This window comes from Haemaphysalis longicornis, unplaced genomic scaffold, assembly GCF_048455015.1.
Source record: "Haemaphysalis longicornis isolate Haplotype H1 unplaced genomic scaffold, Haemaphysalis longicornis Haplotype H1 scaffold_8, whole genome shotgun sequence".
NCBI lineage: Eukaryota > Metazoa > Arthropoda > Arachnida > Ixodida > Ixodidae > Haemaphysalis > Haemaphysalis longicornis.
In genome coordinates, this window is record NW_027526445.1 from 70,797,872 (window position 1) to 70,869,960 (window position 72,089).

Consider the following 72,089-nt stretch of genomic DNA (forward strand, 5'->3'; position numbering starts at 1 on the left):
GACAAGCTTGCCTACTCTGTAAAAGAGTACAGGGAGGATTTTTTCTTGACTTGGAGAAAAAGCACCCCTGCCGCAGCTACTCAAGTAGTGCATTCCGAACGCCGCCTGTATAGCGGCGTCGGCCTTTCTTACACGCGAAGGCGTCCAGCGTGCCTGCTGAAAATTTTCTAAAACTGAAGCACTTTTAAACTCAAAGCCAACGCCTGTGTTTTATGGAACATATATTAGCATGCTATTCCAAAATTCCTTCCTTCGCACTACCACCGATAAGATTTCCTCGAAGGGAAACCGAGTCTCACCGCATCTGTATGATTCTCATACTTGACCACGTCAGTGGGATAAAGTTGGTTGTGCACGCGGCCAGCATCGATGGCTTCTTTTATAGTGTGATTCATCCACTGACTGCGTATCAGAATCTGTAAAATAGAAGCGGGCAAAAAATGGGCAGGTTATCGAAGTGTCGTGGGTAGCTCTTGCTAAACTTTTGGCCTACGTCTGCGCGCACGAAAACCCACGCGAATCTCTTCCTTAAAACAAAATCACTTCAAAACTTCACAATGGGTTCAGCGTAATTCTGCCGGCATCTCTACATTTTTGCAACCGCAACGGCGGCGTGAAAAGTTAACAGCAGGTGCACGACGATATTCTGCGACATCGACCTTTTTCTACGTGAGGAAGCATTAAGCGCCCATGCTCCGCTCGTCAGTGCGGGTTCTTTTTCGACCATACTTCAGGCGGCCTTGCTCACCGTTCTCCAACGCAAGCCAGGCGTCTGCCCCTCACCAGTCCTGCGGAGCTCTACCTCCGGGACGGCGCCAGGCATGACATCCTGGAGGGGTATGAAATTTGTGGCCCTACGGAATTGATACATCGTTGCAGCCCCACCGCCTCTACACATTCCTCTACGCAAACCTCTACACATTCCTGCCCCCCGGGTTGTTTACCCCCCAAGTGCTCATTGAGAGAGAGAGGTTTTCCTGGACGAAGCTCTGCCCTCCGCACAACTTTTCTTTTAACGGCGGACATGGGTAAGCTCGAGTTCCATTCGTGCCTGGAGCGCTCAAAACTCGGCGCAGCAAAGTGGAGAGGAGGCAAACGCTAGAATAACACTGAAAGTTGGGCGCTTGGTAAATCACTGCGGGAAACGACACAGCGCGTGAAACGACGTGACGACAGAACACAGCCCTTGCGTTGTGTCCCACTCTGTCTTCCCGTCCTTTTGAGCGCTGTGTTGCTTCCCACGAGGAAAATGCTAGGCCAACAAGCGTGAGGCAAAGTGGCGAGGAGGCAAGAATCCCACGAGCAGATGTGGGGAGTGTGCTCCTAAAAAAGCGCTTCCCGGGATTCGGAATCGTCACTGGATCCTTGGCGATATGAAACCGGCGCCTATCCGGCTGCGCTGTGTCGCATTCGGGGCGCTCATTATTTCGTGTGGGGTTGTACAGCGGGCGTTGGCTTTGGAATTTGGCTGAGTTGAAATAGACTTTGCTTCGGAATTTGGCAGTTTTAATTTCGGACTTTGGGAGGGTGGATTGTGGACTTTGATTTGACTGAGTTCGCATGTCGAAAGCTTCGCATTACACCATCTTCCTCTTAATAAAGCGGCTGTTTATTTTTTATAAAGAAGGCTTTCTTTCTTGGACTGCTGTTTTTGGTCTCCGTGCCCGTCTCTCGATCCAGCCATCCGGCCAAGAATGACAGGAATTCTTCAACGAGAAGTTTAGAGGGCCAACAGCTGAATATGGAAACTCGCTTTGTACTTGTGAAGGAAAGTTTGACATCCAGCTAAATTCAGCCATACGGCTACAAAGGAAAGCTATACAGCTTTCTCGGAAACTTCGCAGTTGAAGAAAAATTCGTCCTGGTCCAGGATTCGAACCCGGGACCACTGCTTAACCGGAGCAGTCGCTCTACCAACTTTGTAGCCGTATGGCTGCATTTAGGTGGATGCCAAACTTTCCTTCACAGAAGCTTACTCCACCTTGGGTATTTACCCTAAATCTGGTCGCTTTGTACTTGTCAACATTGTCAACAAGCAAAAAGAAAACGTCAGGCATATCTGACCAAAACATCCTTGCATTACTGATACTGGCACAATTCTTTTATTTGGAGATGAACGAGTGCTTGATATCTGCAATCGCAACTACAAAATCCGGGTTGAAAGTAATTTATTCACCGAAGAAATAAAAAACAGGTGTCGTATAGTCTGGACCCCTTTTTTTTTTTTGGGGGGGGGGGGGGGGGCCGAGAAGTGGAGCGCGGGAAAATTGAATTGACTGGATCAAACTAGTGGGAGGGCCAAAAGGGAGAAGAGCAAGGGAGGTTGGCGGGGCAGAGAAGAGGGGCATTGACGTGGCCGAAGCAGCAGAAGGCTATTGTCTTTCGACGACATTTGCAGCGAAATGAGAAGACACGCCACCATTATTTTTTCGTATTTGATCCCTACGTATAAATCTGTGCAGTGGCCGACCTCCGTCTCTCAGGCATCCGTTCACTTCATTCGTCGTCTCCACAGTCGCTCGAAAAAAGGCAGTTGGTTTTCAAAAGTTTCTCGCCTAAGTCTCCTCAAGCTGTGATGTGCGTGACCTTTTAAATTAAAATATTTTACGTATCATGCATCTATTAGGTCTTTATTGCACTGCACAACCCATCCTGAAGTTTTGCACGTAACTACCAGCGTCCAGTGACAACTCTGCCATATATCTTAATAATAAGATGCATGATTTGCAAGTTCTGGATTTGAACCTACGCGCCGGTATAGTCCGGAAAGGGAAATTGTAAGCATAACTGTAAGCACGAGGCATCACTGAAAGTTTCAAAATATTTGGTGTCACTTACACGGTTAGAAAATATATTCCTAAACAGCTTGTATACCCCTGCCAGTGGGCCAGTAGGTCGGTAATTATTAAGCTCTTTGTCAGCCCTGCTCCTGCAAAATACAATTAGGGTGGCATTCTTCCACGCCAGTGGTACCATCAGTGTCTGGACACATTCGTAGAATAATTTTGCGACCTTTCGTAGTACACTTTGTGGGGATCGCGGCTTCCACGCGAACCCGTTTTAGGCTAGCTGTCCATCGCGGCCGGTTGCACAGCGCACCAGGCGCGTAGCCAGGATTTTCGTTCGTGGGTGGGGGGGGGGGGAGTTGTTCTCCCCCCCCCCCCCCCCACCACGCCGCGGTAGTTTGCAAGCCCGGTAGTTTTCAAGCGCCCTTAAAGGCTATGAAGATAAAATACATGTTTCGGTGAGTACCCGTCCACTTTCCGGCGGCGATTTAACTATGACAGCACAGGATCTTGTTGGTACGATTGGCGCCCAACGACCTAAGTCACCGCCAAGGAACATGATTGCGCGATTCTAGAAGGGCCTCCATTAATCTTATCATTTGAATTATAACGTGCAGTTAACACACTCAGAACCACATTTTAGTGCTGGCCTAAGCTACATCACTTCTTCCGATATTACTTCACCGCAGCGCTAAATTTGAAAATTTATGACATTTGTTGCATTGCTTCGATTGAAAAAACGTCTGTGATTGGAATGCAGCTGTGTGAGTTACCAAAGGCTAGTGCTATTAAATTGAACAAGGTTGTATTTGTCTGCAAATAGGCCCTTTAAGGTTCTCTCATGATATTGGTGTTGATTATGATTGTATTTGTGACAGGTGAAGTTGTAAACTGGGCGAAAATCGGCAGACAGCGTGGTACAAATCTCTGCCCGTGATACGGGACGTACATTGCACGCACAGCAACGTTGTGCAGGCATTGCATTAAACGGCCATAGTTTCATACAATTATTTGCTTTATTTCAACGTGTGGAGTATAATGAGTGTGACACCAGCCATAAAATGACGTAGGCCGTAAGAATTAGATTTTTTTAGTTTGTTGTTCTTGTCCAAAATTCAAAATCAAATGTTTTGCATTCAACGCCCGAACAGTAGCTGCCAGTGTAAGTCCAATGGAGCTCATTCTGAGCCGTATACACCGAATCTATGCACTTGCGTTATGTGTAGCGCAGGTCTTATTTTTTTAAAAAAACGAGAGGCTGTGAATTATGCATACAAGAAGCGTTTTATCACTAGCAATAATTTAAACAAATATCAACCCTAAACACACAGACATCACGCGCAAGAACAGCGCTGTTAAGGGCGAAAATTACACGAACATGGCAGGATTAGTCCACAAGCAAAGCGGAATAATTCAGCCATCGGTATTTGTTAAGTCATACCAATGTAAATTTGCGCTTCTGTTTTGAGTCTCAATGCAGTCCATTTCTTAGCTTCAATCCGGACTCTAGGCGGACATGAGAAACTTGTGCTTTGTAACATAATGAATCCTGGTTGACATTTCGGCACAGCCCAAATGTAGAGTCTGCTGCAATGAGCTTGGTGTTCTCAAATAGTTGCACATTATCTGTCAAGTTTTCAGTTCTTCGTGCATAAACACCCTATAGTCTGCCTGAAGGCGTGTACTATCCAGTAACTTTTCTGGAGCAACCACCCCCTTTAGTTACCACTCCCAGATGAAGTAGAGCAAGTCACTGCAAAGTTCACCATTCGATGCTGTATCGAACTTTATATTTAGCAAGAAAAAATAATAACGCAAAGACGGCGATGTCTGACCATACTCTTGCGGTTAGGCATGTTCTGTGCAAGCTGAGCAAAATATTGCTGCGTTTTGAATTTTGTCGTGAGATCTGAGTAAAAATTATAATCCGGTCCTACCATTTTGGTTTGAAACTTTTAATGAAAGGACATACTTTTTTAGCTAACGCCTGCGCTGCCATTTTTCAGCTGAGTACACACTGCCGGTTTTAAAGTTAAACGATAAAAAAAGTGCAGTTCATGAGCATGGGCGGCTCGAAAATGTATTGGGCGCACGGAGTTTTGTAGTTTTCGTTAGAGACGCGGGAAATTAAAATTATGTTGATAATCTCCTTGACCCATCAGAAAACGGAGGATTGGGCAGCTGCGCAGAGCCAGCATGACCTTCGGGCATGGTTCGATGCCTGAAACAAATCAACATTCTGTTTCCCGGAGTGCACCAAAAAAACATGCGTATTGGCATGGCCCCGCATACAGAAAGGTCATAGACTACCATGCTTCAGCATGAAGCGGACAGTAATGACACAGTTAAACTATTTCCTTGGTTGACAGCGACCGTGATGTTCAAACTGAAGCATGGTTTCAGGCTACGACAGGATAGATTGGCTGCACCATGCGAGACCGCGCGAGACCATGTGAGACCTCGCAGACGTTTCGGCGAGATGCTCCTGACCTGAAGAATGCGCACAAACGGACGCTTCCAAACGAGCTCGGAGTCTGCAATCACGCCCGCAAGCGCGGCACCCCGCCGCTCTGTTATTCGATCGGTGAGTAGAGCCATCTCAGCCTCTAATGTTGTTTAATGCCCGCTCGAAATGTTACCGTTACGGCCTATGATTAGTCGTTTAGATGCAACGCATCTCTTTAACTCGCCTTGTCCCGCGTCGTTGTCGCGGCGTAGTCCGCATCCCTCCCCCATTCTCCTCGCCGCGGCAGCTGCGCGCTCCGCCGCTCTCACCGCAGCGCCATCTGTGCGTCAGCGCGGTCAGCGCGCAGCTTGCGCTCGGCTGCGCTCGCTCCCGTCGCCGTGCCAGCTGTGCGTTAGCGCGCAGCTTGCGCTCGGTTAAAAATTTACACCATCTTCCCGCGAGGGGAACCATGGGGTAGATGCGACGCATCGGGGGTGAACATGCTGCGTAAATAGGATACACAACAACAGCAATCCACACGCTGACATCACTAACATAAAGGAAACGCAACGGCAACCCCCGATGCGTTGCATCTGCCCCATGGTTCCCCTCGCCGGAAGATGGTGTAAATTTTTGCAATTTATTTGTTTATTATTCATTTACTTTCAACGCTGCAATAAATGCTGTCCGTGATGCTTGCCCTGGTCGCTTCCCGCCTTTGTCACTGCAGCTAGCGCTCACTAGGTATGTTTGCTGAGCGCGGATGGCTCAGGTGTGGGTAATAAGTAGTGGGTAAATATGTTCAACCATACAATTTCGACCATCATTTAGTATACCCGCTCTCATTGCGCCACCAACTGCAGCTTCGCCTCTTTTCATTTCCTTGCTACATTTTTCCACCTCATCTATTCTTACTGCCTAAACCCTGCCCACGCCAACATTTTCCCTAACGTCGGCAGAGTATCGGTGCTCATAGGAAAATTTGTCATCCATGTTGTTCCGTACATTGCCATCTTCGTACCTTAGTGCATACACACTGTGGCGATATCCAGCTTTTTTTTTTCAGTAAATTCCCACCTTTGCTTACTGTTTCTTGAATCTGTCTTAGTGTGGGCTCGAACGTCACAGTTCTTGCTCTTGCTAATACGTTTTGACAATTCCGCCAGTTGTATGTTTTTTTTTGTGTGTTTCCTGACTCTTTTATGTAAATTTGAAACACTTGATCAACATGTGAGTGGTTATTCCGCCATAAAGACTGAGATTTGTCGGCTCATTCTTGCTTTGGTGTTAAATATTGATGATGAAATACGGGACATCGAACGAACCAACTAATCACGAAAAGTCACATTGTAAAACAACGCTAAAAAAACGTTGGAAAGTTAAGGCATGTGTTGTTCTTGTTTTTAAAAAGGTAGGTATGGGGTTTGTATTCTGGTGGCCTTCCCCAAAATCAAATGCAAGGTAGGAGGGAGAGCGGGCTCCTAAATCGTCCATCTTCCCTGTGTCCACGTCTTTTTAGCGCCGTTTTTCAATGCAATCACAGCTACCTCAGCTTTCCCTATGACCGCAGGGGAAGGTTTTACAAGTGGCATGACAACGATCTATGCGAAAACATTCTGTTGGAAAGTTTTCATGCCAAATACGTATAAATACGTCCAAACCAAGGCAGTGTCTGAACTGGAGACCTTGGCGAATACCCGTAATATTCGCACGCACCTCTACATGAGGTATCAACCATTTTTATGAATGGCCACGATGTATTCCAGTATCATTGTTCAAGTGTTCTTTTCCCTTCCCATGACATACATACGCAGGGTATGTTAACTTAAACCACGAGAACAAATCGCTACCCGATCCCTCCGGGGAAATAGTAAAAGTGTTTGCATCATTTCTGAGTAATCGTACTTGCCTGGGCTAGCGCAGAAATTGAAGCAGGTCCACCCGTGGCACTTCCAGCGAACACAACGTCACCAGAAGAGTTAACCAGGATGACAGGGCAGAGCGAGGAGCGTGCCCTGCGACGCGGTCTGATGTAGTTGTTGGCGCTGGGAATCAGATTCCAAATGTCCGAACCGAATGGCGACGAGAAGTCGTTCATTTCATTGTTGAGCCAGATTCCCGTTTTGGCGGACCGGAAAGTGGCCCCGAACCTGCATGAGCGAACTCACGTCACAACAGGCACGGGGTTCCACCGCAATCTTCATGCATTCGTTAAACCAAAATTGCCTGCAGTATAGGCCGGATAACCCACGCAATGAGAATAAGCCAATCCATAGTTTCCAAAACTGGTGGATTTCTCTCCCGCGGACAGGCTCACTTGGATGGCATGCCTCGAGGAACTGCAGCAAATGAGGCAGCAAAGATAGGGGAAATAAGCACGCATGGGCGCAGAAAGGCTAACTACTCACTCCGTAGTGGGCCGGCTTTAAACTATAGCGGAGTCAAATGTTTGGTCCCTTCAATGAAACAGCATCGCCTAGGAAGAGTCGACCCCGTGCTGTTGGATGCACCGATAGCGGCGGCATCCAAGGGGCACCATTACGCTCTAAAAAGCTTCCTTGACTCTCTTTGAGGTGTTTCCGCGCACCACAGAATCAACTTTTCTTGACCCTTCCTTGTAGAGCCACGTGACTCTCATTTAAAGAGAGTCATGAATCCCATCCCAAAGAGTCATGATTGAGTACCGGTGACAACGTTCAAGTTTAGTTGAAAGGACAGTACGAAGGGTGCGCAGCTCGTGGCTAGTGAAAAGCTGCACCTATTGCTGGGCCTCTCGGTCCTCCAGTTGCGGCACAATGATCAGAGAGGATAGCGACCCGTCTTAAGACAGATGAGACTTTAATGGCATGTGCTGCAAAACGGACGCGAGCCGGCGCAGCCACGAGAGCCTGCGACAGAGCATGAAGTGCATAATAAAAGTGATGACAGTCATCCTCATCCTACAGGTGAGGAAAAGGAATTATCAAAGCCCATCACCTGCTCCTTCCTCTCTTTTGTTAGTCCAAGCGTCGAATGAACCGCAATCGGGGCTTGAAGCCCTGTCTATGTTAGGAACAGCTTCGCCTTTAAAATATGTCAAAGTTAAAAGTTTTTGACGGAGAAGGTGTTTAGACGCGTGTTTCCGCAAGCCAAACCGATCTATCAGTTATGTTTGAGCATTAGATATTTGAAACAACTGTACCAACAACCTTGGCTCAGCCATAATCAGACCTTTGTGGTGCACCAGTGGTCTAAAATGAAAATAGATCTGTTTTGTGTTATGCGTGATAAATGCAGGAATCGTCTGCGTCAATGAACGTCATTGTTCAACTGTTAAGCCGACCGCGGCACGCTCAGTTTCACCCAGAGCCCGTGCATCGGAACATGTCAAAGATCCCTAAGAGGTCCAAATCAATCAGGAGCTCGTTTCAAAGCCGAGGTACAGCTCAGGCGATTTTGAACAGGCGCAGGCCTGTGGTGGGCAAATTTCTTACACGCCAGTGAAGCGTTAGCTGGACTCTAACCCACATCATCACAACCCAGCCGTTTACCTTTCCTCTTCGCCTTTCCGAGCTGTGGGTGATCCTGGCTACCAGCGCTATCGGGACGCCCAGCAACTACTGGCCTCCACGGCAGACATCGCCACATCATCACTTGGTCCGCTGGACTGAAGAACCACGCCCATTTCTCTGTGAGATAGTGGTCTTCTACTACTACTACTACTACTACTACTACTACTACTACTACTACTACTACTAACAGCACTCCATGGGCACCCCGGGCCCGGCCCGGCCTGAAAGCGCCATGCTCCGGCCCGCCCGAGCCGGGCCCGGTGTTTTCAAATACGGCCCGTACCCGGCCCGGGCCCGAAAGGTTTGGGCCCGGCCCGGCCCAGCCCGTTTCAGCCAATTATGCCTTAAGCATAAACGAGGCACTGTCCAATCCTCAGTAATTGTGAAGATACCATCAGCACACAAGATATTTCATGGAGAGTGCTGTGAGAACTTGAGACAGTGTCACGATTTTCAGGGGTACTGTGTATACCTTCGGTTAATTGCGCCCGTAACACTTTTTGCGAAATAATTGCAGGGCAACATTATAAGTGGAGGCATAGATGGCTGTCTCATGCACAATGTTCTTGCATTTAAAAGAATAACTACAACATACAACGCCCACACAAAGTGGAAAAACGCTGGACATTTATAGTTGAGTTTACATTACTTGCTGGCAAGCAGAGACTGTTGAGTAACAACAGGAGAAAATTCTCCTGCAAACTTTGTTTATTGCAGCGAGAGAGAGAATGCAACGAGAGAGAGAGAAAACGTGCTGTAACTGCTCCTGGTGGGATTACGCCAGGTTGAGTAGCTGAGACCGGCAGCCAGCCGCTACCCCTAAGTGTACCGCGGGCCTGAAAAAGGTGCATCTTTCATGATGCATTGCGCGGGAGGGGCCCGACGAGAGGAGAATGCGGCATCGGAGGAGGTTGACTTGCCAAAGCTGGGCCCCCTGACTTCATGCTCCCTCCTAAAATTTTTCTTCCTCCATGCATATCACGCGTTCGCCGTCCGGCTCCGTTCCGGCGCCATGGCTCACCGACGGAGACGGGCGCGGTGGGGCGCGGCGCCTCCTCTCTGTCCGTGTTCTTGGTCTTTTAGAATTCGTGTCCTGGGTTGTGTCTTTTAGTTTTGTGTTTCAGCGAACATACGAACCAATAAAGCCAAACATTACCATACACGCGCCATTACCCACATGTATGAGACCCGGGCCTGATGCGGGCCTGACTCAGGCCCGAGCCCGGCCCGCGGGCTGGGCCGGGCCGGGCTTGGGCTTTCGGGCCGGTCCGGGCCCGTGCAGTGCTCTAACTACTACTGCTACTGCTACTGCTACTGCTGCTGCTATTACTACTACTACTGGTTCTACTACTACTACTACTACTACTACTACTGCTACTACTGCTACTACTACTACCCCTACCACCACCACTACCACCACCACCACTACCACCACCACTACTACTACCACCACCACTACTACTACTACCACAACCACTACTACCACTACTACCACTACTACTACCACTACCACCACTACCATTACTACTACCCTCACTACCACCCCTTCCACCACCACTACCACCACTACTACTACTACTACCACCACCACAACACCACTACTACTACCACTACCACCACTACCACTACTAATACCACCACTACCACCACTACCACCACCACCACTACTACCACCACCACCACTACCACTACTACTACCACTACCACCACCACCACCACCACCACTACTACTACTACTACCACTACTACTACTAGTACTACAACAACAACAACAAAAACAACAACAGGCGCGTTACACTTCGAATTTTCTCTAGATTCCGAAGAACGGCACCCAAGAAGGAATCTAGCAAAATCCAATCCGCCTTGTTTCACCGTTCGACTGTCCATGCCCACAAACAAATACATAATGAAAATCGGCCGTTCCTGAATCGGGGCACCAGCACCGCAGCCGAAAGCATGACTACACTCACACTGTGTTGATCGTGCTGGCAATGCAGATCACATCACCGTCGGGGGCCACAACAGATATTATTCCTGTTCCGTGGTCATCGTTGTCGTGGTGTTCGGGCCCGTAATAGGTCGTGTCGTGTGGCTTGTCCGTAATCTTGTCTCGCGCCACCCTGGCGGCGAGCTTCGGATTGACCAGCTGGGACACCGCCTTATTCACTGACTGCAATGAGTGAGACAAGAGAAATATTTTGTTGCGACGTGAATCGCTTTACACGGCGGTATCAAGCGTGAAACGTAACTTTAAACACCACAAACTAATTGGCCTTGGGCACAGTTCAGCGGATTGTGAGGCATTTATGCAAATCCGAGGTGCGGAAGTGCTGAAAACTTTCACGTTTAGATACGCAATATCCACCCGTGTTTGCTAGTGTATGGTAGGCGCTATGTACGCATCGGTTATCAATTTTCCAGCTTTCTATTTTCTCTGTTTCATTTTGGCGCGCGGCAGGTGCTTGATAACGTATATTTATAACGACGTTTCAGTCACAACCACACTGACGCAGCTGTTGTTCATCTTTGAACGTATAAGGGCATAAAAACTCCATTTGAATGCGCAATTGGACGTGCCCCATGTCTGCACCCCAATGGTAAATTCTCAAAGTGCAACGACCCGGGAAACAGCGCCACGCCGACAAATAGCGCTTAGCCGACGAATGGCCCGAGAAAAAGACGATCTGTTTGTTTGCATTTTTTCAGTTCTCTGTACAGCCACTTCGTGTCTTTTGCCGCATTTGGTTCGATGGTACAAACAGGCAAAATGAAATGTGCCGACCCGCCGCGGTGGCCCGTTGGCTAAGGCGTTATGCTGCTAAGACCAAGAAGGCGGGGTCAATCCTGGCACGATGGTTTTCTTGTGGAGGCGAAACGCTCAAACGCCCGTGTGTTCGAGATTTCGGCGCACGTTACAGATCCCCAGGTGGTCGAAATTAATCCGGAGCCCTCCACTATGGTACGCCTCATCGCCTAGGTGTAAACATCCGAAGGTTTAAAATGCGCAGCACACGTTTACGGAGCATAGGCAGGTTCTGCCGTGGTTTCAAAGAGGGCGCTACAGCTGTCATGGCAACGTGTGCGGTAAAGGCACACTGCTCCAATATATGCTCTTCTTGACAGGCGTTACGGAGCAGCCCACATACTCGCTCCACAAGCTCAAAGTTGACCAGCAGGGTGGTATACGAAACCGTAACCCCGCTTTTCTGCATTTCTCTCGTCGTTTTGGAATCTACTGCCCTTCCATCCAGTGATTAGGGCTCAGGGCTCATAGACCGCGTGCCAAGCACCTTTCCAAAAAAAAAATGCATGCCTTTCCGCCTTGGGATGCTGATCCACAAAACCAAAAACGACTATTTAGTACTTCTGTAAAGCAGAGACCCATCAAAGTTAGACTTACAGGCTCTGCCACTCAAACCCTACGTGGCTTTGGCAGGCCAGGCTTTTTCTCCTGTATCAATAACAAAAACGATCTCGCCGTCGCCGTTGTCATCATCATTTGCGCCACAGTGTTACTTGGCTTGGTTTGCGAAGGCCCTCTACCGGCTGGCGCCCACAGAAGACGTACCGGGCTGATGTCCAAAAAAAATTAAGGAAGCTCACACTAACGAGTAAGACTTGAAGGTAGCGAAGCTGTACGCAACCTTCACGGCCATCACGAAGGTCTAAGTCCACCATTGCAGCCAATTTGCTTCTTCGTCGCTGCCGCAACGACCTTTACGCCAGAATTATTGCAACAAGTGTGAGCGGCCTTCACTTTTTGGAAGTGATAGTCGTCGGACATAACCTTGGAGGGCCGTATATACGCTAGGACGTGTCTTAGTCATTCCCAGCAAGTGTTGCCACGATTACGACGAACGCTGGAGCTTTTTTTTTTTTTTTTTCGTTTTTGCCAATTTTGGGAAATCTCCCTTAGTGGGTATGCCTAGCTTGACAAAAGTGCGCCGGGGACAGTCGGCGCACTCGGTATTATTTTGTTATTTTCAACTGCGTACACGCAAACTTGCGGCGAAAAGCTGAGTAGAGCCCCGCTGGCCACCGGCGATTTGAGAAAGGTGTGGAGGAAGTCAGGAGGCTTTTTCGCGCTTTCCAGAGGCCACTGGCAACGGCGTCATAGCTACGGCGGAGAATCCCGGCAAACCAAGGCTACACGTCACGGCACGTCCCAGCAATAGAGCAGACGATAGCGGGGCGAGGGAAGGCGGGGGACGTGCGAGTGCGGGCAAAATACGAGCAAGAAGGGCGCCGCCTGAAGTGGCATTTGCCCCTTTCGTTGAGGTGAATTCAGGGCCTCTTTAAGCTTTCTTTCCTCCGTGCCCTGACGTCACCGCTACTGAAGCCGGAAACGCCATTTTAGGTTTCTTTTGCTGTTTTTTTTTTTTTTTTTGCCCACACTCGGCACCACCTCCGCATTTACTCGCTTCCCTGTCGTCTGCTCAGTCTGCAGGCCATCCCTAGGACAACGCTTGGGTCATGACGTGGCGCCGGCCTTGGGTGCAATCGTACTCCGCCAATAGGTACGACACCGTTTCAAGTGCCCCCCCCCAAAGTGTGAAAAAGCCACTTGACTTCCACCACACTTCCCGATGCAACAATTAGAAGGCCTCTAGCTCTTAAGTTTTCCTTTCCCAAGGCGTGTCAAATAAGGAGCCAGCCCTCAGCGCATGCCCATTACAATTTCCTACAACGCGTCCCATAGCAGCACGTGCACCAGAACGAATACAACACGAAAAAAGCATTTCACTTTTTTACTATTATTTTTTTTTTACGCAGCTGCATTTTTTGGGATATTATAAGGGAAACGTGAGGGCGCATATACCACGGGTGTCAACTTGCTTTAAAGAGACAGCCAAACCATTTGAAGAGTTTTCTTTCTTTTCTTTTTTTCAAAATGAGCCAAGTCCACTTCGGATGGAATTGAGAAAAACGTCGTTTTTTGCTACCGAAACAACCGTGGCCCCTACTGAAATAATTTTTGCCCATGGTGTACAAGGGAGGAAAGGATCTTATTTCAGCACTGAAATAGAAATGTGGCTCCATTAATTGCCTAGGTAGGTACTTGTAAAGTTCTCATCTGGCACACTTAGACGTGGCACGCAGGATTTGACCCATTTGGAATAAAAAGTTAAATGCACACTTCTTTTCTAGTGATAAACGGCAGGGGTGGCAAAGTATTACTTGATGACGTTTTGAACTAATATGCGTAAAAGTAGTCACATGACTCTCATTTTCTAGCTGCAATCTCTCGCTGCACTGGAAAAAAGGTCACTGCCTGCCGAAACCACGAATAAATGTGGACACTAGAAGAGTCTCCTTGGCAACATCCGCACTCTTCCTGTTCGTCAGCTGCCCTTTCCCTATTTTGGAATCTCCTGCAAACGTCGCAAAAATACTTTAACACTTCACGCTGCTGCCATGATTCTCCAAATTGTTTAAAGAGAGGCCCCGTGACTTAGAGAAGGGCAAAACCTTCAAATAAAAACACCGCGGTTTTTTTTCGGAACTCCCAGAAATGTGTACTTGAAAGTTCTTGCTGTTGGTGGCGAAACAAGACCTCACTTGAGCGTTTCTTCCCGTGCGCGCATTTCGGCGGTTGTACGTTTCGCGCTCGTCGTGCGCTACGTAGCATAGGATAACTACTTCTAGGCACGGACCGGCCAACAGTCTCGTTGTTACGCTAGTCTTCCATTTGAAACGAGTACTCACGTCAGAAAACAGTACAACAAGCCAAGAGGTACAGAGGCGAAGCGGAGAAGCGACGGCCATGTTGGCTGCTTGATCACGAGGCTTCTACCGTGAGGGCGCATTGTTTGAGTGTATTTGCCTCATTTTGATTCGGACAGGTCACGTGCCTGGCTCGTTTTTGAATAGTACTGTTTATTACACCCAAATTTAGCTCATAGCACCCTCGATAAACCGCACCGGTGCGCACCATCTGTCCTCGATAAACTGGGGCGCACCGTCGCGAGGCAATTTTTCGTTGCCCCGTCGCGCACCGTGAGAGTTGACGGTGCAATCCCAAGATGCATCGCGGATGACGCCGGTGAAGGGGCTTCCTCCGCCGTCAGCTGCAGCGACGGCGCATCGGTACAGTGAATTGTAGCATCGGTGCACTCGTGTGAAGGCGGAACTGGCTGTATATTGTTGCTGACAAGCCTGAATTGCTTGAGAATTCATCAGACAGCGATGCGACGGGCTCCTAACAGGCGTTAATAAGGGCCGGAGATTGAAAATGAGGACGCGAACTTCGTGTGCTGCAAAGAAGGCTGAATGCATGGCCAGCCATTCGGAGATTTGCATTCGTTCGATTGAATTACACGAACAGTTGCTGATGTGCCTAGACTACGAAGACCTACATGCTTTGCTGTGGCGGAAGGGCGGAACACAAGAGGCACTCGCGTTATGACTCTCAGAACGAAGATGAGAAGCAGCTTGTAGGCCGCTGTTTATTGAAAGCGGTGAAGTGCGTTGTCCCGCATGTGTGACGGATACGGCTTGCGTGTACATATAATCATTAGCTTTCAATAAATATCACTTTGTAGTGGCGCTGTTATATACAGTGAAACCCGTTTATAGCGAACTGCAATATGCACCGCGATTAGTTCGATATATCCAATAGTTCGATATAGCCGAACCCGCCTATAACGAGCTTATTCTTACGAGTTCGCAATCCGCGGGAGCCCCCCCGCCCCCCTCCCCCCCCCCCCCTCACCATCTCCGCCATCCGCGTATGCAGAAATGAACACAGTACAGTAGCCATTACCATACAAAATAATCCATTTATTGCAAGTAATAAAGCTACTTTCCGCCTTAACTGCCCACGTTGCAAAAAAAGCGGTGATTTTTGTTTTCACTTTCGTTTTGGCGGCTTCAACTAGCATAGCATTCTCTACACGAAACATTGTTTGCACCAGTTCGAGTCTGGGTCCTCAAAAATCTAAGAAGCACGCTGGCGAGCTCTTTCCACAGTTCACCGATGCTGCTGTCTTTCCGGACTCGCTGACAGGGCGGGTTCCGTCGCGAGTACCGCGCGTCGGAAACAGTTACGGAAAGTATTGGGCGTCACGTCACTCCGTGCGAGGCGCAATGCCTCAGTCGCGACTCTTGCTTCGTGGTCGCGGCCAATACACATCTCAATCGCCGCTCCGAAATCATGCATTTCGGCGGCCATTCTAGGCGCCCAGAGTTCGATATATCGGATGTGAACTTCGTTATAAGGAATATTTCCCATGTATTTCCGTAACTGAATTATTTTTGTTCGATATATAGCGTAATTCGCTCTATCCGGGTTCGTTATAGCCGGGTTTGACTGTATACGCTGCTTTTTAGCCACTTGTGAACGTTTTGATGAGTTGAGGTGGCGCTAGGGTATAACCGCTCAGTTTGTCCTCGATCAATGCACCGTGCCGGTGCGCACCGTCGTTGGGCGCCGTGCACCACACCGATTTGGGGGAGACCCCGGTGCATGTTTATCGAGGATGGTATCAGTTTCGGTTTCGCTATTTGGCTCATTTTAAGAAAAAAATCATTTTTCTAGAGTGGACGTCGTGCGCCGCTTCTGAAATCCAGTGTTTTATATTGTAGAGTAAAAAAAACGAGAAATTTGTAAATAAATTGTGTGGGGACCATAGAGAACCGTGGCCCGCAATCCCGAGCCGGGGCGCGCTTCGGGAAAGACGCATTGCGCTGAAACCGGTCCGGCGCTCCTCTGATTCCTCGTCGACCCCCGAGAGATGGCACCACCGGTGCGTGCGGGGCATAGGTATAGACCCATAGAGTTTCTTAGTAAGTATACTGTAAGAAACTATAATACTTGGGTATTCTAGTTCACTCTAGCGTAGGCGCGCGGGCGGCGCGAACGTGTGCGCGCGAAATACGGAGAGCCTCGCTGGAGGCCCGGTCTCGGGGCAAGATAGTCGCAAGAGCGCGGAGGTGCCGGATACCTGTATCTCAGGTGGGAACTTTGCGGCGCGCCGTGAGTGCCTGCCTCCCGTTCGCGATCACGACCCGTACAGCGTGATTCGTGAACGCCGTCTAACATTGTGCTCGCATGCTTTGGGAATCCCCAAATAAACGGCTCTGCTTCGTCACTACTGTCCTACTGTGTTCTAGTATCGGCGAACCTCGCGGGGCCGCCGTGGGCTCGGGAGCCCGCGCCGCAGGCTCGGGAGCCAGCGTGGTGGCTTACGCCGGAGTACTGGCTAGGTCACCCCGAAGAACCCCCCGATATCTTACAATTGGCAGAAGTAATTTTGATTGCGCACTAAACATTTAGGAATCTGAAGGGTGACGCCGCCCAGTGTCTAAACGTGACCCTGCCGCTCGCATGCAAATAGCTCCATCCGTTTCAATGTAGTGTTCAAAAACCATGCAAAGGAAGAGGAAAAGCTGCATTTTAAGTGCGAATGCACTTCTTAAGCGACCCTGAACCTGCGTCCACCGGCGATGTCCGCATAGCATACCCACGTGGGGGATTGGCCAGGAATCTCCTCGTCTTCCTTGGCAACGGGGGGAGATGGGCGCGCGCTGCCTGGCCGCTGACATGGCACACACCCACGTGGGGGATTGGCCAGGAATCGGGCGTGAGAAGGGCTAATGCACCCGCTTAAAGGAGTACTGACACGAAATTTCAAAGCTGAGATGCGCTCTAGCAATCAAGTACAACGACAACACTAATGGATGTCTGTGAATAAATGCATCTTTCTTTCTTTGTAGTTGTGTGTGTGTGTGTGATCTCTCTTTCGCGAACATTACCGAACCGCGCAAATTCAACTCGTGCATTCGCACTTTCACATTCTTCCCCTCGGGGAAATGCGGGGAATTTTTAATATTGGTTTAGCTGGGGACAAGTTTTAAATACCTTTTTTCATCTCACGCCGTATGTTGCGAAATGGTTTACTGTCATGGATGCCAGAATTAATTTTGGTAGCATAATTACGGCTGGTAGATCTAAAAATCCCGCTTTTAAACGTTCTAGTGCCCTTTCGGGAAAACTGGTTGGGTTCAAGGTGCTTTAAGCGATGCCCTTTCATTTTGGATAGAGAATATATACTCTAAAAACTGGGCTGGCTGGTTGTCCTTTTATATATCGCTCAGCCACGATATAAATCAGGTGCGCTCGATTTGTCAATCCTTGTTGCTCACGTCTTTCGTTTCTGGTTCGTCAGGGTCGCCGATGTCATTGCGCCTGCCGAAGCCGAACTTGATCGCCTCCACGATGCGGTGCACGTTCTCTTCGCTGTCGTCCAACCGTCCGTCGGAGCGGAAAGAGTCCATCACCTTCACCACGAAGGCCAGCACAGCACCGGAAGCCGGAGGTGTTGTGGTGAAAAGCCGTTCGCCCGTTTTCAGTTCAACAGTCACAGGCTTCACTGCTTCTGGTTGGAACGATTTAAAGTCGTCCACTTCGATAATCCCACCTGAAAAAAAGTTGCAGCGACATCTACGTTTGTATCCTAAGGTGTAAGGCGCGATAGCGATACTCCCGCTCCCACACAGCGTGTTCTTCAAAGAGGGCAGTGTGGTAACCGGGGTCACAAGGAGCACGGTATGTGAGCTTGCGTGCCTTTTGCATAGTGCGTCGTTCTGTTCCAGACCATCGGATCCGGGTGTCCACGGGGCGTTGTTAAAGGAGCCATGAAGAGAAAATACAACTTCGTTTAATTTGAAAGAACGAGGATTCAGTATCCCACTCAGCTCCATTAGAGCCACAAAAGATGTTTTTTTAACGAAAAAAAAGCAAGAAGTATTTAAAAACTTTCAAATTTCGCGCCACAGTGACGTGTTATGAGCCAGCATGACGTCATACGGGCCAACAATAAAATATAATTTTCAGTGCGTTAACTGCACGTCAGCCTTCAAGTGATGCGGTAAAAGGGAACTAGAGGCCCCATTACAGACGTCCAGTCATGTGTCGTCGTGACAGGTCTCTTAGGCGGCCGCCAATCGCACAAACAAGGTTCCGTGACGTCATAGAAAAGTTGCGGGAAATTGGCTAGGGGGTCGCGACTGCTTCAAACGGTTTCTTTAATATCTCCGTTATTTGTTCGAAGATTGCGATGATATTGGTATCATTGTTATCGGACTAAGCAGTCTTTCTAATAAACCCAACTTGTATTTTGTCTTCATGGCTCCTTTAACTTTCGACGTTATGGATTGGAATGTCTCACCGAAGCGCTTAGGTATGCTGCCTCCAGAAAACTTTGTCCTTTGTGTCTTTAATGATGCTACGCTTCAATTTGATACTTCCGCTATTCGGATTGCCAAGAGGATGGCTCCAACTTCCACTTCTTCGTTTCTGTATGTTCGAGGGTCATGCAGTCACAAAGATTGCCTGAGTAGTCGTCTACAACAATTGGTGCCTCGTGCTTTCTTACATACCGGAGTTGGTGTATACTGTGGTCGCATGATATCGGAAGTTCCCCGAAAGAACTTAATCCTGCCGTATCGCCTCTTTTTGTGTAGGATTTTATCCAAATTTTGAGTAGAGGGAAGTTTTTTTGCGGTGTCGCTGGACCGGTGCTATGTCTAGTCTATCATGGCGTGCAGTAATTTCTTTTCAAGGGGGGTTGGGGGCGTCTTTTTTTCTTCTGTTTGGGGGTGCCTGTTTGGATAGCCTGCTTCCTTTGAAAGAGGGTATAATGGCCCCTCTGGATTTTGTTTTTGCATCCACTTCCTTGATGCCAGGAGAGTGATTTCTCCGATTTCTTGAATGCGTTAAGTTGAGGACATATTCATTGTCCTTATCGCTTATATCCTATTTAGGACGACTGCAACGTGAAGGCCTCTCCCATTGACCTTCAGCCGCTGTCATCCTGCGCTTCCCTAGTCCATTCTTTGCTCCGGATATTGTTACTTCATCCCTCCATCGAGGTAATGGCCGTCACCCTCTTCTAGACCCGCCTATGCATATTCCTTCTGTTACCCCGGCGGTCCAGCCTTGTAAGTTCGTCGCACGGGGAAAATTGCGAGGTTGAGAACTGCCTTATATGCGGTCCTAATGTTTTTTTCCGCTTTCTTTGGTGTGGGTAAATTTGGGGTACGGTATGCGCTGCAATATTCTGTTCATGATCAGTGGTTGCATGAGTCTTATCGTTTCTTTTATCTTTTTTCTTGCTGTACTCTTGGTTGGGCGTTTTGTTTATAGGCAATTGGTTAAATATTTTCTGTTTTTCGCGATTGTGAGTTTGGAACTACCGCTTGTCTCTAGGGTCCCGCCGAGCAGTCTTACGTGGCTGTTATCTGGGAGAATATCTGTACCTATTTTGCGGTGATTTTGAATTTGGCGGCGTGACGCCACCTGTCCTTTACCAAACCGAGCTTGCAGCGGAGACAGAACAGTGGAAACACTGAAAACCTATATGATTAGACGCAATACTGTGGGGTTTATTTTATTCATTTCCTGCATAATCTATGCCTTCCTTGATTTCTGAGAAGCGGAAATTAATCCTTTGCCCCCTGTTTTAGCCAGGTCACCCAATTGTTGGTGCAGGCATAAGTCCAGGTGAAATACATGCCGCGGTGCCTCAGTGGTTAAGCCGCTGCACTGCTGAGCCCAAGGACGCGGGTTCAACTCCTGGCAGTGGCGGCCGTTTTTCTGATGGAAGCAGACACAAACACGCTAGTGTTTAAAGATTTTGGCGCCAGTTAAACAACCTAAAATGGTCTAAGTTCTTCGGGATACTTCCACGTGTACCTCCTAGCCCACGTGTATACCACCGGGGCATGAATTATCGAAAATTTATCTTTTTTGTTCATCTGTTGGAAGCACGCCTTGGTGTGATGAAGTAAGTTGCGGGCACGGCTGGAGACCGTGTCTGCTGGTCATGCTACCACCGACTTGGTACAGAACAAACTTCATCGCACAGGCACGGCACCTGGTTAAAACGCATGTCCTTCCTTTCGTATCCAACGTTAAATTACTGTCTTCCTTTCCGAACTTCTGTTGCCGTAGCGCCATATTACAGATTCAGTGAAGCCGACAAATCTTGCTGCCTCAGTCGTAGCTTCCGGGTTGCAGCGGTGACGTATTTCCGTGGACGCCTGAGGAGCACGGCTGGCAGCGGACGGGAGCCACGCGGGAATCGAAAAATGATCCTAATAACGCTATCGCGTTAATAGCTTTCACGCTGATTCCATGACGAACAGAATGCCGTCCGGAACAACTCAACGGGGGTTCAAAAAACGAACGTCCATGAATAGCGTTCATGTTTAAGGATTCCAGGTTGTCTGAATGAATTCACTGCCGCCCACTGCAATGCGCCTAGCAGAAAAGGTGCAGCCTCAGCGCGCCGGACGACAATCGCCTTTCAGGCAACTCTAACATTCAAGACCTCATTTCAACGAGTGTGGGTAGCAGAGAGAGGGATAAACACGGGAAGCACGCTTACCTCCGACCTTGAGTTCATCGACAATAGCCTTTACATCCTCCCCCGAGTCGAAGTAGCGGCCACGCTCCGGGCTTCGAGCAATTCTGCGCATTGTCTCGGCCAGCTCCTTGTTCGTGTACATGTCGCCGGTCTCAAAAAATCGTGACGTTTTCGGGTTGGTCAAGTGCTTGCTGCAAATAGATAAATTGGTCAGCTTTACGACACACACGCACAAGAAACCTGCGGGGCGGCCACTTAAGTTTTGTTTTATGACGTTGGACTGCGGAAGCTTCACTACTCGACAGGACTTGGTTGCTGGCTGGTCAGTTCATGGCACACGAAGGAAGGATACTGCGCGAGAAGACGAAGACGAAACATGAGGGTCGCAGAACGAGTGAAATCCTGTCACCCTCGTCCTGTCCTCGCACTCGTCCTGTCACCCTCGTGTTTTGTCTTCGTCTTCTCGCGCAGTACCATTCCTTCGTGGTCTCTACTCGCTACGGTATGTCCGCGAGTTATTGTCCTTGGGTCACGCGCTGCTCCATCTGGTGTTGCTGAGCGTATCATGTCACCGAAAACGCAAGGCGGCGAACCTGCCATTCTATCTTTTAGTTTACATTTAATTGGCGCTTTTTTTTTCAAAGTATAGCTGGTGCAGCAGTTTAATTGTAGCGCTTCGCTACACACAAGAACCAGTTTTCCCAACGACGGCACCTCTTTCCTGGAAGAAGACAGTGCATTCCTACTGCCATTTCTGACGATGTGAAATGTGGACGAAGGAGGTAGTGTAGACGCTTTGTCTATTGCTGTAAGCGGGTCTAGGTACAGCGCGTTTTTCACCAACTGAGTGAAGTCATCCGTGAATGTTGCTCACGTATTCAAATTTGGGCAATTAATTCCTAATTTAAAGGGTTTCGTATAGACGACACGATGTCGTGACATGAATCTGAGAACACGCCAACGCACACTAATAGGGACATAAAAACAACCTACAGCTTCATAACACATCCCATTCATTCTTTTCATTTTTTTTCATACTGCCAGCTCTCTTTGGCGTTTTACTGAAGTGGAAATAAGAACAAGAAAACATAGATGCAACGGAACTGAATACAACCTTTAAATCACAAAGCCATACAACAATTAATTACAGCATTGTTGTAATCCATCGAGACTTTTTTTTACATTTAAGAGCTATTGCAAACTTTCGAATTCCGCGCCACATGGACTTTAAAAGTCACGAGAATTGCAAAAAAAACGGACTACACACAGAAAGAAGACAACAAGGCGAGCGCAATGACGTATTGTTGGCAGGGGGGACGCAACAGAGGCCACCACTAAAACATGCAGTGCTATCAGTGCGTCAAATACGCGTTACTTTAAGTTACACGACCAAACTGAACTAGAAGACACACTACAGTCGCCCAGTCATGCTTCTTCAAAGTGGCTTTGGCCGGAGGCCGCCATCGCAAAAAAAACAAGATTCTGTGACGTCATATAGACGTCGCCGCACAGTGGCTGCGGCGTCGCCACTGCTCAATCTGTGTTCCTTCATATTTCCATTTATTTTACGCGTCTCGCGATCCCATCGGAGTCATTGTTATCGAAACAAATCTGTCTTTTTAATCAACCAAACTTGTATTTTGTGTTTCTAGACACACGTTTGTCCTGAATGTGGTCCTCACACCTCAAATACTGATTCTAGCGATCCCTGGGGACCCGCAAGTGGCCGAATAGCGGTAACCATCCTGAATTTATCATGCTCTCTGGACCTGCACACAGAACCGCCATATTCCCCCCATACCCAATGCCACGACCACTTTATGGGAAGCGAGGCTGGCCGGCTCCAGTGGAGAAGTTCAGCGAGGACTGGTTGAATGCATGGATATAAATCTCTCGACTACCCGGGGAGCTTCGGAGACTTTGCATTCCTTGTAAAAATGAAGGTACTTCTTTCTTCTCGTTAGAGGCGAAGGGAGTACCATTCATTGTTCCTGTAGAGGATTTATATCTCCATTCTACTGGGGTGATGTCCGTCTTGAGAAAAGGGATCCCTATAACGCTGCAAGAAGACAGCGTCATTTCATTCTGCTCTAATACATAAGTATTCAGAAATATCTTTCGTGAGGAGAAGTACGCTCCCGCCTTTTTTCTTTCCAAATAGTCAGCGAAGAGGGGGAGGATAACCGCCATGCTGTGGATAACCCCAGGGCAGTGCTTTGCTTTTTCAGGCTAGAGCACTCTCTTAATAAAAAAGGTCGTAAAAAGGTAGTAACGGCCGTATTTACTAACTTCTTACGAACCTTACTACCCCGCGGTTTTGTACGTAGGCTTTAGCACTAACAACTGCATGGTTAGTAAGTTAACTGAGTGTAGGAAGTGGTAGCACTAGATTTAGGTCGTGCTTTTGACTAGGTTGTGCATGACCAGTTAGTAAACGCATGTAGCTCAGAAAAGTGCTATCGCTGGGACTTTACTAGTTGGGGTAGTGGTGCTTACTGCCTGCTTCGGTTAGTAATTCTGACAAGTGCTACATTTACTACCTCCAGTTACTAAGTACCTAGTGTATACTGGGACAAGTAACTTGTTAGTATTCCATTAGTGAATGCTCCGACCTTTTTTGTTGCCTGCGAACTAAGAGTTTTGTGGGGAGGTATTCACAAAATGATGGGTTATGTGTGGTCTGCGGAAAAGAAACAGAAACTACGCGGCACATAGTGTTAGAATGTGCACGGGTATCCATCCAAATCTACATGAAGAAAATATTGGGCTTTCAGAAGCCCTGGGATTTAAGGGTATGAGAGAGGAAGTAAACTTCAAGGCTGTCGAGGGGACGAAAAGAAGATTAGAATGCTGGTGGACGAAAAGCAGAGAGGGGAATATTGCCTAGGACAGTTACCACCTGTAACAGGGAAAAGAAAGTATTTCGGGCCTAATAAGCTTTAGGGCCTGCCATAAGCAGCGCTAGTGTTAAACCAAGAGTGTAAAACATGGTTATATTAGTCCTTTTTGGTAAGATGACATGTCATCACCCCGCTTCAAAGGGGAAACCAATAGGAATCATCATCATCATCATCCCATTGAGATCCTGACCGTAATTCTGTTTCTCCGGATCACATCTTTTCGATAGCTATGACGATGCGGAGTAACCTTAGTAGCTGCAATTTTTTTTTTGTTGTTAAAGAGCGACAAACATGTCATTCTATAAAATCTACCACATCATCAGGGTGCGTACTACTGTCAGAAAGGAACTCACAAGAAGCGTGCGCTTCACCACTACTCTATTGCCAGGAGTGTACCAAATGGTATATGAAGTTACAATTGAGGTACATAATGTGCAACGAGGGATTTCTTGTGCCAAGCGCACATCATATTCCAGAATTAAAAAAGCAAGGGCGGATTCCTCTAAAAAGTAAGAAGACAACTTCTTTACAGATCGAATGGAATGCCGCTAATAATTTAACCTGGTTACGTTTTACATTGCAGAGAAAAACGCTGTCTGTCAAGGGATAGCGCACTTTAATTTGGCACATCGTCGTTTTGTGCCGGCTCGGAAAATAGATCCTCTTTAAACCGCATTTTTGAGGCTTTACGAGAACAACATTAACCGCTTTTGTTTAAGGAAAATACTGCTTCGTCCCGATAGCAATGACGGCCATTTTATCGCAAACTTGAAACAGATAATCGACATGTTTAAACACGGACTAAGCAGTGGCGACTCCCGAGCCCGTTATCGACATCTCTCTGTGAGTAAGGCACCCTCAAGAAACAGACTTGATGATTCTAAATTGGCCTCTCGTTCCGTTTGATCGTATCATTTGAATGCTAACGTGCCATTAACGCATTACCGACCATGTTTTATTCCTGACGAATAAAACGCCATTTCTTTCCATATTTTGCCACTGTAGAGAAAATTTTGTAGACACAAGAACGCTAGTAGGAATTATGACTGATATGAGATTTTTTTAATGGGCACCTTAATTCCTGATGCGTCAAGAGCGCAGATAACTTCTTTCCCATTATGGCGTTAATCTCGATGCCATTTTCGGCCAAATCGATGGCGTCATCGAAGAGGTCTTTCCATGGCACACGGCTGCCGGTCACGTTGAGTATAAGCTCGTAACCCTTCAGCTCGCCGAATACGCCCACGGCCAAGGCACCTGCAAATCAAGCACCTTGTCACCTCGGATGCTAGGATGCTAGTGATTGATTGGCGGGTTTAATGCGCCGAAGTTGCACCTCTGCTGTGAGGCGCGCAGTAATGTAGGGCTCTGGATTAATTTTGGCCCCCTAGGGATCTTTAATGTGCGCCGAAATCCTGACACATGGGTGCTTTTGTTTTTCGTATCCATCTGACAAGCAACCACCGCGTCCTGGAACGAACGCCCGTCCTTGGGCTCAACAGTATAACGCCTTGACCACTGAGCCACCACGGCGGGCTTAGGTGAGTAGCTGAGTACTCTTAATTAAAGCTTTGCAGACATATTAACAGAGCGAACACTCTTCAGCCTTATCATGTTTCAGAAAAGCAACTTCGCATAGCCAGTTCACAGCCCGAGCTGGAATGTGGTATTTTGCAGTAGTACTTGATTTCCGCACGTTTGACCCGTAACTTCTTCAAGCTCTCCTTACTGGTAGGTGTAGGAGTACACAGGCAAGCATCAATGATTTTAAATAGACTTTTACATTTTACGCAGCTGTGGCGGCGCTTTTCTGATGTAGGCGAGAAGTGAAAACGCCCGTTTGTTCGAGATTTCGGCGCGCGTTAAAGATCAGCAGACGATTTCGAATGATTCCGAAGCCCACCACTAGGGCGCGCCTCATCGCCTGCATAGCGTCGCGCGTTAAACCTCACAATCACAATCATGCATTTTGCGCAGTTTAGAATATCCGTCTTGTCTAAACGTTTCCAACCATTCTCGCTGAAATTCGTTGCTCTATTTTTTTCTTTGCTTAAATTTACCGATCTCTTGCGGGACAAACACACCCATTGGACTGCTCTTGCTGTCCTGAATCCTATGTTGCTATGAGGTAACTTCCTGGGGTAACTTCCTGGGTTTTAAAGGGGGTTACTGCCCATATTGTTATTTTAAACGCTCATTCCTTTCAGCAGTTAGTCGAACATTTGGGATACAAAAATGAACCCTGAGATTAAGCAATTTCCCGCAATCCAGAAAACATATACATTCATAGAAAATCACCTCCGTCTTCCTCCGCCACGATTAAGTCTGTAAGAATAGGCCTGAACCACAACCGGCTTTATAGATAGTGACATGCCCATAGTAGCCGGCGACACTGGGAGCCAGCGGGCCCGAAAATTGCTATGTAGGGACGGCGCGCTCCGTCATGTGGCGCTGAATGTCATCCCCAGCTTCGGCAGCCTCGCCTCGCTCGCAGTGCGACCAGCGAAGGCTCGCATAAAATACAGCGGTCGTACCAACCAATGTCGATTGTACCGATCAGTACCTATAATACTCACCAGCACCGAGAATTGGCTGTTTAAGCTAGACCCCATTGTTAGCTATGCAAACTTCAACGTCCGCGACTGGAGCCACGTTTGTAGCAGCTCCCTTTGGGTGGCTGATAAGATTAATAGCAAAACTTGGTGTTACAGGCGACCCCAGTCGATGTCTGCTGTGAAAACCGCAGTAATCTCTGGGATGTCTTTTTTAGCCCCTGGCCCCGCACTCAAGCGATGGAAGCGTGGTAAAAAATTTCCCGGGCGGCCGGTCCTGCTCAGCTGTACGCAACAACTACCATTGCGTAAGCTGTGTTCGCTTAAAGTACAATGCAAAAAAGTTGCGCAAGATTTTTTTGGTTATTCTTTCGTGGAAGCCCTTCTTTTGGCTAGGTTTGTCACGAAGCCTTCTGCGGATGCCGATAGTACCCTACAACTTAGACATCAGACTATACTTGCGTTCTCTCTACAAAAGCTGCAGGCCAATCAAGGCTGTGGGTGAAATTTCTGGTGAACGCTCGTTCTATGTGTTTTTTAAAGACGATAGTCTTTTTTGGGCTACTTGAACGAAGAAATTTTGCTCTGTCTATCTTCCCCTCTGTGACTTAATTCAGCCACATGGCCAAAGTGAAACAGAAGCCGCGCAATAGTCTTATATACCCACAGGCATATCCGAACGTCTAAGTCCGGTGTCAATGTTCATACTTGTCAAAATTGTTGAACAAGAACAAGACATTACGCAAACATAAGGCAGAAAAAAACAATACATAAGTGATATTTGCAGTGTTCCTTTAATAAACAAAATTCATGGATGCTAGGTTTTACGAAGCAAATGAAATACTATACATAAACTGCAGAAAACCGTCGCCTGCTGTTGCCCGCGCTCCTGGCGGCATCAAAGAAATCATACGGCAACAGCAACAAAAGGTTCCATTAGACCGTTTCCACGTTCCGCTTGGAACGCTCGTGGAGTAAGGCAACCTGGTTGTACAAATCTTGCAGTAGGGTGCCCCGATTCTCGCGCGTCCCCGCCGTATGGCAGCGCACGCATCGAGGCACCCGACTTCGAGCAGTGGAACACGGTAAATTTATAGTGACTTGAGCAAACATCTAGCGTATTATCTTGGGAGGAACGAAACGTGACAGGAACAGCATATGAGGTGAGCGGGAAAGTGAAGGGAGGCGTTACTTGGCAGCGCCTCCGGTCGACTATTGTATTTTGTCGACATTTGCAACGAAAGGAGCAGATACGCGGCCATTTTTTGTGTTATACTTGTGCTTGAAACGCGTCGTAAGCCAATGCGAATAGACCGCGCGCCGAGGGTTACTTCCTCCTTTTAGGGGCGAAGCACATAGGGGCTCGGGATGTCGGCGTCTCATGTCGGCTTCGTCGTTCATCGTTGTATCACTAACACACTCGTTTTCCAAAGCCTCGCGGTATGGCGTAACGCGTACTAAAAGAGCACACCGGGACATTAGTTTTTCGGTCGCGCTTGCTTGCTTGATTCTATTTCGCTCCGTACTCCCTTTGAAGGGGCACTGACGCAAATTTTGCGTTTTGGTTTTTTTGTTGTTGCGATAAGTAGCTAATCCCCTACTTATCACGTGTGGCAACCTCATTTCCTTCAGCGCGCGCGCGACGGTTGTTTAATCAGAGACGTTTATAATGCGGCCAGTCGCAGTTTCGCTTGTGATTTTGTGTAAACAAAGCTGTTCACGTGACCGTCGGACGGATATCACAGCAGAGCTGTCTTAGCACTCTCAAATTCCGCGTGGCCGGCACTTTCTGCGAATGCCCCTATGTGCTGATCTCGTCAGCCGCTTAATTAAAAAATTGGCCGCGTATGTGCTCCTTTCGTTGCAAATGCCGTCAAAAGACGATAGTCTTTATCGGCTTTTGCGAAGTAAATGTCTCCCTTCGCTTTACCGCTCACCTCTCATGTTGTTCGACTTGCGTCGCGCTCCTACCAAGGTAAAGACGCCAAATGTTTGCTTAAATCATTTTAAATTTCCCGCGTTCCACTGCTCCAAACTGGGTATGTCGATGCCAACGCTGCCGTACGGCGAAGACGCGCGTGAATCGAGGCGCCCTACTTCAACGTTTATAGAACCGCGTTTCCCTACTCCACGTGCGTTGCAAGCAGAACGTGGAACCTATCTAGTGGAAGCTTGCGTAACTGTTGCCGGTTGATTTGTTAAAATGGCGCCAGAAGCTATAGTGGCGCGGGCGACAGCAGGCGACGGCGGAGTGAATTCTTTTTCTGCAGTTGATAAAGTATTGAATTTCGCAAAATTCAAGCATGTTTGATTTTTTTATAAAGGAACACTGCAAATATCACTTCTGTATTGATTTGTTCTCTCATATTTGCGTAATGTCTTGTTCTCCTTCAACAATGTTGACAAGTATGAACATTACACCGGACATAGACGGGTAGATTTAGCTGTGACTATATAAGACTATTGCGCAGGCATTGTTTTGCTTTGGCCGGGTGGCTGAATCTAGTCACAGACAGACAGACGGACAGACAGACATACAGACAGACCAAAATTTCTGGGTTTAAGTAGCCCAAGAAGACTATCATCTTTAAAAGCGACCGTGGACGTGAAAATGGTGCCGCGGCTAGAGAACGACGCGCAACGTTCGAGACAGTTGGTGGAAAGACGCGCCCTGGGAGCAGCCGGATGGTCTGCATACAGGTCCGCCTACATATGTGTTAGGCGTGACTCTGCGGCGGATATTCGATTGCCGCTCTCGTAAGCAGTGCAGATGACGATTTTCAATGCAATCTGCCATCGCATCACTCCTTTCTCGTATGTGCTGCCTGGTTTGGGACTTGAGTCCAATTTCGTAACAAGCAGTAACAAGCTATCGCTCGAGCAGCCTGCGCCACTTGGCGGCCGTGACCGCCGTCTGCGCTGCGACCGTGCGCCTCGCTCAGACCACCTTTCTTGTCCCCGGCGCGCTTTCGCGTCCAGTGTAATAAAAAGCAATAAAAATAGACGGCCTGGCATTGCTGTACAACTCAAGACGCTTTACATACTTCAATAGTCTCTGCTTTACAGTGCCTCCCAAAACGGCTTTGCAAGCTGGGGTCCGGCTGCTCCCTCTCTTCTAGGATCCGATGTCAGTATGGGGAGAGGCTAGGTCGACCCCCCCCCCCCTTTGCTGTTCGTCCAGCCTTGCACCACAATGCAAGCTGCGCCAATTTTTTTATAACTGCATGAAACAATGCGCGAAGCACCTCTTTGTAATTGTTTTTTTTCTTATCCTTGCAATGGAACAAAACGCCCTCAATCTTGGTGTTTAATTTTTTTTTCTGGTGTCTGCGGAACGAGAGGATATTTAGCAGCTGTGGGTGCTTTTTACAGAAATAGCCTGGTGGGTGCGCGTTGGGTTGGCGCCAGCCATGCGCGTGCTTTTCCCACCCTACCAAATATTGATGTCGCGTTAAGAAAAGGTGACATTTGCACACCGTTGAGCCCACAGAAGGTGTGCACTTCCCCCAGGGTGAATCGGCAAAGACTGACCACAAAAAACTGAGAAAACGACGGAATAACAACGAAGGTAGGCCTACCATATGCGTATACAGCGGCGAAATGGGATTAATAGCAGCGCCAGCCGGTGCAGTGGCGTTTGATACAACAAAAAAATGGCCGCGTATCTGCTCCTTTCGTGGCAGATGTCGACAAGAGACTACAGTCGACTGGAGGCGCTGCCAAGTAAATGCCTCCCTTCTCTTTACCGCTCACCTTTCATGCTGTTCCTCTCCCGTCTCGTTCCTCTCAAGATAACACGCTAAAGGTTTGCTCAACTCACTTTACATTTACCGCGTTCACTGCTCCAAGTCGGGCGCATCGGTGCCTGCGCTGCCGTACGGCGGAGACATGCGTGATTCGAGGCACCCTACTACAACGTGTATAGAACCACGTTGCCTTACACTGTAAACGCAAACTAGCCGGAAATGGAGTTTTAATCAAGTAATGTGCCCTGAAAAGTACCTATAGCAAAAAATGTACTCCCTAGGCATGATCTAAAGAAGTGGACGAACCTCCATGGTAGTACCGTTGCCCATCCGGGTAGCAAAAGGGGCGATTTAGAACGACTTAACACCATTTGTGAGATGGCGTTCGGTTCCTTGTATACTACGAAGTCCACAATAAACGCCCTATCTGAGGTAATCATCTCAAGCGGGCGGTCGCCATGTTAGTCTTCTGTTGTCTCCGTGCACCAGCACTTATACCGTGGCCTAATGCTAATTAGAACGAGTAAGCAGGACGCGACGGTTGCACGCAGCTACAAAATCAATACCGTACGTATACCCGTATAGATGCTTCAACCAGCGCGATCACAGGCAGAGAGCGCGGCCGTGTTGTCTCAATCTGTTTATTTTGGCGATAGGTGTTGTCAAACTCTGCTGCTAACGAAGAGGCAGTTCTCGCCGTTGCAAACATTTGCAACGTTCATCTGCTTCGCTTGCTTGCGCATACATAGACGATTTAAATTCCCGTGCCAGCGCGCCAACGCACCCGACTGCAACGACTCAACTTGCCCTGGCGGCACGACTGGCTGCCCGGATGTAAACAACCTCTGTGCTATAAACGCAGCGCGGCCGGTGACTCGGCGCAGCCGGAGCTTCAAGCCTCGCCTTGGGCCGTCGTTTTTTCTTATTTGTGAAGGACTAGTAGTGCCATTTGGTGGAAAGATTTTCATGTGCCCCTGTCACACGAGGAACGGCCGCAAACAACATTTGGATACGGCGACAGGTGTGGACAGCTCGCTGGTAAGTGGTCTTTCATCAGTCGATGCGTTTGTCAAACGTTTGGATAGGGTTAACAGCGAAGTACCCGGGTACCCGTGCCGCTCACAGCTCGTACACGCACGGGCAAAGAAAAAAAGCGCACACTCGTATTATTTTACTTGTTTGTGGGTTTTGGGGTATGCGTTCGCATTCTTTTGTAGGCCGGTTTGTAACAGGGCTGTCGAGGTAAAATCGTTTGTCGCGCGCGGCGTCGTTTCAAAGCAACGTGACGGTTACTTCGTGCTGGCGAAAATCAGCGCAGTCAGACGGAAGCGGGAAGGAAGGTAGAGAGATCGGGAAAGAGGGCGCTAATATATAAAAGAAAGCGTAATGCAAGACGAGAAATATGACACAACCCGCCTGCATTTCTCCGACCTTCAGGACAGAGCCGCACACGGGTACGTTGTCACAAACTCGAGCGTACGACGTCTAAAAGTACCGTATATATATATATTTTTTTTTTCATTTTTCAACGTGACCTGAGCCACTTATCTTCTCATTGCCGCGCATGCAGACCTGATTGTGTCCCTGTGTTTGAGCGCACAGCCATCCTTTTTCGACATAAGAACCAGCAAACGCGAGAAATTGTAGAAGCCAGCCACATCAGAAAAGCTGGTTCCGAATGTATCAGTCATTCCTCTATCGCCCTGCTTAATCGAGCGCTATTTTGAGCGCTATTTCGGTGCTTCTGGGAATGCGTGTTGGGGGTGGGAGGGGGGTCTTAATCCATGTATGATGCGGTTATCTTTGCTGATTTTTCGCCTTTCGTGCGCCTCAAAGTTTGTTTTGTGGTTTTGTTGTTACGGTTTTTTAGTATTTTCGGCTGAGTGCGCCGAGAACTGTGACGCATTGGGGGCGCGGCAATTGGGCGCTTGGGCATATAAAGCTTTGAATTATGCAATAATAAACTAGTTGCGAGTGTGCGCTTGTGCCGTCTTCATGTGTTCTTGTCCTCGTTAATTTGCGCGCAGTTTATTTTTCGCAATGCATAATTACCAACTCGCCCAACTCGCAACCCTTTTACAGATCCTATACTCCGTAAAAATGAGTTGCCTGTCCTTTTAGGTACGGCAAAATCTCGCGCAGCGCATCATTCTGCCAGGGGGCCATATCCTAAAGTCAATGCACACACTATGAAAGCAGCTTGCACTTAATGCGTCACATTGTCTGCTGATAAGCATTTTAGATTCGCCCCTCTCATCATCATTCACTTCGTGGAGATGGCGGGATTTTCTTTCATAGCTTGTTGTCACTGCAGTAATTAATAGCAGAATCACTCCTACAAATCACAGAAACGGTTCGTTTCACGTTGAAAATACTCACAGTAACACACTTTGCACCACACGTAGGAACAATCGGTTGCAGTGATGAGGCATAAGGGTAACTTGTTGTTAAAGGGTCATTGAAGACAACCAGCACGTTGATTTCAAACGGAAGTCGGACCTCCGCATAGCCATTTCAGCATTGATTTAGTGCCAAGATGCCTTAAGTGCTGAGAAATCGCTGTTCAACTGCTCATCAAACGTGACGCAAACACGACTGCAGTCGTTGTTTGCATCAGGATAAACCGGAAGCAAGTGAAGCAGCGGTGATTAATAGCAGTATACAAGCAACTGAATACAACATTACCACGTACCAAGCAGTTTGGTCAGTTCCGGTCAAATCGCTCATGCTTCCCCAAACTCCCCTGTCATTTGCCGTTCGAGACCACTAAGCAAAATGTTTCTCCATTGGACCTGTGATCAGTATTTACGCTTCACTGAAGAAAAACATTGGCCTTTTGAGGCCTCGCAAGTTTTGGCGTCGAACGATTTTCTCATGCGTAGCTCGCATGCTCCCTTGGAAAGCGGTACTGCCACCCCAAGTATGGACGAGTAGCACCATCCAGCGGCAGCCAAGAAAGAAGTTGTGCGCGTCAGGCCACTTAAGCCCTTCCGGTGAAAACGTGTTTTTGCTAGTTTCAACCTTATTTTAAAAAAATGCCAGGTGTAAGAGGGGTATAATAGTGTTCTCCGTGAGCTAATCTATCAACCTAGAGAGACTTGCATTTTAACTTCACTGCCATTTAAAGTTGTGCTCGAGTATATTGTGCGGAAGTAATATCTTTTTTATTGCTGCAAAAGCCACGATGGTTAATATACTGGCACTTGGTTTTATGAAGCCTTTGCATTCCTAATTTAAGTACTGAAATTCGCAGGGAACCTGGCATAACAATTTTATTACTGTACCGAATTATTAAGTTCATTTAACCATAGTGTCTGTTTTGAATTTTACACGTGGGGCATTTTTTTTTATTTTTTGCTTTTTCAGGCAGATGTTCCTTTGACTCCCTGCCTGCATTCCGCGAACGGGGAAATTAGCCTCCGCATCGATGGCCAGAGTGTCTTGACTGCATCATCTTTACTGGGAGGACTGTGTAGTCTGTTTGCATCGTTCTGGGTTTTCAACATTCAGTATCCCAAGAAGGCACACAGAGCTCTAACGTTTGTGGAACATGCCTTTTTGGACCTTGCCAGCACCAAACCACGTGTGAAGGATTTAGAACTAATTAACTTTTATCGCATCAATATCCCGCACCAATATTTTATTTGTTTTCAATCCTGTAATCATTGGATAGTAGTTTAAAGAATTTCGTATTAGGTTTCTGACGTTTTCTTTTTTTTTTTTACTGAACAGGGGATATTTGATGGGCCCTTCTGTATGCTGATAATACAGCTATCTTTCAGTGAAGCAATAATATTAACCAACTAATATAACTTGAAACAATTATCTAAATAATGTTGGCAACTGGTGCCAAATGAATCAACTCAAAATTATTGGACAAACACGAATTACATGGCTTTTTCTTCTCACTCTGAAGAAGCTGTCGCGATACCACCCATTCATTCTGTTCTATATCCTTGCAATTAACCCCTCAGACTGGGTCACTTTTCTTGGCGCATTTGTGTCTTTATCAAAACGCACTGGTATTTTCCGCAGCATATTTCTCGTTCTTTATATTACTCATTTATCCATAGCCATCTCATTGCTGTCTGTCTCCTACATCATTTATCTCTTGTGCCTTTACCATCTACAAAATGCTCGTTACCTTTCAATATCAAATCGTTACACAGCTCTCGCTCATTTCACCACCAATTGAAAAAATTTTTTGTTGTTGTAAACCACTGCAACCATTTTTTTCACTTTGTGTACTGAGTACTGATGCGTACTGATAAGTACTCACGCGTTCTCAATCCTCTAGTATTATATAATGATGTCATTTACCATGCCGTTGTGTTTGTGCCTATATGTTTTTCGCGTATTTCCAGTTCTTGTAGTAATATTGTTTCTACAGTTTGTTCAACTAGCACACAGATCGCTCATTTCACCACCAACTGAATTTTTTTTGTTGTTGTAAACCACTGCAACCATTTTTTCACTTTGTGTACTGAGTGCTGATGCGTTCTGATAAGTTCTGATAAGTACTGACGCGTTCTTGATCCGCTATTATTATATAATGATTTCACTTACCATGTGGTTGTGTTTGCGCCTATCTTTGTTTTTCGCGTATTTCCAGTTCTTGTAGTAATATTAATTCTACGGTTTGTTCAACTAGCATTCTATTGCTGTCTTCCATTCCTAACTGGCGTGTTTTTAGCAATTTACCATTTTTGCTTTCTTATAGGAGGTCGCCCTAAGTTTTTATTTCGGAGCCTCCTTGTGTACACCATGTACCATGTAAACTTGTATGCGAAAGTTCGTTTGAAATAAACCTGAAACCGAGCAAAACCGTGTGAAATCAGTACTCCCGCAGGGAACTAGAAACTCTCCCTTGTGGCCTTGAAAAAACTCCTTTCGGAAGGCCTACAAAACCGCCCCAACTTTGCAAAACTCCATTCAAAAGAAATATATGCTTCCCTTGAACCTCCTAAAAACTCCCCTCGCGAGGCCTACAAAACGTAAAACTCCATGCAAAAAAAGTAAATGCTTCCCTTGAACCTCCTCAAAACGCCCCTAAAATAACATAAGTACTTCCCAAGGGAGCCATAATAAGCTCCTATTCAACCGCCTAAAAAGTCCATAAACATGACTTAAAAACGCCTTGAGGAAGTAAAGAATACTCCATTTTGATCTCCTTAAATTCTCCCTAACATTTCTTAACACTCCCTAACTACCTCCTTTCTATCATCTAAAAACACCCTGTTTTGAGGAGGTAAACAAAGCCTCCCTGTTCCATGTAGTAAAAAAACTCCTACAAGGAGGATCACTAGAGGACAGGCGAAAAAGAACCTCTAGGGAGTATATGGGTGGAAAAAAAGTTTAGAGTGTACTACACGGGGGTTCCAAGCGGAACGTGGAAAATATCTAGTGGAACCCTTCGTTGCTGTTGCCGTATGACTTCTTAAATGCCGCCAGGAGGGCGGGCAACACCAGGCGGCTCTTTTCTGCAGTTGATATAGTATTTCATTTGCTATCGTAAAAACCAAGAATCCATGAAATTTGTAATAAAGGAACACTGGAAATATTGCTCATGTCTTGATTTTCTGACTTATGTTTGCGTAATGTCTTGTTCTTGTTCAACAATGTTGACAAGTATGAATATTGACACCGGATTTAGACGTTCGGATTTGCCTGTGGGTTTATAAGACTATTGCGCAGCTTCTCTTTGACTTTGGCCGGGTTTCTTAATCGAGTCACAGAGCGACAGATAGGCAGACCATAATTTATGTGTTTAAGTAGCCCAAGAAAGACTACCGTCTTTAAAAACCAACAAGCCATAACAAAACACCGAGCATGGGCAGGTGGCTATCTATAAAGGCGGTCATGGCCTGAAGACTATTGGTTAAAACTCTAAATGAACCGGCATTCCAGCAAGAAATTGGCATATCTGCTCCTTCGCCTGTTGCCGTACGCGAACATGGAATCTGCAACCAAAATGTGCCTGGGTCCGGTAGAACTGTTTTTTTTTTTTTTTACAACGGAGTAGCATTAGAATAACCTTTGATTTTTCATGTCCGTGGCCCAAAACGTTCAGCGCGAAGAGAAGAGAAAGACAGTTTTAAGTGGCATCTAAGTTTCGGTCTTAAAATGTACGACGCGATAGCGTTACTTCAATGCCCAGAGAGCGTTTCGGAACGGAATTGGTGCAGTTACAATCCATGCTTCATAAGCACTGAAGGACAATGAAGGAAGGCTAATAGCAAGGGTTTTTAATCGCTGTGGCCCAGGAGAGACAGAAACCATCAGCGCTTCCCAGACTTAAGATGTGAGGGTGAAAGGTTGTGGTACCTAAGTTGGTATGCTAGGCTTGAGAAACATGTGCAGGAAACGCTGGGCGGTCGCCGTGAAGCACGTGCACACGAGGCGCTCGGCGTTTGTTTTTGTTTGTTTGTTTTTTTTTACTGCAGAGCGGTCACCGCAGCTTCCTTCAAGACAACTGCGTCATCTTTGGCTTCGTTACAACTTGCTTTTCTTTCAAGACAACTGCGTCATCTTTGGCTTCGTTACAACTTGCTTTTCTTTCAAGACAACTGCGTCATCTTTGGCAGATGACACAGTTCTCTTGAAGGAAAAACAAGTTTATTAGAGCGAACTTGTGCTCCCCTAACAACTAAAAAAATACACAGGCGGCGTGGCAGCAGTCAACAAAGTAACGTGTGTAGCCGAGTGCAGGCGAATCGAATGCCGCGGCGTCTGCTCAGAGGGCATTTATCTTTCCGCGCGGATGCTTCTCGAGCCATTCAATCCCATCGAGTACATTGTAGATAAAAGAACACTATTCCAGGCTAGTGGCGTTAGGGCGAAGTATTCTCCCTGTGAAATGAGATAATCCGTGCAGTATAAGAAAAAGAATGGAACATGCGCTTCAGTCGAGACACAGAAAACACAGCCCGGCGCAGCCGCGCAGTAAAAGCAAAAATATAAACAAATACAATGCATGGTTCCCGGTAATATGGGTGTCCTGATGAACGTGTTGGACTCCTGTGTCTAAGCCCGCTAGAGACGGCAACGATCAATTTGTTTGGCAAAATACACCTATTCTAAACATCGTTTTTCCACCCCGACTCATACGTCCACCCTAGCCTTTGGCAAGGCTAGGCTGTTTACAGCAGCACTCCGCGTTTGCCTTCTCGCAAGTGGTTTGACGCTTACCCATAAGCGATGCATTGGGTTTGTTTCCGAACATTTCCTTCTTCGCGGCGCGTGGTGCCCTCGTTCTTGCCATCAAAGCAAAGGCACTTTGCGTCTGCCTGAGAGCAGCAAGAAAAAAGAGCAAATGAGTTGACCGCCACAAAAGTGACCCAACCTGCCGTGCTGATTACAAAGGAAATTGCACCGTAAAGTACTATTGCGCAAAGGAACACTGAAGTGACTTATTTATGACTCATTTACGGCTGTATTGTGCACGTTAAGTCCTGTATTCCTTAATTTCGATATTTAGAGAAAACAGCCCAATTTAACTACAGTGCATGGAAGGGGAGAAAACCTCCGCACACAACTGCCACCCCACATTTACGTTACACTGGCTTTCTTAGAGCAGTTTGTCGCCATCTCCTTTTTTTAGTTTTGTCATCTTCCGCTACAGCATGTCTACTTGCACTTTAGTGTTCATGTAGCGGTATGTCCATGTGCACTGTAATTTGTGTTCTTCCTTGATTTTAAATGTACTCTGTCTTGTACTTAGCCTTTTTTTGTCCTTACAACTTTTAATCATTTAAGTACTGCGTATGTGCGCGCCTATGGTTTTTATGCTATTTTTCAATTATAAATGTGCTCTGCCTTGCACTGGCCGATTTCTTCAGTTTTGTCATTTTTCCCTACAATAGTATTCCTTATATTATACTTCTATTGCAGCCATACGTGCACGTTTAGAATCATCTGTGTTTTTTCCCGGTTATAAACCGTCTCTGTCTCGTAATTGTTGTGTTCGTGAACACCGTTGTTCCTTCTGTGCTCATTATGTATGCTTTTTCAGTTCAAACAGAGGATCAAAGACTAATCCCTCGCTATGTCGAAGAATTTGTACCCGTGTAGAATAGCCCCTGCCCGCGACAGTCTCGGACCATGACCTGTGGTGTGGTGCGAGTTCAACACCTCGGCGTAGATGGCACATTGCCGCATAATAGCATTGCGACAGTCACAGTTCAAACCACGTGGGAGCTGCCATTCAAGCATCCTCTCACCCCACGTGTGCGCAATGGTAATCTTCCTTTTCTCTGCACACCGGACGTGACACACACAGAGAACCACAAAACGGTGCTGTTGAAGACAGCGTAAGACGTCCACGTTAAATGGACTGCTTGCATTCCTCGCTGGCGCAGGCACTCAAGAGAAAGACCCCAGAATGGGACTGTAAGCATCTTGTTCCTCCTGCACTCGCCCACGAAGTTTTTAGAGTGCACAACACGATTTAGGCGAGCGGCTGAGAGAAGCAAGCTTCTTTCATCTACCTGAACCTGCTCCGGGAGCATGCGTTTCCTCCCGTAATAAATGCGGACCCAAAGAAGACCCACTGTGACCATGTGTGTCACTGCAAGAATGAATGAATGAATGAATGAATGAATGAATGAATGAACTTGTATTGGAACACAGGACTTTTGGTGTCGCTGATGGGTGGGGTCACTTCCTAGTCCAGAACACCACTGAGTCTGGTTTTCTCCTGGGCCATGTTGACCATATAAATGTGGTCTTCCAGAGCAGGCCAGGGCTCCCTAACAACTATTTTTTTCTGGTGTTGTGTTTGTACGCCCATTGCTGTTGCGCTCCCAGGATATGCGGAATATTGTGGGAGGGCTGCAACAGGTTGGACAACCCGAGCATATTTTCCTCAGGCTATAGATGTGGAAGTGTGGGGAGTTGTCTAAGTATTTGGATGTGAGGCGGCTTCCATTGCGTTTAGCTCTTTGCGAAGGTGGGTATAGTGCCCAGGCTGCCACGAGTGCTTCCAACCTTTCCCCGTAGTCGTTGGGAAGTACGGTAAGAAGCGGCGTGGTGCTGTTCCCGCCAAATATGGCAATTCACATGCAGTGGTGTTAGCCGCTCCATACCCCACCAATCCCCTGTGGGCGGGGCCCCAGTCAATCAAGAACTCCAGAGGTGGAGAAGAGCATGGAGCTAACACGTTCCTTCGTCGTGTTCCCCCTACATAGTGAACAAATGTAGCGCAGCAGAAACACAAGGGATGAAAGATTACACACAGACGAGCGCTCACTCCCAACTGATTCTTTATTCTCAAGACGACAAATATATATGCTTAGCCTAAGCAGAAACAAAAAAGACGTAGGAAACAAAAACGAAACAACAAAAAATACTGACAAAGAAAGATCGAGTACACCCAACACGCGCCAAACATCGTCACAATCACAGTGGCCTGCCGCGTACGGCATCACATTGCAGAAAATGTAATTCACGGTCAGATAACGCAACCGACGGTTTGCTAACACAGTCGTTTTTTTTTTCCCGCGCAATCTCAGCTGCCTCACTGATTAAGCGCGCTTGTTTGTCTTTGATTATCTCAACAACTGCGGTGCTAGAGAACTGCGCAGTGCAATCCCTGCACGTGCTGACATGCTGCGCCAAAAAACCTTCATTGACATTGCGCACCTTATTGGCATGCTCGCGTAGACGCTCATTGAGACATCTGCCAGTCTGTCCCACGTAGCTCGCACCGCACGCCCGTGACGTAGCTCGTCCGTGTGTAATCTTTCGTCCTTTGTGTTTCTGCTGCGCTACATTTGTTCACTATGAATTACCAACTAGCCAACGGAGTGGGTCAGGGAGCAAACTGGTGTTAAAGACATATTAGTAGAGATTAAGAAAAAGAAATGGACGTGGGCAGGGCATGTAATGCGAAGGCAAGATAACCACTGGTCATTAAGGGCAACAGAGTGGATCCCTAGAGAAGGCAAGCGTTGCAGGGGGCGGCAGAAAGTTAGATGGGCAGATGAGATCAAGAAGTTTGCGGGGATAAATTGGTCACAGTTGGCACAGGACCGAGGTAATTGGAGAATAATGGGAGAGGCCTTTGCCCTGCAGTGGGCGTAGATAGGCTGGTGATGATGATGATGATGATGATGATGATGATGATGACCAACTAGCCCAGTCTACAGCTTTACTTACCCCCTACATAACCAGACAGGTGTGTACATAGATTATTCTGCGGGGTTTTGTTTTCAGCACTCCGAATCTACGATTTGTGAAAATGGCGACACCCCAGTGATTATTGCTGCAGATGCGATTGTGGAGCTTGGCGAAGATCCAGCAATCGGATGCTTTCTTACATTGTGTGTTGCACAGTGAACCATGGCCTGGGATCTACCTGGGGACTATGGTTACAGCTCCACTGTACACTCCTCGCCACGCCCTCCCTGAAATGTCGCAATGCTGGGCGCTATTCGGCGGCCACTTGTTGGGATCACTGAGCCTGCGCCCTGATTGGCGTACACGCGGTGTAATAAAACGTCATTTTCCCTACCCGCCAATAATGCGTGTCCTCAGTCGGTGACGTATAAATTGCGCCACTGCCCTTGTAATTCCACACAGCAAATCCCCAGTAACATAGCAGCTCCCACCAGAGAGCAAGATTCGCTGGACGAATATCGTCACAAATAGACAGGATGCCCACGTGCCGATAAATAACACACTACTATAAATTAACAAGAAAGAATTGCCTAGACGCGGATCGCAAACATTGTGAAAGCCTGGCAAGCATGGTCCTAATAATATTGACGTGCCCACAGATATAAGACGGCACACGCAATAGACGCTAAGGAGGCTCTGAAGCTCAACTCAGACCTGGTGTCACTAAATAAGGTTTCAGAGCATCGGCACTGTTTTCTCTCGGTGTTCTGTGAGGCCACCACAATCATTAGTCAATTCACATCACGCGACATTTGTTTACTGTGCGACGATTAGCAGACGGCGCCATTTTGTTGATTATACATTTTCGTCGGTCGACTGTAGTAGTCCTGCTCTGCGGCTTCGCGTGACTTACGTTGTTCAAACACGAATAAAAGATACCGCGCTTCGCAGCATTTCCGCGGGAGAAGTGTGTCCGAAGATGCTGTTCTGCTGCGTCTTCGGCAGTGTTGTTTATAAAGGACCCGGAAAAAGTTAGCGGCGAGACCGCAGTAGCGGCAATGAGGCGACACTGATAAATACCAAAATGGCCACCACCTCCCCTTACGCACCTCAGTGACAGTACTCTAAAGCCTTATTTTGTGACTCTGCTCAGACTTAGAAACGCAACGGACGATCATCAATCAAGCTCACGCAGCCGCCAGGTACCAAGGGAACCTGGCCGACTCCTAGACATGACTTTTTAAAAATCCCACTGATTGATACTGAATAGACGTTTTCTGTCATCATCATTACCATCCCTCTTCACGTGGTGGAAGGGCCCTGAATCTTTTTATCGGCCCCACAGCAGGCGACACTAATCATTGTCATGCTACTCTGCTGCTCACAAGCTGACGAGTGCTCTCGTGGCTGCGCCGCTCGACCCGTTGATATTGAAGCTGTTGGCCGCCTGTTGGTAGCCATTTTGTTCTGTCTGCGTGTGAGAGGCGACGGAGGCCAGTATGGGGTGGGGTGTAAGTTTATTTCATTAGGATGAGGGCCGAAGCATGGTAGCCTAACTCAACGGGCGCATCACGACAGTGCATTACTCCAGCGCTTGCGAAAGCGAAATTAAAGACTCAGCTCATAGTTGATGAGTTTTCAATTTCCATGTATTCTTACTTAGGCTGAACCAGACGTTGTAGTGCATAACCGCATGAACGCGCATAGTGCATAAGGAGGTCTGTACAGTTACCATCTATGAATTCGAAACTATAACTGGTGTGAAGCCCCCCGCAAAGTGCCGAAAATAAAAATAAAGCTTGAATTACCCCAGTCTCTTATCCCAGTAGGCTGCAGAATTTTGAAGTGCGCCCATTCATCAGGAGTACCACTCTTTATCAAGGCTTACCGGCTGTAGTACATGCCGACGTATCCACCTCCGAGGCCGCAGTAGTGAGGCAGTGCGACGCAAACGCACAGCAGGGTTGCCACTGTAGCGTCACCCACCGTCCCGTTCCGGTCGAAAATCTTCCTACGCAGATGATCGGAAGGTTTCTGTTTATACAGAGTGTCCCAGCTATCATGCACCAAGGTTAAAAAAAAAAAAGAGCAACGGCGTTACTCGAAGAAACCCTAGTGCGTAATATCACTTAGAAAAAAAAAACAGCGCCAAAAAACGATACGACAGGGAGTAAAGACACACTGCGCTGGCAAACTTTACTCCCTGTCGTATCGTTTTTTGGCGCTGTTTTTTCTAAGTGGCATCATGCTCCAACTAGCCCGTCTCAGTTCACTTGTGCTAGTGCGTAATGTTTGCAGTACTGTGGAGAAGCGGGCAGCATTTTTTTCCTTATTGAGACTTCACTAATTCATTGTAATTAATTATCTAACTCGAGAAGTACTGTCCTAATCACTGAAGTGTCAATGAGGCACTTGTAGATACCCACGAGGGGCATCTAAGTGCGGTATTTTCAGCTACGAACTAATTGCGTACTCATTTATTCTGACGGATAAAGAAAACCCGCGAAATATGAAAAATACCACGTGACGGCGCCGCTTCCGCGCGCATTGTAAAGCAGTGTCCCCAAATAAGCTGATTGAAAGCAACTGCTTCGCCTGTCACCCGCCTGAAGAGACAGCGCATCACTTTGATAATGGCACCCATGGAAGGAGCAGCAACAGCAAGATTCGCGCGGCGCGTGTGCAGATAAGGCACAAACTCGGCCGCGATTTGTTCTTTTTTTCTTTTGTTAATTCATTCTGGCTAACTCAAAGGCAGCCTGTTGTAGGGCGTTGCTCTACGATGCGCGCTAATGCGCGCGGAGGCGCCGTCACGTGGTATTTTTTCATATTTCGCGGGTTTTCTTTATCAATCACAATAAATGAGTACGCAATTAGTCCGTCGCTGAAAATACCGCAGTTAGATGTCCCTCGTGGGTACCTAGAAGTGTCTCATTGACAGTACTTCTCGAGTTAGATAATTAATTACAATTAATTAGTTAGGTCTCATTAAGGAAAAAATTCTGCCCGCTTCTCCACAGTACTGCAAACATTATGCACTAGGTTTTCCTCGAGTTACGCCATTACTCTTTTTAAATCTTGGTTCATGATACCTGGGACAACCTGTATACACGCGCCGAGCCACTGATTTTTCACATTTACAACTGTGATTTTTCACTCGCTAAAAATGCCTCTTCATCACCCCGCAATTCCACTTTGAATGGTGATAGCCAGAGTGCCAAAATATCGACGGCTGCATCAAAACTTGAACGACTGCAAGTATTTAACGACTTCATACAACGCAGGATGCATTCAAGAGGCATGATACAATTAAAATAGAGTACATTTATAAATTGCGCCTCACACAGACTTACTATTGTTATTCACCTAGTATCAGACATTTCCTAACCTCATTGGCCGACCGGCAATACCAGAGTTCAAATATAAACACACGACGTAATGATGCCTGGAAAACGGCTTATTTTCGTACCAATTATGAACTACAAATGTTGGTCTATAATCTTCCATCGAATAAATATCAAAACATAGCCATATTCTCACACAAACAAGTTCGGCAATATTTTTCAGATTTGCAGTATAATATACTCGTTTGATTATTTGTGTTTCCATAATTTGAGATCTCTGGTATACATATTTTGAATGACCTCCTGGAAATGGTACTTTCGCCTTGTTGTCTGTTACATTTTGCGTACTTTTTGGGAAGTATTGTGAATTTCAGAAAAGGTGGTAATCATTTGTTTGTTTTATTGTTGCAATGTACTTTGCTATGTTCAAGTTCAAATGTATACGCTTGGGATTATGCTCGTCGCTGAGCCTTGTAGTGCTTTCTTACGCTCCTTCAAGCTGCTCAGGCAGCTTTTACCCAAGAAACCACCCAGTTTTACTGGAAATAAAAATTGAATTGAATTGAGTTGAACTGAATGTATTTATTTATTTATTTATTTATTTATTTATTTATTTATTTATTTATTTATTTATTTATTTATTTATTTATTTATTTATTTATTTATTTATTTATTTATTTATTAGAGTACCCTCAGGGCCTTTACGGCGTTACAGAGGGGGTGGGTACAGTGCATGAAAAGAGGAAACAGTGTAGAAGTACAGGCGGTATGTAAACACAAGCATATTTCCGGAAACCAGGTTACTGCATTACATGTACAGAAAGTGCATTCTTGAAAGATGCGGGATCTTCAATGGACACAATGTGGTGGGGAAGGTGGTTCCATTCCTCAGACGTTTTGGGGAGAAATGAATCTGAGAATGGGTTGGTGCGGCCAGATGGAACGGCAACCTTGAACGGAATTGTCGATGCGGGATGATATGTACGTGGGCCGTGAGAAAAGGTCGCGTCTCATAGATGGGTTATGGAATAGATTTTGTGAAACAGAGAAAGTAGAGAAATTTTTCTGCGATTGTGTAAACTTGGTAGAACCAGGTTATTTTTCATTAATGAAACACTGGAGGTACGGGAGTAGTCGGAAAGTATAAATCGAGCTGAGCGGTTTTGTACAGATTCCAGAAGAGAAATTAGGTTTTGTTATAGTGGATAGGGCATGCACACGCAGGTAGGCTTCACGCGCTCACCACTGACATTGCGGTTGTGCTAGGGGGATAAGGGAGATTGCGACGCGGATGGTCTCATGGCCGGATGCGACCTGTCTTCTGTCCTCCGTGGTTTTGCGGTTTGGGTTCGTTTGTTGCACAGACAGTGAGACGGCAATGGTCTAAATAGTGGTGCATCATGAAGGCCATGGGCGCAGTCATAGTTTATTTCACCGAATCGGCCGAAGTCAGTCAGTCCCATGTTTGCCCTCTAAAGTTAAACAACCGTCCTTCCAAGATCCATTCGATCAGCTAATTCTCTAAGTAGTTACTCAAACAGACCTAGGAGTGATGCGGTAGTTGATGGTTGAGGTTTCTTCCAGAACGGTGCACGGGCCGAGAAAGCGATGAAGAAACTTTTCGTAGCGTCCGGAACCACGAACCGGACTCCATAGCAAGATCTCCCGTTTGCCCGAACGCGATAAGTATATGATAAGTTCTCAACAACTTCAGCGCTGTCTAGGTAATAAGTTGTGTGCCCGAAACTGACACAAACGCTCGGTTAAGGTAGCGTTTCCGTCATGTTTTCTGGCAACCGGCTTATTTGCCGAGGCCGACTTCGACTTACTGGCGTCTTATTCGTAAGCGGGAACTTAATCGGGAACTTATGCGTACGGGCAAATGGGCAACTTCTTTTGCTGTTCCCAGCTTCGCTGGTCATCCTTCTTCAAGAGTGGAAGAACCGTGAATTTCTTTTCTGATTCGTGTTGAGGACGCTTCGTACTCACTGAAGACGAACACCGATCACATCTTTATCCGGGAACGGAGGTTCTAGCCATAGCTGTTCGATATGCTAAAACGCGTCCCTCGAGAGCGCACCTGGTGACGTTGGTGCACTGCTTGGCCCCGGTGACGGCCGCCCATCCGCGGTAGTGCCCCATGACGGTGGAAGAGACGAAGCGAGGCTGGCGAGGTGGCAAGCGGAACCGGTACCGCTCGTACGCGTACGCCGCTGCGCCAACCACCATCAGTGCTAAGAAGATGCAGACCGAAAACGTTGCCACCGTGGAGGCCCGACGGCTGAAGTGCCGCTCAGGCTGTTGGCCGCGTTCCCTGCAGGATGACACAAGGTTCGACTTGGTGCCTACACTATATTTGTCGAGAAAGCTACGCCGTAGATACGCTGAAACTTAAAATATTCGCGATAGGCACGCACAGAGCGTTAGCGATAGTCGTCAACGATTCTCATTGTTATCTTCTGCCAAATGACCCGCCGTGATGGCTCAGTGGCTAAGGCGCCATGCGGCTGAGCCCAGTGACGCTGGTTCCATTGTCGACCACGGCGGATACTTTTCAGATGGAGGCGAAAAGCAATTAATTCTGAGTTCTCCTGAGCTCTACTGAGCAATTAATCCTGAGCTCTCCTCTACGGCGTGGCTCGCAGCCCAGGTGCAGCTTGGGCGCATGAAGCCTCCAAAACTTGAAACTCTAAGAACGGCTGCGACTCTTCGTGATGACGGTGATTCCGGTAGGGATTGTACCGGAGGTCGCGCACTTTTTCCCACATCTATTGACCCCGTCCTGCGAGACTTATTTGTGGGGCAGAAGACCCTGCTGCAGCGAACCAACCACTGGGGCCCAAAGAACTCAATGAGCACTTGCAACATCACTAGGATGTACCCAAGGTTGTTTAACACCCGACGTATCAACGGGAACAACCCACTCCTAGAGCCACTAATTTAATTCTGGTATTTACGAAGGCACGCACCTGCTCACTGTTGGAGCTTCCCTGTTTCAAACCGAATTTTTTTAAGGGGGGGGGGGGGGGGGGGCGTTTGAACCTTTCGCTTCTGTTCCGAGTTCCTCAGCGGAACAGAGAAAGCAGTGGTTCAAACCATTTTGAACTACTGCATCGTGGTTCTGCCAGGCATAGATATCACCTCGCTTGCTATCTAGCAATTTTTGCATTATAACACGCGCAGGAACAAGATATCAAAGGAAGTGCAGAATCCCTATTATACAAATCAAGACACCAATATCGCTCGTGAGAGCCCAAGAACATTGAGTTCGATTCCTGGCCGCGGCGGCCGCTTTTCTGATGGAGGCGAAAAGCGAAAACTACCCCCGTGTGTTCGAAAATTTGGCGCACGTTAAAGATTCCCGGCAGGTGGTCGACATTAATCCGGAGCCACCCACTACGGTGCGCGTCATCACCTGTGAAGCGTCAGTGCGTGAAACCTCATAGTCAATCAATATGGCTCAAGAGCGTTATATGATTACTGCAATTGCGGTGTGTGGCTATGGCCCATGACTGATGACTGCTCTATGACTTGACATATGCTATGCTATGCTATGACTTGCTTCGATATGGACAATAAAATGTACAGCCTTTGTCAAAATTTTGTCGCCCAAGCCTGAAACGCGCAGGCTGCAAAAAATCAATGCAAAAAATCAATGTGCAAGCTTTTGTCCCGAGCCAGGCTGATCTTTTTATGCAGGAAAGCTAGAGAAAGCACCCTTCTTTCTAACTGCCATACAATATTTGTCACATTTAAAGGTAAAGCCGATTCTTTTGAATTCTTTGTGGTCGAGACGGCTTAGGATGGGCCCACAAAATTTTGTCAAAGGGTGTACCTATGTAACATTTCTGCTTCATGCTTCATGTTTGCTCCATATTGAGGTCAGTAGTTTGATTCTGCCCGGGCGCATCCTTTTTTTTTTAAGCTGCCGTTGGCGTTTCTGGCAACTGAACGAATAATTTGACAAAAGAAACACCCCTGACGTATGCAGAATTGTCAAAGCTCCTTCACTGGGTCTGTTTACTGGCCGCTGTCGTTGATTCTGGGTATGGAGGTTCAGTTAGCCACACTGAGAGCAACCCAGCGGCTGCGGGCGGCGTGTGCAACATTTTCAAAATAATGTTTAAAATACGTATACAATTTAAAATTATACAAATACTTGTGTTAAAAGGTTTTCAATAAGTGATCGACCGTTTCAGCAGCTGCAAGGTTTGTAGGTCATGTGACCGGGACACATTGTAGTGTCAAGTTTCTACACTACGAACTGCCAGCCTTCCGATTTCAGAAAGTTTGCTGCCAAATTAAAATTATTTCCGCCAATTTGTTTATAAACTGCCTGTGGTTACTCGACTATATAAAACGCTGGCGTTCATATGAGCTAGAGAACATGTACACAAGAAAAGGTCTGTCCCTTTAAAACATTGCCTAAGAAAGTCGTCAGGAAAGCTGGTCGGGAGCAAATGATAGAGCAAGAGCTGCGCCAAGCACACTAAAAGCAAAACATGAAGTACGTTAGCACTCGAGCTGCAGCGTTTGACACTGGAAACGAAACACGGGCAACCAGACCCAACAACGCTGCTGCTTGTGGCTGCCCAACACTCCCTGCTATCCTAGCTGTGGCTGTTTCCCCTCTTTGACATTATTCGACCTGCCTACGCGTGCTCATTCGCTTCACCAAGAACTCCGCGAAGCGTGTCGACAAGTATCAGCACGTGACTAATTCATTATGTTCTTCGCGTCCCGTCTTCAAACCCAGAAGGAATTGCTTCCATGATTGATTGATCGCAGGGTTTAACACGCCGACGCAACGCAGGCGATGAGGCGCGCCGTCGTAGAGGCATCAGGATTAATTTTGACCACCTGGGGATCTTTAACGTGCGCCGACATCTCGTACACACGGGCGTTTTTGCTTTTCGCCTCCATCAGAAAAGTGGCCGCCGCGGCCGTGAATTGAACCCCCGACCTCGTGGTCAGCAGCGCAACGCCTTAGCCACTGAGCAACCGCGGCGGGCAGGAAATTACTTCCTACTTTTTGTATTCGTTTCCGTAAGAAACAGGCCCATCGTGGCCGGAAACCTAAAAGGCGACCTGGTGCCCACTACCGCAGTGCCTCAAGCAGGAAGTTCTCTTCTGCCGGGTACATCTGCATAAATGAATGGCAAGCACGCGTACTTGAGGTAGCCCTCATGTCCGACGGCTGCGGGTGGCGCGGGATCCCGGGACCGGATGGGCGCATTGGTGGCGCCTGCTGCAGGCTGCGGTGATCCCTGTCCCGGCGAAGGCGTTACCGCGCCTGCTGCAGGCTGCGGCGATCCCTGCCCCGGCAACGGCGTTACCGCTCCGGACGCCGCTGCGGTTCCAGGTGAACTTGCCGAAGCTGGCGACTTCACCTTCCCTCTTCCCTTCTCGCGCCTCCCTTTTCCACCACCACCACGCTTGCCGTGAAACGCCGCCCGAGGAGGCATGTCGACCACGGTTCCCTTGACGGGCTGCTTCTACGCGTTTCTCTTTCGCTAAGCTCCTGGCTCTGCTGCCGTGCGAAGACTAACGGTGAGCGTTCGCTCGGCTACGTCGGCGACAGGGACAGCGCGTGCTTACTGCTCGTGGAAACGGTTGGCTTCCATAGCTGTCGCATACCCGCAGCGGGAGATTATCCCGCTACCAAGAATCCGAATGAATGTTCCCCGCGATATGAGCAGACCTGAAAACTTCTACAATGAAATACACCTAGAAACAAATCGAAGACTTTCTTTGATTGATTGATTGATTGATTGATTGATTGATTGATTGATTGATTGATTGATTGATTGATTGATTGATTGATTGATTGATTGATTGATTGATTGATTGATTGTAGGGTTTAACGCGCCGACGCAGCGCAAACGATGAGGCGCGCCGTAGTGAAGGGCTCCGGATTAATTTTGACCATCTGGGGATATTTAAAGGGACCCAGAAAAGCCTTTTGTAAAAGTTACAAAAGGCCTGTATTGTCGCGTAGCACCAATATAGCAATGCAATGCCGTCGGAATTATTGATCTACATTCAGTATTAGCTGCGCCAGAAGCAATTAAATGCACCTCTCCCCCCTTGCCAATCGATTCCTCCTCCCTCTCTGCTTCTTTCAAAGCAGCTGGAAACACTGGGAATAGCCATGTGACATCGCGACGCTCGACTTCCGTTCTGCGCTAGCTACAGTCCTGCGCCTAGGCACGCTTCAATCGCTGCGGACCCGTGTTTGCCTCGGGATCGCGCAGGAAGGAGGAAGAGCAGCCGGAAGCCAATGGCAGTGACGTTGGCGGCGACCGACCTCACCGGCGATTGGGCGAATCAGGGGGCGGCTCGCCGTAGCGTCAGCCGCGATCGCCGTTGCGTCAGCAGCGATCGGCTCGCTGCGGCGTCGCGCTCATCGGCTGAGAAAGGTTATCTTCAAAAATTGTTTACAAATTATCCGTACAACGTATGGGGCTCACACTTGGCTCAAAAATCCCCCGTTATGTGTTCTACCACCTGAATGCATTTGATTGCCACCTTAACAAAGCTTTTTTGGGTCCCTTTAACGTGCGCCGAAATCTCGTACACACGGGCATAGCACGTTTGGCCAATCCCCCTGAGTGGGTACGTGCCATTTCACTGGAACCACCACCACCACCACGTCAGCGTCTTGCGCGAGGCAAGATTTCGTTGCCGTGTGGATACAAGGCTGCCACTTCCTGTAAGCACTCAGCGCCACGTACCTGTTCGCTTCGAACCCTCGTTCTGTATTTTTGAACAACTGTAAATAAAACCCGCCAAATCTAGGCGCCTAATAGCTGCATACGTCCACACGCCTCGTGAAAACATGGCTGCTCGAAAAAGGAACATTTATTCTTATGTAAGCAACCTCAAGCCATTGGTCATTGCTTTGGTTTGTATGATTTGCAACGAACTGTCAAAAAGGACATGGACATTGCCCTGTATGCAATTTAGTCCCCCCCCCCTCCCCCCATCCCAACGAAGCTCATGTTTCGGGAGCAGGCTACGTTGGTGCGGCGAATTTACGCGGCGCCAAGTGATCCATCAGAGTAGCGGCATCGGTTGGACGGGTGTGTCTGCTTGCCGGAGTTGTGGCGGACGCCTCATTATAGCTGCAGTGACGTGCATCTTCTTGGATGAATGCTAAATTTTGTAGTGTGTAATAAATGCAAGTTTTTGATGCCGTAAAGAATTAAGGAATTGCTCAAATTCAGTAGGATGGTTGTCGGTCATCCATGGTGGATGGCGTCCCTAGTCCGGGGATACCATGACCAGATTTATTTATTTATTTATTTCCAATACTGCTAGCCCTTGCGGGCTGTTACACCTGTGCCACACGTACACGAACATTTACATGAAGTGATTAATGCCTTAAGTTTTAATGTCATCATTCAATGCTACACGCAAAAATCTAATGCCATTTGCTGCAATATCATTTTTAGTTTAATTAATGAGTTCCGCACAACTCATTCACCTTCACTAACGCCTTAAATCTGCCTACTCTCGGATGCGATGAGCACCAAATGATACTAACGAAACTCTCAGCACCAGAGTGTTGACGTGGAAACGTAGCTGAACCTCGAAATGGTGGTGGTGGTGGTGAAAAACGTTCTTTACTGAGCTCAAGGGGTAGGGAAAGGGGTGTGGTCAGCCTCCTTCGTCCAGGAGGCCGCGGGCCTGCGCTGCATCCGTGGCTCGTTGCACCAGCGCGAGTTGGCGCTCCGGCGCCGAGCTGGTCAGCGCAGACTCCCACTGCTCAGGGGATGGCGAAATAAGACGATTTTTTGCGCACTCTTTTTGGCGAAGTTTTGAAGACGAAGTTCACTAAAACAGTGGAAAAGGCCACATCGTGAAACTCGTCGTGTTTAACTTTTCGGGTTTGGGTACCGCTGGCTGGCGACGGCAGCTGCTGAAGCCACGTTTAGAAACAGCTCGAACCCTTTTTTTAGAAAAAATTCACGCCATATCCACGGAATGAATGATGATAAGTGGGGCGAAGCTCGAGAGGGGGAGATCGTCGGTAACCGTAACTCTCCCGTGAAAGTTCGTCCATTACATCATTAAGAAAGACGTAAGACTGTGTGCGTACATTGTACAAATCAACTTTTATTTTGTTCTTTTATTTTGTTCTTGTTCGTTTGTTGTTTCGTTTCTTCGTTTGTTCTTTTCATTTCGTCGTTGTCATGACTGGATTGCGAGGTCCCTTCATTACGACGGCTTTATGATCTGTGAAATGAAGCGAGAGAGGTTCTTGTACTGGCTGCAATGGGAAGTTTGCAAACACTAAGTCTATACACGTTCCTCGGATCGTGGTAGGGTTCATATGGATACATCTGAGTGCGTATTTGAAGAAAGAACTTTTATTTAGGGCGAACTTGTGCCCGAACAAGACGAGAGGAAACGAGCAAAGGTCCTTGCGTCTCGTTCGATCTCCGAGAACGACTGCCTGCGTTCGTGGCGTGATCTCTTGCGTGATCGCCCCCTCGCAGTGCACGTGCGCTCGCGCCTCCGTTGGCGAACACAGACAAGCTCACGCTCCCGGTGCCGAGTTTGCGCTGCCGGTTGCAGCCGGTTCTTGCGCGTGCAACGCGGCCCACTTTGCGACATCTCCGAAAGCATGCGGCGGTCACGTACCATGAGACACAAGGGATGAACAGACCCATGGCTTTAGGAGCTTCGCCCCTAAAACACTATTTCTCGTAACGTTCTCTTAAAAAAAAAACATTTGTAACCCTTCAAGACGTTTTTCTCTACGTTAAAGACATCTAAAATATGAGTGAATTTCTCTTTTTGGTCATTATCAGCATCATGCCTAACCCATTTAATGCCTTTGCCTTCTCGCGTGTAGCACGGCCCGCCCAATTAACGTCATTGGGTATCTTAGGGCATTAAAGGGACACTGAAGTGAATTTGTCAAGCTCCCGTTTTTGCTTGCACTGCGTAGACTGGCTCAAATTAGCACACTTTTTATCGTTTATCCGGTTGACAAATCGGTAATTATTTTACAAAGCGCGAAAGAAGAAAAACTACCATGCGCGGTTTGCGGCGGCCGCACCAACTAAGACTGTGACGTTGGGAGGAGGGGCGCCGTGATTGGACAATGCCCAAGGTTAGCAATCACACAAGTTTCGGTTTCGGTTTCGGTTCTGTAAAACATAACCAATGGCGTTGTTGGATGGGCATTCTCAATATCTCAGTAATCATCGTAACGCGCTTCTGCCATGTTGTCGGCTGTAAAATGCACTAGATAAGCACTAGATAAATACTAGATAAGCACTAGATAATGCACTAGATAAAATCCACTAGATAAGGCTTGTAGTCGTAGCATTCACTAGCCGAGACCTACGCAGTGCATGAACGCCCTCCGCGTACCCGCAGACGCCCAAATGTCATGCGCTTTTCCCCCATATTTGGAGCTTGCCTCCCTCATGCCTGTATCGTAAAAAGCGTGTTCGCACCAGGCCAAGGGTCTGTTCATTCTGGCCTGTGCCCACTGCCTGCAAGCAGTCGGTGCTTATGGCAACAGCACGCCAACGAGAACTCGCTAGCGCGCCAGTGCCAGCCTGCGCGCGTTTTGTGAACTAGTTCGTGTAGCCATGAACGTTGCGGCCCAAAAAAAAGTGAACTCAATATAGAAAACATCGGCGGAAAACAAAAAAGTTAACTTACAAAAAAAAAAGCACGTACCCGCGGGGATTCGAACTCGAGACTTGCAAAACACTAGCGGTGACACACCTAGCGCCCCAGACCACTGAGCCACGAAGCTTTTTTTTTTTTTTTCTTTAATACATGGAAATTTTAGAGAGAAGTCAGCCAAGACAATTGACACACAATATAAACACTAACAGACAGAAAAGGGTAAGCCCGTCAGTCTAACAAAGGTCGGCACCAATTCAAAACTCAGGCAAGCAAACGTACGCATCCAAAAGATGCAGCCACTCTGGTGGATCACTCTGCGCGACGTAAACGCTCCGTACCAACGCCGCCTGTTCCCGAAAAATGACCTTGGTCGGCCTAGGGGGTTCAGCATGCCGATCAGTCATGCGGCACTTCCACAAGCTAAACAAACCTAGGAGCACAAAAACGTCATACGGCACCCGATTAACGTCCTCAAATGGCAAGAAGCGAATGGTGTATGGGGTGATGTCAATGCCCTTTTTTAGTGTCCGTTGCAAAACGTCCCAGAAAAACACCGCGTCACGGCACAGCACAAAACAGTGGTCAATAGTTTCTGGTTGGTTGCACAAGCGGCAATTGTCTGACCAAGGGATCGACATTCCTTTGTCTCGCAGCCATGTTTTAACTGGAAGCGTTTGCGAATGAAGCTTAAAGAAAAACGTTTTAGCATTTGGCGGCACGCACATACGCTTGACACGGTCTAAAACATTATTCGTATGGTCCCGCAAGTATGGCTGGCGATAAAGAGGCACGGGGAATAGATTATGAATTAAAGTGTTCGTCATAGCTGTCCTTGAAAGACTAAACAGGTACTCCAGAGAAAACCGCGCAGTAAGGAAATGAAAAGTATCTACAACTTCTTTTAGAAAACCCCATGGCGGCTTTTGGTTGACCTCACCCGTAGAAACAAGGAGAAACGGCAAATGGTAGCTTATGCGCTCTTGAATTACAGTACGTAAAAATGGATGCTCCGCTGACTTGTAGAAGAAAAACCGAGACACAAGTTGGTGCACAAACAAATGCATTAACCCAACACCACCAGACCGTAAAGGAAGAAACAAATTATCTCTGCGCATTGGCTCCCATTCAGATCCCCACACGAAGGTAGCAAACACTCTGTGTAGAGCCTGGACTTTCGCCCGCGCACAGTGCAGTACCTGAAGCACATAAACAAGCTTTGCTACCAAGAAGACATTGCAGACTTGCGCACGGGCAAATACAGAAAGCTCTCGCCCCATCCATGCCTGCGAGGCACGCTTGACATGCGTGAGTGCTGAAGACCAGTGTGGTCCTGAGTTCCTTATTTGGTGCAAAGGTACGCCAAGGTACTCAAGCGGTGTGCTGTCCCAATTAATACCTGCAAATTTGGAAGGTTTGGTTCCCCACAGGCCAAGCCAAAACCCCTTAGTTTTCTCCATATTCATGACCGCTCCAGACACGTCACAAAACTCCTTAGTCAATGCAAGGGCTTCGTGAACACTACGCTTGTCAACACAAAAATAGGCAATGTCATCAGCATACGCAAGAACTTTAACTTCACATGACGCTAACGAAAAACCACGTACTCTTTGACTCTTTTGTATGCTAACACAAAGAGGCTCTATGTACAGTGAAAACAGTAGCGGCGATAGAGGACAGCCCTGTCTAACAGACGATCTGATCTGAACTGGCTTCGAGAGGATGCGATTGACGACAAGTTGTGTAGTGCAATTCTTGTAGCAAAGCTGAATGCCTCTATATAGCACATCACCTACATTAGCCGCTTCCAAAAGTGCAAATAAAAAGTCGTGAGACACCCGATCAAATGCTTTCGCAAGGTCAATTTGGATAAGGGCCACCTGTTCAACCGAATCAGACACGTATTCCAATATAGAACGAGCAATATGTATATTCGTTTGAATACTTCTGTTCCGAATACCGCACGTTTGGTGAGAACCAACTAAACTTGAAATTACGTGTTGAAGACGGTTAGATAAAACTTTGGCGAATATTTTATAGTCAACATTGCAGAGAGAGATTGGCCGATAGCCCTCTACAGATCTCAGCTTGTGTTCATCCACAGTTTTTGGTATTAACACTGTGTGCCCTAAGTAAAAGGTAGGGGGCAAAACACCGTGATCATATGCGGCTATGAATATGTCCAAGAGGACTGGAGCGAGGATATCAGAAAACTTCTGATAAAATTCCCCGCTCAGTCCATCCGGTCCAGGGGTCTTGTTTGTCTTAAGCGAAGAGATGGCAATCTTAACCTCTTCCAGTGTAATAGGGCCGGAAACCCCGGCACACTCATCATCCGCAAGCCTTGGAAGTGCCCCAATGAGAGAATGAAAGCCACGCTCATGACCCACGACATTGGACCCACCAAATAACCTGCTGTAATGAGCATGGAATGCACCGGCAATATCAGCTGAGTCAGTATACCTAGTACCATTATAATTAATCTCAATTATCTCCTTTGCAAGAGCCGATTGGCGCTCATCACACAGCGAACGGCGAGTGGGATAACTGTCATAAAACCTTCGTGTTCTGGACCGAATTAATGCACCGTGGTATTTTTCAGTAACATATTGCTGCAATTGTCCTTTAGTTACGCCAATTTCATCTATACTTGATCCAGGCATTGCTGCCTCCAGTTCGTGAAGGTCCACCAGTGTACGGGAAAGTTCACGAACATGAAAGCGTTTTAGAAACGCAAGACGAGCTGACTCTTCTATAGCCAAGTTTCGCACCTCTTGCTTAAAAAGATCCCAATGTTGATATAATGAAAGCTCAGCTATTGCAAAAGTGTTGTGTAAACACTCCGAAATACTTCTGCAAAAGATTTCATCGGCCAATTAGGAGACGTTGAGCTTCCATAGATCCCACTGAGGCAGCACACCACGCGGCTTTGAGCTACCGAAGTAAACAGATACCATACAGTGATCGGTGAAAAAAATAGGGCGCACAGTATAGTCGGAAATCCCAGCAACTTCTTCTGCAGCAATGTAAATTCGATCCAGGCGTGCATTCGAGGTACACTGAAAGTGAGTGAAGTGCACGGAACTCCCTTTCCTCTCTCCAACATCAACAAGACCATGCTCGTGCACTAGATCAGCCAGGATGGCTGCGCTGCGGTCATATTGCACGCTAAGCCTAGAACGATCCTGCACATTACATACACAATTGAAGTCCCCCATGAGGAGGACTTTTCTTTGCGTACGTAGAAAATCCCGAACCGACAGAAAAAACGACGTACGCTCACGACAGTTCACGGGGGCGTAGAGGCAAATGACACGCCACTCAACACCTGCAATGACAAGGTCACAGCAAATAAACCGCCCCGAAGTATCGGTGCTACACGAGAGACAAGAAAACCCTATGCCCTTGCTGATGAAGACAAAGCATCCCCCAGACAAGCCTGCGGAGTGGCTAACACAAACACTGTACTGCTCTAAGAAGGGCTCTAATGCTGCCGATATGTCCTCATCTCCACAGAGCTTTGTTTCCTGGATGGCCGCAATGCTCACGTCCATCCGTTTAAGGAGGCGCAAAAGCTGGTACTGTCGTCTCCTGTTCCTCAAGCCTCTCACATTAAGTGTGGCAGCGTGCAGTGCTGTGACACTTGCCATACTGTGGGAGCATCTCACGTGTCCTTGTCACCTCCAGATAAACCACCCTTGCGGATGGCCTTGGATGACAGTACCTTTCCTGGCTTCTTGGAACCAGCCAGCGGCACAAGACCACTAGCCAGAACAGCAGCGTCGGAGGAGTCCAGTACGGTGGACGCCTGCTTTTTGCCCGCGATGGATGCCTTCTCGCCATCCACAGGAGCAGGCCTTTTCATCGGCCCGCTGCTACCACCCGGAACGTCGTCAGGCAAAGCCACAGCATCCGCCCAAGATGATGAAGCAATCTCCATGGGGCAAGTAACGGAAGCATCGCCCCCAACGTCACCGGGAGACAAGTCGCTCCTCTCATCATCGCTGGGAGGCAGTGGTACTGAAGCATGGTCTTCCTCCAAGGCGTCAATGGGAGTGGCAGAATCCATGCCAATCGGCTCCCCCTGCTCATCACTTGTCGATCCACTTATCACTTGACCAGGTGGCACCGTATGGGGCTCCACTTGCTCACTCTTCCCCGCTGCAGGATTTGTTGGCACAGCCTCGGGAGGTCCAGCCAACACTGGCTGGTTAACTTCCCCCGATGCGTCCACTACCTCCGTGACATCCATGACATGAGCGGACACATCTTCATCAGTTGGTAATTCGTGACCTTGTCGGAGCTTGTCCGCATATGTCATGACACACCTTTCTGCGGTGTGGCCATACCGACGACACTCGGTGCACCGTGGGGTACGACACTGCCGCCGTACGTGCCCAATCCTGTTGCAACGCAGACAAAGAGGTGGTCTGCCAGGGACCAGTACAAGGCACTGGCTCCCATAAATGTCCATCATGTGCGGTATGTCAGCGACCGAGACGCCATCCTTCAATGTGAGGGACACCTCCCGAGCTCCGGTCTCCATGTGGTCCATTCCTGGACACCTCCACATCTCTCTAGCAACAGACTGGGTAGTTCCGAATGGTTCCAGCGCTTCAGAAATCCTCCGGTTGTCCAAATGGCGCGGCACCCAAAGTAGCTTCATTTTGATGTTTCTCGTTTCCGGGTCAAACACCATACACTTTAGTCCCTTGACGGTGATGTGCTCGAGCTGGACTAGCTTTTGCTTGACACTGTTGGAGACGCAGGTAAGCATCCAAACGTGACTCATTTGATATTGTCCGATGCACAACACATCACGGAGGTTGATAACGCGAGCCAACGCATCCCTAAAGTCAGGAGCCCGGTAAGGACGGCCTTTCAAGTCCGCATGCAGGAAAACGGTATTCAAGACAACGTTACCGGTTGGGAGACGAGGAAGAATGATCTTGTAGTTATCCATATTAGTTTCAGACGAAGTAGTACCTCGGTCAGTGACCGATGCGCTGTTTCCAGCTGAGAGCATGAAAAGACACAGCCGTTCCGAGGCTGGATGCGAAAGTATTGCTAATATAGGGTATATATTGTATAACCGGTTTACACTTTTATTTAGTTTTGGCATTTCAAGCAGCTTAGGTGACTATTTGTTGTACTGCGCACGTGCAGTAAGCGTCGCCCGAGTTTCCAGAGTAGCTCACGTCTAGCAATTGCATTTCGTAGACGGAAAAGCGTTCGCAGATGCGTAGTCGTGCTGCTGACCGCTGTGCTTGTTCGCCCAGCGCAAAAAAGTGCTTCCCGCGCCCTAGTTTTACGCTGTACGGTAAAAATATCAGTTGATTTTATTTCCTTAGTACCTATATTGACTTCGCTGACTCTTCTCCCGCCTTCAAGAGGCCTTATATTTTCCTACTGGCGTACCAGTCAGCGAAGCGTCGCATGTGCGCTTGTGCAGCGCTTGTGTGAAGCGACCTTGACTTGGAGCTAGATACAGTGTACAAACACACCAAGTAAAGAAAGGCACATTCTTCCATTCACAAACGTGTCCTGGCTTCGTTTCAACTAAGCGAACGAATTGCGACCAAGCAATTTTTTTTAACCTCCTTGATTGCGACGACCCGCCGGCGGCCGGCGGACGAAACGCTGGGCCGACTGACTCTGTCTGAAGGCCGGGGAGCCGTGCAGTACCGCAGCCAATTGCCAGCTCATCCCCTCCTGACGTCACACGAAACCGCCACAGAAAATGGGCGAGCGTAAAGAGAGGAGGACAGCATTTTCGAATTAGTTTTTCTACTAAATAAAATCGCGTAAACGCGCCTAGAGTGGTCGAAACATGGCCTGGGGACTCCGGACTACAATTTGCGCTAGTAATCCCGCAATGTTTACATATCACTTCAGTGTCCCTTTAAACACTTAGTGTCATTTTTCGTGTACGTGTGGCACGGGTATTACAGGGGTGGGAGGAAAATAATTTTCCACAAACACGTAACGCCAGTTCCGCGATAGACAAACAATGCATTCAGAAAACACATAATGACAGCTTACGCTCAAATGATTCAGTTGTGGGTGTGTCAATAAATACAACTGCGTCAAGGTTGTTCAACTCGACTATAGTTTTTACACGAAAAGAAAATTTGGAAGACATCAACGCGTGGCACATACGGCATCACTGCATGAGAGTGACCTGCAAGTATAGCTTGCAGTTCAAGTTGAATTTATTATTATACAGATGATACAAGCATTTCAGCCTAGCTATTTTTCTGCGTGTTGAGGAGTTCAGGCAGACCGGCACGAGATAGTAACTCGGATACAGACTGCGTTCTTCGGTACGCACCGAAGATAAACCTTGCAGATATATTCTTTGAATCCGTTCCAATTTGTTTATCAAACCCACTTGGTGCAAATCCCACACTATACTAGCGTACTGCAGTCTAGGCTGTACTATAATTTATTGTACGCCTTGAGCTTGACCTCGGGTGTAGCATCTTTTAACTTTCGCCTTAACAGACCGAGTTTGCGTTGAGCAGATCCGCAGATGTTATCAATGTGCACGTTCCAGTTCGAATCGTTCGTTATTGTGACCCCGAGATACTGAAGCCTATTGGCATGCTGAAGTGGAATATTATTTATTGTATAAGTATAAGGCAATGGGGTTTTCTTGCTAGATACAGTCATGTAAGCCGCTTTATCAAAATTAATTTTCATGTCCCATATACACCAGTCGTAAATTTTTTTGAAGGCTTTCGTTTAACAACTCTTGATCTCGAACATTCAAATGTGCAGCTTTCCCGCTCATGGCAGTCCTTTCAACAGTGATTACTCTGCAATTTTTTATCGAAATGAAAAGTTCTTTTGCTCAGCTAATATTTGGGGTGAATATTTGCTTCGTGCACAGTTTCAAGTCGTGCACGTTGCGCGACTAGGTTCCTGAGCCATGGAAACTAGCCCATAGAAATGCATGGGAAGTAAGATTTGACAGCGAATTACACAAAAAAATATTCAGAATCCTGGAAAGTTCTTTTAGTGTTTTCATCTTCACGTTGACTTCTGGCTTTGTGCCAAAAATCACTCTCCTAAAGTGGTTTTGCTAGGTTCCCAAGAGGTTGGAATTTTGAGCGAGAAAGCTGGGTATGACAATAAATCAGGCAATCGTCCGCAAATAGACGTAATTTAGAATCAACGTCATTAGCAATGTCATTTTCATATAAAAGAAAAAATTGGTCCTAAAACCGACCCTTGCGGCACACCCGACAAAACCGGTAAAAGAGACGATCGTTCGCCACCTATTTGGACACACTGTTTTCTATTCGTAAAGCACGCATGAATCTATTTCACGATTTGCCTGTTAACTCCAATTTTATATAATTTCTCAATAAGTTTAGCGTGACACACCCGATCACACTTCTTTGAAAAATCAATGGCTATTATATCGATCATGCTCCTTGTTGTTAAAGGGGTCCTGAAATACCTTCCGCCGATGCATGGATGTACATGTAACCAAATAAGACAATGTATTAGCAATCTTCTCCCGCAAGAATTTTGTTAAAGCGATGAGTATTAGCTGAGAAATCGTAAATCAAAAACCGCGCATTATCGCGCGCGGCGTTTCCTCCTCCTTTCGCTGTTGACGGCGCGAGAGCCTTCCCTCCCATGATGCTGCGCGCTTCAGCGGTGACGTACTTCCGATATGGCGCTCCGCATACTGCCGTCTGCTACGGGCAAGCTTTGTTGACACCATGAATCCCGCACTCCGCTCAAGGCTGGAAAAGCGAACGAAAAATCTGGCCGCATTTGTGCGGCGGCCTGGCCTTGCCCTTTCGCGGTGTGCGCTGCTGCAGGGCAGCACGTGACTTTTACTCGGCGGCGAACTCGCAGCCGCTCGGGGTGGATCGTGCGCTCGGTACCTTTCATGCACCGCGCACCGTTTATCCAAAAAGCGCCGTATCAGATGTGGCCCCGCTGGTGCCGGGTCTTATTTTGCGGTGGTGGTAATTCCTGCCGGCGGCATGTGAAAAAGACATTTTAAACCGATATGGAACCCGTGCACAAAACGCTTCAATCATGTGACCAGTTAAGGTTGGGGCGACGCGTGGGGGAGAGCGGCAACGTTGGCAAAACATGCTCCGGCGCGGCTCTGAGCTTTCTAGTGCTGGAGCGAGCGCCATTTCTTTGACAATCTCAAACATCGGTTGCCTTGGCAACAAGGCACAAACCTCCCCAGAAGTCAGTTACGGTTGCGTGATCCCGGTTCAGCTCGGGGCCCCACCTCGCGACATGTGGGCACTGCAGGCGTACCACTCACTCCCATTGGGAAGTGTAAGATGCGTTTGGCATTACAGGAGGCGATGGTGTGTGTGTTGTGGACGCCTTTGTTTCGCGATGAAGTGCGACGTTGTGCTTCTGCGGGTGGATAGTGCTTCCCATGGTCTGGATTATCTTTCTCGAGCGACGTACGACTCAACCTCGCATGGGGTATGTGCAGTGTGCGTGGCTAAAAGCCATCTCGGCTTGCGCGCCAGAGTTAAGTGACTTGCTGTTCGTCCCCGCAAACTGCGCGCGAGGTGAGTGCCGAATTTACGACGGGCAGGAGGAGGCAACCTATCGTCTGTCAATCGCGGTTCAGACTTGCAACGCATGTTGTGGCGTTGTGTTCGTTCGAAACGCATCTCTGGATTGTTTTGAAGTGGAATAAAATGTGTGCGTCAAACCCGGGCATTCGGCTCAGGGCGTTCTCTGCGATTGCACGAAAGAAGTGACACGGGGCTTCATTGCTTTCTTTACGGAACGTACTCAGGTAAGAGAATATCCATGTCGTGTTATGGCCGTGTTGCATCCAATACGAACGGTTAAGCGTTTGTTTACACTTGTTTCGTTTGTCGTAAAATGTCCAAGCACTCCGACACTCCGCTGGCAGATCAGCCGGCGAGCCGACGCTAAGCAGACGACTCACCTCTTTGCCGGAAGTGCGTGAAAAATCCGCCCAATAGCAGGATGTCTAGCTCATGACGAACATCTGGGAATCGATGATGTAGACATGTGAAGATGGCGGCGTCCAAAAACACGAAGGAAAGGGTGAAAAAAAAGCGACAAACGCGTAAAAGAGTAATACTTGGCCCAGATGACCTTGACGACCCAATCTAACGATTGCGCTACTTCATTTAGTGTGCTCAAAACGCCTTTCAGGGCCCCTTTAAATGCAATGCCGTATGCATTGGACACTTCAAAAAGCTGCGTGGCAAAAACCATTGCTTTCCGTAGAATAAGTTGTTATTTTCAATGCATTCAACTAGATGTTTCGATATTACGTGTTCTAACATTTTACATGCTGCCCATGTAATGTAAATTTGTCTATAATTTTCCGGCAATAACTTATTGCCCGCTTTGAAAACAGGTACAGTGCCAGCCAAGATACAGTCTTCTGGTACACCTCCGGGACGCAAAGACACCGCGAAAATTCTCAACGATAAATGGGATATCAATTCACAATAGCGCTTCAAGAACTGATTGGGTATTTCATCGGGACCGCAAGATTTTTTTGGTATCCAGTTTCAACAACAACACTACAATGCCATCTCGGGAAATGCCGATATCATTAGTATCTCCAGACAGCGACAAAACATCGGTCGTATCTGGGGGGCGCCTATTATTGCTAGATGTAAATACCGAATTAAGCATACTGTTAAGAGCGTGAGCGATCAAATCTGGCCTGTTGCAGACGCTTCCGTTTACCTTGATTTCATTAATGTCGTGCTTAGAATCCGATAAGTACGTCCAGAATTTTTGAGGCGAGTTTTACATGTAACCCACCAGCGTTTTTGAAAAAAAGGTCGCCTTTGCAGTTTTTAGTTCCTTTATAACTTGCGTGCTGAGGGTAGCTATTTCTTCACTGCTCCTTGGCGTCCTTTTACACGCACGATTCAGTCGCTGCTACGAATGAATATTATTCCTAGTTACCCAGTCTTTCGCGATGTGGTCCATTCGACATCCAGGGCCATTCGAGATGCAGCTCGAATGGCCCTGGTCACCAGGCCACGCCAGTTTTCCAGGCCAGGACATCGTTTGTCAGCAGGACCTCCCACAGCTCCTCCGTCGGTGCCCTGACCTGGTACTTCCGTGACGCCTTTACACTCCGGCACCATGTGGTACAGGGTGTTGGGCGTCCGAGAGCAGAAGTTGTAGTCGTAGCTGAAAAGCGTGGGGTGTATCCGGTACAGCTGTGTGGCGTGCGGAAATTAGTTTGTCTGCAGTCTCCGGAATGGTGTGGCTTCTTCTTCGGTTAGCTTAGGGTGGCGCGGCCGGTATATTATTCTTGACAGCCTGCAGTGCTCTATCATGTCCCTGCTGTTCTGGGATGGACGGGTGGCTGTCGGCAGAGGGGTGAGTGCCTATGACGGTTGAAACCCGGCGTGGGTGGCCTCAGGCTGCGGTATCTGCCACCTCATTATCCTCTAAGGATTCTGACCCGGCGTCCAAACGATATATATGTCCAATGGAGTTTAAGTGCTTTTAACCAACAGATATTAGAGCAAGTGTCATCGCTGAAATACGGCCCTTTCGAAAGTTTCGTCAGGCTGCTTGCGAGTCGGTGATGACGGTCACTCGTTCTTGGGTGTCTGGTACTGTGGTGGTGGCAAGCGCGACTGCTGTCACTTTCGCAGAGTCGGTGTCATCCGTATTGACCGTTGCTGAGCACAAGTCATCCCCTTTTCTGTTTGTCACACTAATCGCGTGCGCCCACTTGCTTCTTGCCGGGTATATCGCAGCGTCGACACAGCTTCTTGAGCTGCCCTTGTTGTAGACTTTTCTCAAGGCCTTGACCATGTCTTCCCTTCGCCCCTTGTGGTAAACTGCATGGGTGCATGTTGCGTGGGACGTTTTCAACCATGATGCATTCTTTCTAGGGATGAAGACGCGTCGTTTTTGGTTTTCGGGTCCCACGCTCAGCTTGTAACCGTGGCGGTGCAGGTTAGCTCGGCCGGACTGCAGTGTAAGATTGAGTCGCTCGATTGGGCTGGCCTTATGCGCCTCGGTGGGTTCCTGCCACGTGTTGTGAACACCTAATTGAAAAAGTTTCTCCGTCGAGGTCTTGGCTGGTAGTCACGGTGCTAATTGTGGGTTTTTTAATTAAAATGTCAACTTTCTTTATTTCAGCTTTTCTTAGCCCCGCGTAAGGGGTGCTGAAGGTGGTGCTGCTAATTAAGGGGTATTCACACGACGGAGCGTTTCAGCGGAGAAATCCGATGGAGGTCGTGACGTCACCGCAGGCGGACCTCCGCTCGGCTAGCTCCTTCGCTCACACGGAGGATGCGACTTTCGGACGGACATCACTGTTTGCAGCCGCCTATCTCGAAAGCATAGCTGCCGTAGCACCGCCGATTCCGCGACGGCGGCAATTTCTGTTAAGCGCATACGTACTGATCTTGTCAACCGACCAAAAATTGGGCGTCGACGCGATGCAGGTGCTGCCGCGCGGAGAGAACGGCGCGCGACGTAGTAGCAGCCGACCGGCCCACCTACAGGCCCGCATACTGATGTCAGGCTTAACACTGCGGCGAATATTCGATCGCCGCTCTGGCAAGCGGCTCAGGTGACGATTTTTAAAGCAACTTTCCATCACATCATTACCCCATTTCTCGTATACGCAGCTTTGTTTGCGCCTTGGGGAGCAATAACAAGCTGTCGCTCGAGCTACCGGCGCCGGCCTGCGCCACTTCGCAGCCGCGGCCGCCGCTCGCCAAGCGCCCGTGCTGGTGGTATACGCGGCTCCATCAGTGCGCCTGTCATGTGCGCCACGCATTTTCGCGTCCAATGTATTAAGAAGCGATAAAAATAAAGTGCCTGCAACCGCTCTAGAACTCCAGTCGCGGCCAGCTGCCCGACGAGCAGACGAAATCCCGCCGCCTCCGCCGCGGAGCGTCGGAGGGAGCAGAAGCTCCGATCTCCCATCGGAGGCGGTGCGCCGGAGAGAAACCGTGACGTAGGGGTCACGTGGTGCGCACTCGAAACGGCGGATTTCTCTCTCGTGTGAATACCCCTTTACCAGGGCCTGCAGCATATCAATTGTGCCCTCTTCTTCCAACCCGTGTTTTGTGCTAGTTACTCGCTTTATTAGGTGGGTTATCTGGGTGGCAGTGTTTTGTAGTTTCTGGAGGGTGACGGCCACTGCCCCATCTTTTTGGAAAGTCAGACCCAATACTCGGAGTGTATCAGCCTTTGGCATGGAAGCGCCGTGAAGCGTCACCTCTGGGTCCGTGGTCTTGGCGGGGGGTCTACCTCTTGTTCGCTTCTTGACTATAAGGATTTCAGATTTTTCCGGAGCAATTTACAGCACACATCTTTTCAGATACGGTTCCGTGCATGCAACCGCTTCCTGCAGGACGTCCTGTTGTATGCCTGCTGAGCCTTTGGTAGCCCAAAAGGTCACGTCGGCGGCGGAGATGGCATGCCTGAGACCTGGAATAGCATATAGCAGGTCAGGTATGTTCATCATTGATAAATTAAAGAGTACAAGTTCAGGCCGGTATCTTTGACTTCGTGCGCGGGAAAACTAATGGAAAACACGGTGCTTGACTGGCTGACCTCTCGCATGCCGCAAAGAAAAAAATAATTCTGTACAGAACAACGGATTTATGCGAAGCCTGGGTTCGAACATTACCAGTGCAAACAATTTTGCAAGATCCGCGACTTTTAACACGAAAGTGTTTAATGCCGGGATACACCAAGATCTCACTGACGTCATATCCGTCACGGAAATGTCATCGCCAGAAAAAGTTGCTGCCGACCCGCAAGTCATACTCCTTTCGCTGCAGCGTACTCGTGTGTTCACCCAACGGTTTGTTGACAACCCGCTCGGTTTCGTTCGCACAGTTTTCAAACGGCTGTGGTTCCAGCCGGATTTACGCAATGCTCCGGCGCGTGCAACCCAGTGTCTAACGTTGATTCGTCTAGCGGTGCTATACCGACATAATATAAATAACAATGTGCAACTCTATAACGCTGCACAATGAACATTGAAATGCTCCTGTGAAAGCTCATTTCACTGTGGTTTTTTACCGATTGCTGTGAAGGAGGTATGAACATTTTTTTTACTGTACAATGTTCTTTTGGGTCAATTCTGCACATTCTTTTCGCAATTAATGGTGGTTTGGTATATATTAGATTGGTTTGGGGGGAGGGGGCGTCATATCAACACGGGACATACATGCAGGACGAGGTTGAACAACGACAACGAAGCTTTGCTGGCGTTCTCTGGTTACCATCAGCGAAAGGTCTGGTGCTCGATCCCGGAAACCTGTGTTCGAGCTCACCCGCCGCGGCTCAGTGGCTAAGGCGTTGCGCTGCTGAGCACGAGGTCGCGGGTTCAATTCCCGCCGCGGCGGCCGCTTTTATGGTGGAGGCGGAAATAAAAAACGCCCGTTTGTACGAGATTTCGGCGCACGATGAAGGTCCCCAGGTGGTCAAAATTAATCCGGAGCCCTCCACTGCGGCGCGCCTCATCGCCTGCGTTGCGTCGGCGCGTAAAATCCTACAATGAATCAATCAAAATCTGCTCGAGCTCTTCCAAGAAGGTTCTCGCACTCTACAAATCTAGTCGCCTTCGAAGACCAAGGAAATTGCAACAAGCATATTTGTAATATGCGGCAATACAACGACGCCACATTGAAAGGGACTATAATTTGGTGGTCGGTTGTCTTCGTCGTTGGTCAATCCCATCAAGTTAGGTACTGGTTTGGAGCACGGCATGATTTGGCAGTGAGCTTCTTTGAAGAAGCCATCAATGATGATGATGAGCAACCTGTTCTTCACCGACTTGTAATGGCGGTGGCCATCATCATTGGCCTATTCCCATTAGTGAGTATGTGCACATTGAGATTGTATGCCTATTCGTGTACTCAATAACGCGAGAAGCGGATGAACCGGTTTTGCCATTGTTGAAGCTATTGTATAAGCCATTGTTAGGGTGGCTACCATTGTACTACAAGCTGCCGTAAATCGGTAACCACATGGATTGATTTTTATGAGCGACGCGACAGGGTTCCGCAATAGACCCTTTGCAAAATGGCCAAATCGTTGGCGGAAAAGCAGCAAGCCACTCTGGCAACACTGTGCACCCGCTGCGCCGCCATTAGAAAGGAAGCGAAAAGGCTGCGAGCACAGAGTTTCTATGGGGTAGCTACCGTCCACCATCCACGTAATTGCATACGCGTCGTGGGGCAACAGACTCGTGAAGCCGTGGGCGAAAACGTGCAACCGCAACGGCGTAGCTACGACCTGCTTCCTTTCTAATGGCGTCATCGCGTTCACCACCAGTGTTACCACCGCTGAATTCTCAGTGTTGCCCGCCTTTTTGCAAAGGGTCTATAGCTCGTCTAAATCGCTCGCTGAGGCAGCCACATGAAAGCGATCGCGCGAGCGACTTCGAAACGCGATCCCAATATCGCAGCACAGCGCCCGATACGATAATCAAAGTACACACGGATGCAACGTTTTTTTTTTTTTTATGCCTGCATTTATCACAAAAAAAGGTAAATAAACGTATAGTATCAATGAGCGCAGAAGGTCGTACTTTTCTAGAATTCACTGTACCACTACTCACCCCTTCCCCTCGTTCTCCCCCTAAGCCGGAAGTTGTGCCCCTTACGGCTCGCCTATTGGCTAGTCGCAGAGGTCACTTCCGGGAGGTCGAAGTTTTTTTTTTTTTTTTTTTCGACCCAGAACTGAGTGAAGCGATGACCGATTTGGCCCGCGGCGAAAAGTAGTTCGTCGCCAGTCGCATCGCTCCCCAAATCGCTTGCAAAATCGCTCTATGTGGTATGTGGTTAGTGCTTAACAGAGGACTTGCGAAGACGGCTGATATTCTTGGGGCGCACCTAGCTCCACCGCGTGATAGGTGTCATTGGAGGTCCGGGAACTTACAACATGTTGAAGCATGAAAAACTTCAGTGTAGTTCTTAGCACTGGAAATGAATGAGTCCCATTCTGCTCATCTCACACATTGTGGCACGGGTTTGAAAGGAAGAAGGATATGACAAGTGCTTGCCTCGTAACAATGTTTGTTTGCGAGACAGAGATATGCAAGTACAAAACATCAAAAGCAATTGATGATAAGCAGGAGCTTGAGTCCTCGCATCTAGAAGGTGGCACATGGAAAACCATAAATACACAATTTCAGTCGTATGCATGCACCTATCAACCAGTACATTCCCCCGTGAAAATGGAAAGAGCATTTCTAGCAAGAAATCATATTTTCCGGCCACATTTCTGACTAGATTATTAGCTTCTAGCTGGAATCGACAGCTGAATCTAACTAGAAAAATTCTCAGCCTAGCTAGAGACGATTATTTTCAGCTTGCAGGGTTTTTTCTTCAAGCTGGACTGGAAAATGCTAGCTGGAGGGAAATCTCAATCCAGCTAGAAATGAACTAGAAGCTGAATTTCTGGATAGAAATTCTGCCTATTCTAGCTAGAATATTTCTAGCTAGAAGAAATTTCTGGTTCAATAATCCAGCTAGAAAAAACATATTTTCACCTAGGTTGACATTAACCATTGCAGCAGTGACAGCAGCACCCGCACGAACACAGCACAGCAACACTGCCCACTGAGTGGATCACCAAAAGAATGCACCCGTACACTCCGTACGGATGGTTAAACTGCAAAGCTGTGACGTGCAGCCGCTGTTTTAACAGGGACTCACCTGTTAACACTCCTATGAGACCCACGGGCTTCATGACCCACGGGCTTAAAAACCACCGTGCACCAATACCAGAAGCTTCACAAATACATATCAATGTTCAGAACCGTGGCCCAGTTTGCTTATTTTAGAGATATGTCACTCCTGCACTAATATAAATGTACAAAGCTATCACTTGTGAAACAGATAGCGCCACCTACTGAAAACTAGATTCACCAACATGTGTTTCTTGTATATTTTATATTTCTGCAAACAAATGATATATTTCTCAACAAAGCAAACTAGGCCATTAGGAACATTTTCATAGATTTGTAAACCTTTTCGTAATGGTACGCAATGCTTTTTAAGCCCGTCGGTCATGAATTAGGCAGTCCAAGGCGAGTCCCCCTTAAGCATGGTGCGTGGCCTACCCTTTCAGCCGTGCTTCATGCAGTAGCTCGCTGTGCATGCACATGCTTAGCTGCGAGACTCTCTTTCATTCCCTCCGATGTGCAGTCTCCACTTACTAGTGTCGGTGGGTGCGAGTGTAGCTGCATCAATTCTAAACCCAGCCAATGTCGGTCTTCTTACTTGCCACCCCTGTCCAACCTGGTTTCTTCATGCATGTGCAGGGGTTGTGTCACAAGAGTTTTCTGCGTACACGGGACCACTGGCCTTTCATCTTGCCTAGCCGCATAAAGCTTCGCTTTAAAAGAATTTTTCCGGCAACTATCCAAGGTCTGTACTGCAACTAAGACATACAGATATCGAAGCTGAAGGCCATCACAATTGCAGAGTATTTCTACCACCGTGTCAGGAGCTAAACTGCCCCCAAGCCACCACTCTGTGCCTATTACAAACTTGTGCTTCGATGGCACCATGCTGCACATCCCCCATTCCACAACCTGCAATTTCTGCACCCAGTTCAGCCCACTACACCATATGGTATGGGAGTGCTCTACAGCCTCGACTCAACCATCACTACCAGCTATGAGAAGTTCAGACTTATCCGATTAGCGTGACCTGGTACAAGAGCAAGAGTACCCAACGAGGATCTCGGTTTTCAAGAACAAAATGCCCCCCCAATACCAGACGCTTGTCTTCAACAAAGTCTATTCAATCAGATCAGATGGAGCTGCCGCTTCCCCCTCAGCAACAACACTACCTTTGTACAAAAACAGTAAATGTGCACTCCTGGCCTATTCCTGGCCTATGTGCACACTGCGCTATATTCACACTACAAACTACATACAAAATACCTATATACACCCTCAAGAGGTGCACAAGTTTGCCACTAACTGCCTTGACACCCACACACCCGCTTCCAGCCACATTCAATCTCGACCAGTTCTGCATCACTTCCGAGTAACCAGGCGCTGCTATTGACAGGCTCCTTCGATCAAGCCCAGCATGATCGCTTCAGTAACAGGCCGCCCAATCATGCACCACCTCAAGTTTAGAAATTTTCACACCAATGTGCACCCCCCCCCCCCACTTCATTGTTGTCATAACAGCAAATCATCCCTATTGGCAACAAGCAACCAATCAGGTAAAACAATATGAAACTCCTGCTTTACAACAGCAAAAGCTCTTACAGCTGCAACACTACATCTTTAGTAAGTCATCTATGCCATATCTGCAACGGAAATGTTTAGTGGAACATATTGGCAGCACTGACCAGGGGCGACTCAAAACTTCAGAAACAGTGACCTAATCGACTGGTATGCTGGGAAAGTAGAGCACAAATTTTGATGACAAAAACTTTCCTGGAAATGCTAACCTGCTGTAGGAAACAAAATGAACGATATTTGTGAGTGTGCACATAACCTGTCAATAGCAAACATATCATTACTCCTGTTTTTTGTTCCCTTTGTGCCTGCACTGTTATCAAATAACTGTTGTTGATTTCAAAAAAGATGTCATTCCTGTAATGTTGAAATCAGTAGTTGAAACTGTCCGACACTTCGGTATCACAGGCACAGCAGGTTTTTTCTTTCCCAGTCTTTCCATTAAATACCAACAATCAAGTTTAAAAAGCAGTGTTGTTACCACCTTCAAGGGTGAGACAGCCCAAACAGATTTGGGAGCAGTTTTTGGAGCAGCAAAATTTCGATTTTGGAGCAGAAGAATCTTGATTTGGAGCAGTTAGGGACATTTAATACATCGCCTTGTGAGCTTAAAAAATCATTATTTCAGAAATTTGCAGGGTCATGTGCACATTTCAATCAGTTTTGAATACACAAAATACTCAAACAGCCTTACCTGAAAGAGTTTTTAAGAGTATCGCAAAGTACTAACTGCACTACCTTTTTCCTAACTGGTGATATTGTGTTGCGCCTGCACGCAACACTGACAAAACTGCCATTCACATTAGAGAGTTTTAGCAGTCTGTCTGTTCTGTTGGTTACTTTGTTACCGGGTTGGCGGACCGGTATGCGCCTGTGCGCGCGGAAGGGCGAGGAGGCGCGGACAAGGCGAAGGCAGGTCCGCGGGACTAATCCCCCTACGGCTACGAATGCCCAAGTGCCCAGACGAGTCCCGGTGAGCACGGTAACTACGTACACGACGGAACAGACGGACTGCTAAAACTCTTATCAAATTTAAGGGCTGCGCAATTGTGGCGTTTTTTTGCTGTTTTAATGCTAAAGTTATTATTTTTGTAATCCCAGGCTGCGTTGTACAAACGACTGTAGTAACGGCAACAGTTGAACAGCTTCGAGCTAACGGTCGCATAGCCCAACCAGCCTACCCGTTTCAGTCCCCGGGGCACAGGTTAACCCTATGGTCATTTGAGTAGCGTTATTGTTTAGCCACCTAGATTTTGGCATAAAATTTCACTTTGCATACATAAAGTGTTATAGTCGCGTGCTATGGCAACCGTGTAGTCCTGCAGCTATTGGGCGCTGCCTGAACAGGTCGCAGCGCCGCAGCAAAGCCCGCAACTTTCGTGTCGACCGTTCCATC

At 47.7% G+C, this 72,089-nt stretch overlaps 2 protein-coding genes across 2 annotated transcripts; both read right to left on the minus strand.

The window, feature by feature from the left end:
* Positions 1-6,775: 6,775 nt before the first annotated feature.
* On the minus strand, positions 6,776-49,274 carry LOC144148337 (scoloptoxin SSD14-like). Its single transcript, XM_077679886.1, has 8 exons — positions 48,982-49,274; positions 45,890-46,123; positions 42,354-42,476; positions 21,173-21,342; positions 17,928-18,202; positions 10,754-10,953; positions 7,142-7,382; positions 6,776-6,790 (listed from the first exon to the last, which is right to left on the minus strand). The coding sequence occupies exons 1-8, from the start codon at positions 49,272-49,274 to the stop codon at positions 6,776-6,778; spliced, it is 1,551 nt and encodes a 516-aa protein (XP_077536012.1).
* A 7,847-nt stretch (positions 49,275-57,121) lies between these two features.
* Positions 57,122-58,492, minus strand: LOC144148338 (uncharacterized). Its single transcript, XM_077679887.1, has one exon. It carries the CDS (start codon positions 58,481-58,483, stop codon positions 57,122-57,124), a length of 1,362 nt encoding a protein of 453 aa, XP_077536013.1. The 5' UTR covers positions 58,484-58,492.
* Positions 58,493-72,089: the final 13,597 nt, after the last annotated feature.

What these genes read in the sequence shown, in the direction of transcription:
- LOC144148338 (XM_077679887.1), bottom strand. Translation starts at nt 58,483, where the DNA reads ATGCTCTCAGCTGGAAACAGCGCATCGGTCACTGACCGAGGTACTACT.
- LOC144148337 (XM_077679886.1), bottom strand. Translation starts at nt 49,274, where the DNA reads ATGCCTCCTCGGGCGGCGTTTCACGGCAAGCGTGGTGGTGGTGGAAAA. An exon ending in CGATGAACTCAAGGTCGGAG is followed by an intron (nt 18,203 to 21,172) that starts GTAAGCGTGCTT and finishes ACTTTTTTTCAG; the next exon opens with GTGGGATTATCGAAGTGGAC. An exon ending in GCCAGCACGATCAACACAGT is followed by an intron (nt 7,383 to 10,753) that starts GTGAGTGTAGTC and finishes TCGCTCATGCAG; the next exon opens with GTTCGGGGCCACTTTCCGGT.